Source organism: Astyanax mexicanus, chromosome 6 (genome assembly GCF_023375975.1).
Source record: "Astyanax mexicanus isolate ESR-SI-001 chromosome 6, AstMex3_surface, whole genome shotgun sequence".
In the NCBI taxonomy this organism is placed as follows: Eukaryota; Metazoa; Chordata; class Actinopteri; order Characiformes; family Acestrorhamphidae; genus Astyanax; species Astyanax mexicanus.
The window spans coordinates 36,220,635-36,290,040 of record NC_064413.1 but is presented as its reverse complement, the minus strand read 5'-3'; the positions used below and the strand labels follow the sequence as shown (position 1 = coordinate 36,290,040).

General features: G+C 37.5%; 3 protein-coding genes across 3 annotated transcripts; 1 reads left to right on the top strand and 2 right to left on the bottom strand.

Moving 5' to 3' along the window:
- Nucleotides 1–1,020: 1,020 nt before the first annotated feature.
- Nucleotides 1,021–7,610, bottom strand: LOC103045139 (STEAP family member 1B-like). Its single transcript, XM_015606106.3, has 6 exons — nt 7,434–7,610; nt 6,448–6,573; nt 4,798–5,143; nt 3,473–3,639; nt 1,742–1,906; nt 1,021–1,576 (listed from the first exon to the last, which is right to left on the bottom strand). Exons 2-6 carry the CDS (start codon nt 6,547–6,549, stop codon nt 1,322–1,324), a joined length of 1,035 nt encoding a protein of 344 aa, XP_015461592.3. The 5' UTR covers nt 6,550–6,573; nt 7,434–7,610; the 3' UTR covers nt 1,021–1,321.
- A 1,328-nt stretch (nt 7,611–8,938) lies between these two features.
- Nucleotides 8,939–15,194, top strand: LOC125802413 (uncharacterized). The gene is made up of 5 exons (XM_049480404.1): nt 8,939–9,080; nt 11,046–11,154; nt 11,958–12,077; nt 12,178–12,256; nt 12,422–15,194. The coding sequence occupies exons 1-5, from the start codon at nt 8,983–8,985 to the stop codon at nt 12,511–12,513; spliced, it is 498 nt and encodes a 165-aa protein (XP_049336361.1). The 5' UTR covers nt 8,939–8,982; the 3' UTR covers nt 12,514–15,194.
- A 19,275-nt stretch (nt 15,195–34,469) lies between these two features.
- On the bottom strand, nt 34,470–41,004 carry dtx3la (deltex E3 ubiquitin ligase 3L a). Its single transcript, XM_007250372.4, has 5 exons — nt 40,487–41,004; nt 39,242–39,391; nt 38,981–39,153; nt 38,269–38,480; nt 34,470–36,844 (listed from the first exon to the last, which is right to left on the bottom strand). The coding sequence occupies exons 2-5, from the start codon at nt 39,321–39,323 to the stop codon at nt 36,775–36,777; spliced, it is 537 nt and encodes a 178-aa protein (XP_007250434.3). The 5' UTR covers nt 39,324–39,391; nt 40,487–41,004; the 3' UTR covers nt 34,470–36,774.
- Nucleotides 41,005–69,406: the final 28,402 nt, after the last annotated feature.

The window sequence follows — 69,406 nt, the reverse complement described above, 5'->3', positions numbered from 1 at the left end:
CAGCACTGATTCTGTACTTCTTTCATATATTCATATATTCATATTAAAATAATAAAAACTCTGATGGTATTTCTATGATATAATAATAATAATAATAATAATAATAATAATAATAATAATAATAATAATAATACTTGAAAAATACAAAAAATACACTGATAGTACTTTTGTAATATTATGATAACAATTAATCTTAAAAATAATAATAAAAGCATTGATGGTACTTCTATAACATTATAATTACAATAGTAAAAAAATAACTGATATAATAATATAATATTACAATAACAATAATACTTTATAATAAAAACACTAATGGTACTTCTCTAATATTATAATAACAATAATACTTAAAAAAAAACTGATGGTACTTCTATTATATTATAATAACAATGATACTTTATAATAAAAGCACTGATAATGCTTCTATATTATCATAACAATAATACTTAAAACATACTAATAGCACTGATAGTACTTCTATATTATAATTACAATAATACTTAATACTTAACATAATAATAATAGCACTAATAGTACTTTTATAATACAACTATCCAATAATACTAATAATAGCACTGATTGTACTTCAATGAAAAAATAAATACATTGATAATACTTTTACAATAATTATACCACTGATAATACTTCCTTTACAATGATGCGACTGATAATAATTCTATAATAATAATATTGCCACTAATAATCAGAGATGTATAGTAAGGAGGTGGAACTACTTCACTTCTGTATGTAAGTACTGGAATGCTGTATCTACTGGAGTATTATTTTTTCTTCTACTTCCACTTTTACTTCACAACATATTTTTGATGAGCTTAATAATTTTACTCCAATATTGTTTTTTGTGCTGCACTGTTACTCGTTACAATTATAAAAATGTTCTGAATCTTTCCAAACAAACATTAGCACTGCCAGTGGGGGAAGATTATGTCACAAAGCTGACATGTTTATATGAGAAACTGTTTTTTTCCATTTTCCATTATAATTATGAAAAGCAGCTTTTTACAAAAGGCAGGCTTGCCATTTCTGCCAAAACATCTGAAGGTAGTAATCATGACGGAGACAAAATGTTCACTGGTCAGTCATAAAAATAGCAGATTATGAACTATTGCATAGCAATATGAGATATCCGAAAGATAAGAGCATACAATCATAGCAGCATTTGAACAGACTGGTACAAGCAAGTAAAAATATTTAATATACAAAATAAAGTACATATTTTTAACAATGCTCAACAATATGTACACATCTTAATACACTCTTAAATTTTACCATAGATAATTATAGTAAATGTCTTATAAAGTCAGAGTGAATCTTTGTCTGACAGTCCTTTGCAGCCTGGTCTTTCCCAGCCATGCCGAATGTGATCTAATCTTCTGTTTAAACAGGGCATAGCCAGCACAGTCTTCATCAGTAACACCATCGCTGGGAGAAAGGTGGCCAGGATGAAGGATGGAGGAGTGTAACACACATACTGCTTTTGCTCCACCCACTTTCTCCAGCCATACACCAGAGCATGGGCTGTGCACAGGAACAGGGCTGTGTATCCCAGAGTTCTCTGCAATAAAGAAGTATATAGTGAGTTAATGTAAGACCACTGAATACTGTTTTTGTTTGTGTTTTTAATATGTGTTTGTTTGGCTACCTATTCAGTTTCCACATGGGCGTATTATCTGGGAAATTTCTCATTACTCAACTTGTATGTTCTGGTTCTTCTGCCTACCTGGACAAACTGGAACTCTCTCCAGTTTAGGGTGTCGCTAATTGAAGGGAGTGAGGAGATGGCCAACAAGGCCAGAACGCCCAATCCTAGAATTCCTAGAGAGATGTAAATTTCCATCCTCCAGACATCATCCTCTATCCAGGCATCCTCCTTCTTCTGCTGTACCTACAACAAATTAACACTATAAAAGCATTAGGAGTTGCTATTATGCTGAATAATAAGTAAAAACATTAACTCAAACATTAATTACATTTGTTTATAGGGAACAGTTCTGTGATATCTGAACTGGTTAAACATTTAAAGTTCAAATATCACCACTCAACCTTGCATAGAGCTCCAGACTCTACAGGTGAGCCACAGGATCCCACAGGTTCCTTGGTGGTTTTGGATCAGTTGTATCTCATTTGGTTTAAAACATCACAGACAACACATTGAGGAAACAAACCTCCCCAATGGTCCCAAAAACTACCAAGGCTAAACCAGCAACCTCTTAAACACAAGACACTCTTCTAGCGAGTAGGCTGCAGACTCCACCAGTGAGCCACAGGACCCAATTTGTGTTTATTTTGGTTTTAAGCCTCACAGAAAAAAAAACATTGGCAAAAGACACTGCTCAAAGGTTGCAAAGACCACTGAGGCCAGTCTCAAACAGGCAACCCCTTAAACACAAGCCACACCACATGCAACAGAGCTGCAGACTTTACAATTAAGCCACTGGATCCCACAGTTGGCTTAGATGTTTCTGGATAATTTGTATATTGTGTTATTCCAAGAGTCCCAATTGTCCCCCAGGTCTAGAACCAGCGACCTCTTAAACACAAGCCGCTCCACCTACCATTAGGCTGTAGACACTACTAGTCAGGTTTTGGATCATTTGTATTTCATTTGATTTTGTGCCTGACAGCCAATACTTTGACAAAAGGGACACCCCAAGGTTCCCAACGACTGCCAAGGCCAGTCTCAAACCAGCAACCTCTTAAAGACACAAGACTAAACAAGGCTTGGGAGGTTTTATATCATTTGTATCTTGTTTGGCTTAAGCCTCACAGCAAATACAGTGACAAAAGAAACACATTTATATTTATTGGCCTTTGTGCAGCTTTGTTATGAAGGTAGTGACTATTTGAGATAGGCAGTGATCCAGACGAGTGGTAGCAATGACCCCAATGCTACAACATGCTAGGTTGCCACTGCAAAAGTTTTTGAACTCTTCTCTTGATGTCTTCAGTACATATTGTTCTTTTAAATAAACTTTATTTACAGTATATACAGTATCTGTATCTGTATATTTACAGTATATACAGAATAGTTGTGTGGTATCTCAAATGGTTGGAGATTCTTGTTCCAAATAACTCTATATAGTACAGAATATCGCATATAAAACAACCATTTGTTATTCTAAACACTGTGATAAAGCTAGAGAACACTGCCAGTTTACATACACACACTGGGACAATTTATGAATTAAGCTAACAGCCACATTTTAGAGAAAAACATGCTTTGTTGCATTCTGAGTTAGGAATGCGTTTTTGAGTGTGAACCATGAGAGAGCAGTATGATATGTCAAAGACCCATTCAACTAAATGTCAAGTGGCTGAAGGCGTTTTTAGTTGGAAAAATGGTTTTTAACAGCCTGTAAGAACATACCCTCCACCTAAGCACAGAAAAATATCTGTGTGACATTTCCACTGACCAAATCCTCCAGCCCACTCTGAATGAACCTCTACTCACCTGCTGATAGGCCCAGTTGAGAAGCTTGTACCTGTACGAGCGTCTCATTGGGTAGCTCAGGCTGTAAATGGCATGCAGACAGGCCAACAGGAATGCCAGCAGACCCAACTGTTTCCTTACACTCATCCAGTTTTCCAGACAGACAGGAAAACGACTGTACTTAGTGCCTGGCAGAGAAACACCACAGCATTTTGTCATTTTATTTTTACTTTTAATTAATTGAAATAATGCAGAACTGAACATGAATTACAGCAATATCTGATTACTTCTCTTTAATATTGCCTATATATACAGATAGAGATATGATTATATATAAGAATATATAGTATGTATAAATGAGGCAGAATTGAACATGAATGAATTACTGTATTGTTTTATTCCAACTCTTTAATATTGGCTTAGAGGATAAATTGCACCACAGTAAGGATTGCCTAGTAAACATTGCACCACACTGCTATTTCCGGCCTGCTTGATTTAACACATTGCTGAGGGTGGGGTGGGGTGTGGGTGGGGTGCAGTCACTTCACTGTAATTAACAAACAGCAAAAACACACAGATAAATCTCATACTGTGAAGAGTTGCTGTCCTGAACCTCTTAGTGCCTTTCTGTAAGAGCACAACCAGTAAATAGGGCACGCTAAAACCACAATTTACACCTGACTCATTCCAGTAGAAGAGGGGGAGGGTAGGGAAAGGCCTCTGGGGAAACTAAAACCACACTACAATTTTTTTCTGTGTTTGATTTGCGTGTTTGTGTTGGAATCTATGACTAACTGTCATACGGTTTCTCTGTGAGCTTGAGTGTGTCTGTGGCAAGAACCTGCATAATGTCCTTTCTGTCTGTCCCCTGTAATTTTCTTACTAATTAAAAGCATTTTCTTTGCAAATGATAAAGTATAATTTTTAATCTAATGTTTCCCTTGACGTCAGTTTAACCCTAACAGACATTGTAACCACATGGTAAACCTTTACAACTTGTTAACAATCAAATTACCCAACAAAACCCATTTTTAGCCGTCTAATATTTTTGTAAAAGATGTCATATTAGTGTGTTATACCAATTATATCCACTGGGTGACAATGTTGTAAAGAGTATCATTGTCTGAAAACTGACGTGGCTCTTCCGACAAGTAAATATGAGAAGAATGATCCCATTTCCTAGTTCTTCATCCTCTAACAATGAAATTTTTGTTGAAAAGTATCCCTATGTTTTCCCAAAAGATGTTTAAAAATGTACTCAAGATCATTCTGCCCTACTTTTCCTTGCTACACTGATCTGTAAGTTTTACCTTCAAATTTCGATATACTTTAACCTGTTTACTCACCTCTGTGCAGCTGCAGCAGTGAGGCCAGTACTCCAGGCAAATAGACGAGGGCCAGCAGAGTGATAGAGGTCCAGGGCAGCACTTTATTTAGCACTAAGATGGGTATCTTATAAAAGTCACTTTTATTGTGATATATATACGGCTGAAGCACATCACGGAGAAACGTATAGACAAACGCCACAAGCATCAGAACAGCCATGAGCTTGAGAGGAAGCTGCCACTTGGGGAAGAGGGGCATATCTTGGAGAGAGACACTAGAAGGGAACTCAGACTCTTCCATAGCGAATGCAGCAGACAGCAGAGGCCGCTGACTCAACCGTGACAGCGTCTCTCCCTCCTCGTGTTCCTAAGAAACAAAAAGAGCTATTATCATGGGATTATATCTAAATACAATTATGGTAGACTCTGATTTAAAATTATAAGGTGCCTTGTCAATAAACAATGTGTGAAAACAATAATCGCACTCGGGTGCGGACCAAAACAACCGCACTCAAAACAACTGAGACTCAAGGCCTTGGTCTGGTCCAAAGCGAACTCTGCACATGTTTTTTTTTTGGTAAAAACGTAACCTGATCTCAATTTGTCCCAACTATTAATACTCCTTATGTCTGAGCTTAATAGCTTTTCAGGGGCAGTTTAAACTGATTAATTACCCAGATAATCACTACAGATATTACCAAATGTTAGCTGTTGCTCCATGCTGTTCTGAAATGAATGCTAGCAGCATTTTTTGACTGGAGATTTTTCAATTATTAGAAACACAAAGAATAACCAACACGATTTGGCGCTCAGGCAAATTTCCTGCCAGGCACCTTGTTGTGCAGTAAATTTATGCCAGATCCATCTACTTCAAAACAACAATATAGACCACACTTGAGTTGTACACACAGATGGAATGAGATCTCCACCTTTAACCCCTCCGTACAGTAATAACACATACATACAAGCCAATTTCTACACACTACTGAGCTCAAACACACAATTAGATAGAGAGCACACATGCCTGGAGTGGTAGGCAGCTTTTGTTGCTGCATCCCCAGTACGCAGCGTGGACCAACAACAGAGAAGTGAGGGTTAAGGCCCTTGCTCAAGAGGCAGTGGCTCCTTGGGACCCACAGCAAAAGCTGCTCACCATTCTGGGCAAGTGTGCTCACTAGATAAAGCCTTAACCCTTGCTGCTCTCTTGTTGCGTTCCATTGTTGCCCTAGCTCAAGAGCCTAAACCCTTCCTGTAACCTGCTACTTTGTTGTCAAGGCATCACTTTCAAGGGCCCAACAGTGGCAGCTTGCCAATTTAAACCTGCATATCAATCTTAAATATCCCAGGGTCCTAACCACTTAGCCTTCACACCCCTGCTGCTGAGCCACCACTGCCCCTTTTCGTCATATCTCACATATATATGAGAATGAATACTTGAACTAAAGTTAACATGATTAAAACTAGATTAAGAGAAAGAATGTATAATCCCAGAATGCATGATCCTGCTTTATTAATCTATTATCTACACACTGACTTAGTTTTATATCCCACAATTTTGTAAAGCAATAAAAAGTGGAGTACACCTAAATGCACACATGATCGCGCTCATTTAATAAATGTTTTATCGTGTCTTCAGTTCATTAATATAAATGCAATATTAAAGTACATTACCTTTTGGGTTAGCTGCAGGCGAGCCAATTCCACTTCACCAAGTTGAAATCTCTCTTCATGGTGCTCATTTACATCCCCCAAATCCTGAGTATCTCTCTCCATTCTGAGACACACAAACCCACAGCTCTGCAAAAAGACACACAAATCACTGTTAAGCTCGCCCTGTATGGACTGACCTCAGGAGAAAAGGAATGCCATACTGACTTAATCAAGAGAAAACTGTATAGCACATTCTCATGCCATAGTGAACTGTTCAGGCATGGGGTAACAAGAACAAAGCACAGAAATCATGTGACCGGCCTGATGTAGGCTACCCAAGACAGTAATCTCTCAGTAAAGTGAGAGAGAGAGACTTTCACAGTTAGACTTGTGCAGTTAAGAAGTTTCACATTCATCATTAATCTTAATTAATTAAGGCTTGTACCGTGGTCTGACCACAGCTGTACACTTTTACAATTTTAAGGGAATTTTACAACTTTAGGCTCATGTTATATTTTTTAAAACTTTATAAAAGCACATTTGTAGATAAAAAACTAAATTTTAATATTAAAGATATTATCACCTTATTATCTAAAAGCATTGTGTACGACTGGTGGAGGAGAACGTGCCATGATGCATGAAAACTGATTAAAAACCAAGGTTATTCCACCAAATATTGATTTCTGAACTCTGAAGTCTGAAAGCTCTACATTTATATTTCAGCCATTTCTCATTTTCTGCAAATACATGCTCTAAATGACAATATTTTTATTTGGAATTTAGGAGAAATGTTGTTTGTAGTTTATAGAATAAAACAACAATGTTAATTTTACTCAAACATATACCTATAAATAGCAAAATCAGAGAAACTGATTCAGAAACTGAATCTTAATTTAACTAATTCTCTGAGGATGATAAATTAATAAGTGCTATGCTGAGTTCAGAGAGTGCTGCTGCTGTTGGGTGAAGAGACAGTTGGCACAGGATACAGATTTATACAAACTTACCCACTTCTGAGTCAAACGGTCAAAACGCTAGACCCCCACATGCGCACACACACACCGCACACAGCACACATGAAGACCCCCACACCGAACCGGAGCTCCTACAGTCAGGGACACGGTGACCTCTCAGGAGCGTGTCACCCCACGCGCGCACACGCGAACCCTCACACAGACGAATTATAGAAGAGAGGAAGAGTGAGACTGAAACTCTGTAGCCCCGCCTCTTCCACACCTCCACCAATCACTGCTGCTCACTGTGATAGGACACACCCACTCCAGCCTGGCCCAGAATACAGTGGCTCTTTTTAATTCATTCACACAGAAAAAAAAAAATAATTAGAATTTATTTAATTAGATTTTTCTTTTTTCTTTATTTTTTCAGTTTTTTAAATTAAAATCTTAAAAATGTCTTTCAAATATAATTTAACAAAGATTTTATTGCATATCATATATAGATTTTAATATATGTATCTCATTATATTTATAATGTATTTTTTTATATACAGTACCAGTCAAAAGTTTGTACTTGCCTTAAATTATATAAAATTTTTCGCATTAGTAATAGATTAATAAGAAAGTCATCCAAACTATTTAGTAATTATTTAGTAATCAAAAAGTATTAAACAAACTAGAATATATTTAGATTTTTTTATTTCTCAGTTAGCTTTATGAGGTGGCGTCACAACTATTGTGAAAAAAACTTTTCCAAAACTTTGAAAGTATCCCACCGATAAAAGCCACCTAAATGTGAGTATTTTGTTTTTTTGTTCAATACTTTTAAATCGACTACATGATCCATTATGTGTTCCTTCATAATCTGGATGACTTTATTATTAAAATACAATTTATGAAAAAAAATCTAAACATTGAATGAGAAGGTGTATCCAAACTTTTGACTGGTACTGTATGTTATTTCTACACGGGAACAGCCATTGTAAAATTGATCCATAAATAAATTACAGTGTTCTACTTAGTATACATCGGATCATTTAGCAGAAGCACACATCGTCATTGTAGGAAAAAACCTTGTATCTACAAATTAGCAATTTTGCAGGAGAAGAAAAAATGGAATTCAGTGGAATTCAATTGCTCTGGTCAACTTCTCTCTGTGTGTTCATTCTCATTTTGTCTGATTGGGTTTCTTTTATGCGTGTGTAAGGTACCATATGTAAGGTACCGGTGTCTAAGGTACTTTATTCATAAGTATTTCTGCCTTGTGTTTATTGATTACAGAAATGGGTAAGGAGATGGAAGGGTGTTGTCAGCGTAACATTTTCTACTTTATTTAATTAAATAAAAAAGTAACTTAACATTTTGAGTTTATATTAATGTTAATTCATCGTGGTAATTCTCAGTTTAGTGCAGAATGTGTAGAGTCTAGTTCTTCTTTGGCCTGAGCCGCTGAGCAGAAATGAAGTTTTCTCCTAATTCAATTTTAGGCAATTTCCTTTGGAGATGTTCACAAGACTATCTTGTGATTTTGGCTGTTTATTCAGAGTCCACATCAGAGGCGTTCGCTGTAGCATCCTGTAAAGCAAGGTTGTGGATCACCATGAAGTTTTCCAGTTGGATCCTGGTTGGTGTCGTGATTTTAGGGCTGTTCACACTGTGTTCTGCAGGCCCTCTCCACGCGCAGTGCAAAGTGGAATGGTAAGAATGTATTCATTATTTATTCTCCTCTAAAGAATAAAAGAATGTGTTTGGTTAAAAGTAGGGGAATCAGATTGACTGCAATTGTTTTAAACCTATCAGAAATAAAAAAATACATTTGAAATGTATTTAATATGTAAATAATTCTTGTAAATATCTCTCTTTTCTGTGTGGGCAACTATATTACTTTTTACTCCATTACTTTTGCACACTGTTTTTAACTTATTTTTGACCTAGACATAGATATTCAGTCCAATGGTTTAACATCAGTGTAAGATGATAACATTTTGCGACGGTTTATGTCTGCCTAAATTATGGAATAGATAATATATGTGCATATACTGTAGATAGGAAAACCTGGCACTATAGTTACTTATAAATCCATCTATAAAGATCAAAGACAATACCTATTTCATATAAAAAAGGTATAACATTTACTGAGGTTAATAGATCAAAATCACAGAAGGTGTGATTGTTTTTGTGTAACTGTTTGTTAAAGGCTATTTATTATTACTTTTTCTTTAAAATAACACTGTGAAATCACCACAGTAACTATACATTGAAAATCTGTAGGTAGTTTAAAAGCATACATTTCAATTTATTAAGAAAGTCTATACTGTAAATTACCGCAATAAAGTAAGTTCTATGGTTAATTTTTCAACTTGACAGGATCTGGTTTATACATTTTATTGATAATTAAAAAATACCCAAATATGGCATAGAAGACTGTGGGCCCTATCTTACCCCCTGCTCAAGGCGTTTCGCAATGCTCATTCGTTTCTTACACCCTATCAATAGTCTATTTTATTGCCTTGCAACCATGCTGTTAAAATAGCATCGGAGTTTAGAAAGAAATTTACACAGATGGGTGTGGTGGTCTGGAAGTGAGGTGTGTTTAGGTAAATTTCTGGCGTGTTGCTATTTTGGCGGCAAAAACACAGGTGCAACACTGACTGATGATTGGCTGTTGTCTAGGTTATTTCAGAGACCATTCCTATCTCAGCTATGCACGCACACTCGGACGCGCTGCAGAGCACAAACCCGATTTTTCCCTCAATAATAAACAGGATAAAGAAAAAAATATCATTGCAGTACCCTTAAATGAGTGGCTGGCGTACCTTCACTGCATGAACGAGCAAGTCAATATCCTTTGCTGAGACACGCGAAAGTGCCGTGCTGTTAAGATGCCAATGCGCCAAAGTCAGAGCACACCTGGCTCTTGAAGGGAATGTGAGGCAAGTGACACACAGATTGGTTTATTTTAAGTTATTTCACATTATTTCACTAATAATTCACTATTTTTTTGCACTCAAAATACACACAAAACACACCCTAAATCTACCAATTGACGTCTCGCCTATAGATCGCTTAAATTAAGCTCTATGTCTTGTTCATTCAGTCTTTGCTCTAAAGTACAGAAGCATGTCTGTTCATGTTCTGGGATGCTCTGATTAGACAAAACAAAGTCATGTCTTCTTTACTTTAGAGAAGCTTAACACCAAGGGCATTTGATCCAGTAAAATCCAGTATATCTGTTAGTCTGACACAGCCATTGTATGGACTTGTGTGGTATCACATAATCACATAATATTTTACATCACATCTTTTTAGTACTTTATTAGTCACATGGATAAAGATATTTTTTATCTTTACAGATGTGGAAGTGTGCTTATGAATTTTAATACATGAATTCAGCAATGCGTCCTTCATTCCACTAGATGGCATCCCTTCATTTCAAATCCAGTGCTTCTCAATTTATTTAACCTTCTGTTATTTCCTGCATGTTCTCTGTTGTTCTGCACCTGACTCAGCTCCCGGGATGCTGTATAGTTATCTCCTGAGCTGAGTCAGGTATAATACAGAAAAAGGAAACACAATAATGTTTGGACCTTCTTTAGAAATGTAACTCTCTGTTAATCTCTGTAAAACCTCATGTCTCATGTCATGTGCATGCTACTGTTTCAGGTATTTAGGGGTTCCCTGCAGACGTGTTTATGAGGGCTTGGTCTCTCAGATTAAGAAGTGGAGGACAATGTCAAGCTGCACTATGGGGGGAGAAAGATGTCTCTATAAGGTGAGTCTGCATACGCACTTTTTACAGTAAAAACAAATTAGATCCAAAAATACACTACAGCAAATGCAAAATCATGGCAACAATTTATTCTACATGCCAACAAAACTATGAATATAATAGTAAATTCAGAAGCACAGCAGTAAAATCGGGAAGATGGCCGAAAATACTGAAATATGATAGAAGAATAAGCAAAACAGAAATCTGACAACTTATTTTTAAACATGACAGCAAAATTCAGAAAATTACTAGTGAATTCTAAAATATGACAGCAAATTTAGAACAATTACAGCACATTTTGAAAAACTACAGCAAATTCTGAAGAAATACAATAAATTCAGGGGAATTTGTTTTTGGCAAATACAGTAAATTGATAAAAAAAAATAATACATATTTAAAGTATGTAGTAAACACAAAACCATAACAGAAAAAATAAAAATCTCACAGCAAATAAAAAAAATGAAGCCAAAAAATAAACATGACAGCAAAGTGTGGAATAAAATTTAAATTTTAAAATTAAAATTAAATGTTTAAATGTGCTGCCATGTTTGTTTTCTGCTTTTGTCATGTTTCTGAATTTGCTATTGTGTTTCTGGTGGGGATTTATTATGTTGTTTTTGACATTTCTTTTATTTCTTGTTGTGAATTTAATTTCCTGTTGGGAATTTAATTATTTATTATAGTTAAATAACACATTTAGATTCAGATTATAGCATATTTAAACAAAGCATCGGTCTTAATGCTTCACAGCCAAATAAAGTAATTGACAGTATTTACTGAATCTTTATGTTTTTTTGTATTTCTAGCTCCAGTCAGCCTCCCTGCACTTCATTGCAGCAAAGCACACCACACCAGTAAAGAAATATGTGGACGATATCAACTTCAGATTGGTCTCATATGGATTTTTCACACATTGCCACGTATCGGTATGACACCATCAGCACCTTAGAAAGCTTTGTATTTTAATTTACCACAGTGCTTCAACTTATTATTATTACATGTCCATATCTCTAACTCAATCCTTAGGCAATGTCGGTCTCAGAAACTTGGTACGCTGTCACAGACCATGGCACCAATTACTGCAACCTCTACAACTTAATGGAAGGTAATGCATTACATGCTTCAGATACTTCAACTTCTTCACAGGGATACAACAAAAAGATCTTTTAACAAGCTTCAAATATGAACCGAAATGAGCTCACAGAGTTATAGGCCGCCATTAAACCCGGTGGGCTTGTGATTTCTCACTCTCTTTCCTCCCTCTGTGCAGGGAGTGGACTGACTGAAGCTCCGGGATTTAAAGAAATCACCAGTGACTTCTTGTGCACCCAGAGATCCTCTGCCAACTGCACTGTGTACTGACACTGAGCAAGCTAACAGCTTTATATTACATTATGACCTTAATACAAATCAACATTGTAGATATTACTATCATACTCAGGGCATTACTATCAAATCAAGCTTTAAACTCTTCAATCAATCAATCACTCAATATTTTCATTCATATATAGAGTGAGATATATATGTAATAGAAAACTGAATTAAATTTAATTTCCAATACAAACAAACCAATCACTCCAATCACTACACTCTACCTTAACATAACTAATAATTGTAATAATTGTTGTAATACATGTGTTAAAATAGGTTTGGTTCACTACATAAAGCAAAAGCTAATGCTGCAATTTAATCAGTAACGTTAGTGTCTAATTAGAACAATGTTTTAAAAAAAAATGTATACAGTGCACATATGTGTCTGTATATTTACCAGTTTGTGATGGGCCTCAGTAGGATGTGGATCTCATCAAATAAAATACAGACAGAGCTCTTTATGCATTGTGATGTTTAGTATGTGGTGTTTAGTATGTAGGCAGTTGTATGTGCTTGTTCAATCTGATTTAAAGGCTTTACATATTAAACACCATCATGAGTAAATATTGTAAGTGATTATATGGCGTTCTATATCCAAAACAGTACACTGCCTGGCCAAAAAATAAATAAAAGTCGCCAACTGGATTTAAGTAAGTAAATGATGTGTGGTTGATGCTGCATTTGGCAGGTCTAGGTTCAGCAACAGTATGTGCTGAAAGAATGAGGTCAGCTGACTACCTGAATATACTGAATATAGACCAGGCTATTCCATCAATGGATTTTTTTTCTCCTGATGACGCGAGGATATTCCAAGATGACAATGCCAAGATTTATGAGGTTGGAATTGTGAAAGAGTGCAGGTTTCAGGGAGCATGAGATCATTATTTTCACACATGGATTGTTCACCACAGAGTCCAAACCTTAACCTCATTGAATATCTTTGGATTGTGCTGGAGAAGACTTTGTGCAGCGGTCAGACTCTACCATCATCAATGCAAGATCAATCAATAATGCATCACAGGATTGAAATAAATCGTGTAAAAATTGCATATAATACAGCGGAATATAGTCACAGCAAACGTGTGCTGCAATCAACAAAATTTTAGAGTGTGTGACCTTTTTGGTGAAGGATGGTGGATATTTTTTGGCCAGGCAGTGTATAATCATGCAGTAGGATAAATCTGTAATTAAACAGAACAGATGAATATAAATTCACAAATCCAAAATGACCTGAAATGAACAGTTTTTACAGTTTATTTTACATCTATTACACTTTTTTTTTATTCAACAGGGGCGATATGCTCCTATAACTGTAGAATCTAGATGCTAGAACTATTTAACTCTAGTTACGGTAGTATATTCAACCCTGCATATATTTTACTTTATCAATCACTTATTTTACTATTATCATGCTATTATCTTGTTTTATGCTATATATCACCTTATATACTGTATAATAAATGTTTAATACATACAAGTTTCACATACTGTATTTTATCTTGAGTTTTTTTTTCTTCTATTTTTTAATATTTCTTTATTGTGTTTCTGAAATGTAACAGCAGATGCACATTATATTTTATGTGCTGTCTCCTGCACAAAGTAAACTTTTTAGGAGGCAAAAATAGCTCTCAGTGCTGGTGCGGAGGGCCTCAGTCTTCAGAGAGACATTGTTCTTTTTTGACACATGGAGCAGTTTTTCTCTTAAAGACAGTAGTGTTGTGCAGATCCACTCCCAGCCGTGTGGATTGGAGGGCAGCTTTTATTAGGACAGCAATATGCTCAGCCCGACTCGGCCATCCATCACAGAGAATCCAGCGCTCATCACTGTGACACTGCTGGCCAGCGGCGTCACTGTCTGTCCTGGGCTTTCTGCTCTGCAGTGCCTCACAGTTTACTGTAGAGGGCAATGTCTGCAAGCACCTCCTTCTCTCTGTGTCTTGTGTCTGGACCTGGGAAAAATCGGTTTGGTCTAAAGAACACCTTACCATTAGCATGCAACATTTGAACTCTTCTGACAAAGTAACCATATACAAAGCATTTCTGCCTTTTGGGAGAATTTAGATGTTTACTTTAATATGGTACCATATTTTTCGGACAATAAGGTGCACTTTAATTTTCCTAAAAATCGCCAATGCACCATATAATCCTGTGTGTCTTATGTATGAATTCTACCAGTCAGGTTGTATGGAGCAGTAAAGCCACTCCACTGAAGTGCAGCGTAATAATGGATTTTCAGTGAAGCAGTACTAGCATTAGCTGCTAACCGCAGCACTAGCTCTTTCACCGTTCAGAGGTGAGTATGTCAAACGAATGTAGGATGAACCTGATAGTGCCCTGGCGACAGGAACACTCAGGATTCCTCAGTGTAGCACTGCTGAGCAACATTTACTAGTGCTAAGCGCCGCTAACCGCATCTAGCGCTGCTGCTAATCGTGCTGTTGAAAATATTGGAAATCTAAGCTCACTGTATATAAATGGAAGCGCTTTACTCACCCAAATGAACAGTTTTCAGGAGAGAAATCTGTGAAGATTAACAACATGGTGATACCCTTGTTCCTTACTATTGTCACTCAAAATGTGCCTTATAATCTGGTGCGCCTTATGTATGAAAATAGACCAGAAAATAGACCTTCACTGATAGTCTGCCTTAAAATATGCTGCACCTTATAGTCTGTAAAATATGGTGTTATTTTATTTATTTATTTTATTATTACGTTTTTTGTAATGCAAGAAAAGTCAAATATAAAAAAGAAAGATAAATAGTGTTATTTCATCATTCAAACAGCTGTTTTACAAATATTTCTGTATTGATATATTTTCCCCCCAGGCATATTCATTTCAATGGTGGGAATAATAAAGTACTAATATATTGATATTACATTAGTAATAATGCAGTGATGTTCATGTTTAAAATGTATTTTAAAATACATGCAAATGTGGGCATCTATATAGTTATAGCAGTTATATGAGCATATGTTAGGTAAACAGGACTGATCTGGTGATAAAAAAGATGATATATGACAGTGCTATATAGGCCTGGTCCAAGGGGAGCACTGTCCAGTTTGGACACACCTGCTTCCAACACATCTACTGCAGCTTATTAACTAATTAACAGCTCTAGCTGAGGTGTGTTTGAACTGGATGTGTTTGATACATGCAAAGCAGTGGTTGACGTAGGGGCAAACCTGAAGACCACTGACTGGTAATATATATATATATATATATATATATATATATATATATATATATATATATATATTCTTTTTTTCCATTATGATCCTGCTAAAATTTCCTCAATGGTTGCTCTTTGTAAGACAAGATCATTGAGCAACCTTCTATAATTCACTCTTACAAATAAAGCTGCTTTTATGCAAAAGGTTATTTGAGTGATGCCATAGAAGAACCAGTTTTGATTCCATAAAAAACAAGATAATGTTTGTAATGCAGAGGTGTGAAAATAAAGGACTTCTCCTCCCCTTGATGTAAAGTGTATTTTTCACACTTTTTCAGACTTACACTCTATTACTGACAGTATTCTTAAAACCATACAATTAAGCATAAACCTCTATATTTAAGGATATAAAGTGTTGTAAAAAAAGTATTTGCCCCACTACAAATTTATCATTACTTATTTCATACTTATTATTTAGATATCATACTTATTTAAGATGAACTAACACAATTTAAAATCAAACAAATATAGCCTTTTTAAATACAAAAACAGTTTTAAAATGGCAATTTCATTTACTAATGGAAAAAAAAACTATTCAAATCAAACTGGCCATATGTGAAAAAAATTTGGTTGTGCCACACTTTGCCGATGTGCTTCGGATCATTGTCCTGCTGCAGAACCCAAGTACACCTGAGTCACAAACAGATGGCAGGAAATTCTCCTTCAGGATTTTCTGGTAGAGAGCAGAATTCATGGTTCCATTACTTACAGCAAGTTGTCCAGGTTCTAAAGCAGCAAAGCAGTCACAGACCATCACACTACCACCACCATGTTTTACTTTTTAGTATGATGTTCTTTTTTTTTAAATATTGTGTTATTTTTAGGGACAATTCTTTTTTCACACAGGGCCAGGTAGGTTTGTACAGATTTTTTCCTTAATGAATAAAATAGATTTTTGTATTTACTCAGGTTATCTTTGTCTGATTAAAGTTTGTTTAATAATCTGAAAAATGTAAGAATGTTAAAAAAGCAAAATACAAAATAAATCAGTATGGGGCAAATACTTTTTCATGGCACTGTTTGTATAATGTATAGTGAGAAACAGGCACATCTCTAATAACTAAACTGATTCTTTCTGAGCAATAAGTACCACACCAAAATCTTCCACCCTGCTCCCCAAGCACCACACACCCCTCCACTACTTTCTCTTAACACAGAGGCGGCTCTTGATGGGTGGCTCTGTGGTGGGTGGCTCTGAGCTGGGGGGAGTGGGAGGAGGGCGTGTAGAATTTGTGACAGCTCTTTTTCCTGCTGGCCAACCCAGCTCTCAAAGTGATGAAATTTGTCATTGATGAAAGGGTGCAAAATCCTCTCAAAACCAATTAAAGAGGCCCTGGCCCTCAGGGGCAGCAACCAGCAGCCTGACAAGGGCCCGCCGAGGGAGTGCAGAGAGGTAATCAGTGCCTGGCTATTGAACAATATTGAAAAGCACAACAATAACGTACAATAAATCACTGGGCGAGCTACAGTGGATATGTGCTCTCAAGGACAAACGGGTTGTCCTCTTAGGTACAGAACTCACCTTGCAACATGCTTTCCACCATTCTGCTCTCACGCTGTTATTCATCTCTCCAAAGCCTTTTTAAGCTTCAGAGTGAGCGCACTACAGGTGGCAGGGATGTGAAATTAGTCTGTGCTGTAGACCATATAGTACTGATGAAGCACAGAAACCTTGTAAATCATTTTTTTCTTATTTCATTTTAGAGAAAATTACTTAAAAAACATTTTTAATCGATTTCCAGTGCAAGTAAGATTTTTTCTATTTCAGTTTTTTGTGAGGCAGCAATAATATGCAAGAGTGTAATACTTTTAATTCCTTTTTAGCTTGCCCAATAATAATAAAAATAAATTCTCCAAACGTTTTCTTGCTAAATCTACTTACAAATGTACTGGGCCTGGGTTCCCAAAAGCATCTTAGTATTATGAACATCTTAACATGGAGAGAGAGATAGAGTTCTCAGTGTGAAGCTCGCTTGGCCATTTAAGATTAATCTAAGTGCTAAACTCTTTTGGGAAACCCACCCCTTTATAATGTATTATTGTACTGTATATTAGACTTTTTGCTTCATCAACTCGATAACAAATAACAATTTAAACCTTTGTTAAGTTGCATTTTGCTTGTTCTAAATAAGTCATCAGCCACAAATGGTTCATTTGGGAGGAGACTGAAGAGAGTCGAGAGGAAAGATAAAGTTAAAAAGGAAGAGACAGGGTGGTGGTGGGTTGTGAAGAGCATAGGTGTTAAAAGTATTGACATTTATTACTCAGGGTTTAAAATACACTATCAATAAAGTATCAACTCAAGTAAAAAAGAAAAAAAAAACAGCTTTTTAACAACTTGAAATATAAAAATAAAGTAAAGTAAGGGGGAAAAATGTCATTAAGTTCAAGGACCTATAGTTCACTACCCTTTCTTGATCTCTGATGAAGACTCACTGTGATCATGTGAGCGAGGTAGAGGTCGTATTTATAGGGTGCCAGATGAAGAAGTTCATAACACTACTTTTTGTAGTTTTGTAGGTAATTAAAGCATCAAAGATCATAATGTTATTTTTTTTTTACCTATTTTTTATTTCTAGACTGGCAAACAGACCAATAGAAAAGATGCAAGAGCCACATTAGTTACATTTTTTTGTTATATTTTGTTATATTTTCTGTAAAATTAAAATGCACTCCTGCCCTCAAATGATTCTTTGTGAGATGCTATAGAAGAAGCAATGGTGGGTCTATAAAGAACCATGTTTGTCATAAAAGGGAGTTAGTCATAAGAACAATTTAAAGATCTAAAGAACCTTCACTTGATGTAAATATTTTTCACAGTCAAACAAACATTTCATTTATGGAATAAAGAAATGTCACCCTATATTGTAATCCAGCAGCTTTTAGATACAGTTTGTTTGAGAAAACACAGAAGACCATTTGTGTATCTGAATTACACCCTTAAGATTTGTTGTGTTTTCTGATGCACTCAGGAAGCTGCGATTTGCCTTCAGTCAGACCCCATCAGTCAGTCTTCTGGCATCGCTCTCATCTGGCATGACATGGCATCAGATCAAGGGATGAGAGGAATGTAACTGGAGGGCTTTTTCCATGTGCCCCAGTCAGTAACACTGAACATCAGCCCCCCGACCAATCAGACCCCCACCCAGACAAGCACCTGTGAGACTGAGAGCGCAGCTTGACCCTCGACCGAGTCACACACACCCACCCGCATAATATGTAACATCGTCATCCAGCGGCTCTTCATGGAGAATAAATTTCCAGATGCTGTTACACTTTCAGTGCAGATTAAATCTCACCAGCGTCTGGCCATAGCCTGCGTTTCCCCAGGGCAGAGGCAGAGTGTGCACTACCTGACAGCATTACGCTTGTCACCAACATACGCCCGGCTTTTCTTCCCCCTCACTGGGCCTGTCACTTTCACTCGTGTCCTGTCCTCACACAGGGAAATCAGAGAGAACACAGCGTCTTCATCCCTCTGCAAAATGTGTGAAGCTTTATTCTGTCTTATTAGAACCTTATTAAAAGACTTAAAATAACATTGATTTTTACACTAAAACCTTGTCAATTAAATAGTAGCAGTATTTCTAAGAGGGATAGGACAAAATATGTTTAATAAATTACACCAAAGAACTTCTGTGACCATCCCTGCAGAGCCAAATATTCATATGTTCATTCTAAAAACTAAAAAGTTGTCTGAAAGGTTTCACAGTGTGTTTTGGCCAGGTCACATCTTTCTGACATCTTTTGCTGGCTCTTGTCGGCTTATTAATGCATCATATTAAATCCTTTTAGATTTATTTGCTCTGAAAGGATACCACAAAACACAATGCACGTTTTAAAAGTACTTTCCAGCATGTTCAGTTCAACTACACATTCTCACCAGAGAAATGTACAGACTGTCACTTTAAGAAGGTTCCTATTCTTTCTCCCGTAAAAATGCTATTTTGAAGATATGACAGTTTTGCAGCATAACAGTCCTGAGCGTTAAGTATGCTTGAAACGCTGTTTTCGTAAACTGATTTATATGGGGAAAATCGTTTAAGTCTATTAAGCCTTTGTTCCATTGCATGTGTTCTCTCCTTAAGGCCGTGGTCCTTTTTTAAAGTAATATGTTAGACCTTTCCCTCTAATTAATGTTTTCAAATGAAATCCTAGTGGAAGTCTTTATTAGGAGCTTTTAAAAACATCTGCAGGAATCTGCTCTTTGTCACTGATTCATTTAGCATTAAATCAGAGCTGAGAAATAAGAAAACGTTCTCATCTTCTCTATCTGCTGCTTTACGGCTTGCCGTGATGAACACATCACCCTCGATTAGAATGCAGAGCAGACATTCCCATTTAAGGTGTCCAGTTGGTCATTTAGCGAGGTGGTCGCCAATGATTTTTTTTCTCTTTTAGACTCTCTCTGTGTTTTAATGAAACTCTCCACTAACATGATTTCATTTGGTCTACGCATTAATGGCAGGGGAAGTAATAATTACATTGAAATATTAATTCAGCCCTTGAGACAGAGCCATGAATCACTGGCGTGACCATGTCCAACATAGGCTCTCATCCTTTTTTTCTGCCTCTGTCCGACTAGACAAATTAAAAAGACAAATAATTGCAATCCACCCTCAGAGAACGGAACCGGTATTGTATTTAGAAAAAAGTGCGTTTGGGAGTGGTTGAGGGAGGAGGGAGAGTGATGAGGTCCATTTGTTATGCCGTGGTCTGGACACACAGCTCTTAATGACAGACAGAGCAAGAGATCAAGGACAATGCTCTGGCTGTTGGTGTGTGTCGGTTAATACTATAGGCATGATAAGGGTGATCAGTATGGAAAATACAGCCTTAGCTATGGGATTCAAAGCAATCTGCCAATTTAAGCACATACACGTGTGTGTATATGTTCAAATAAATACCTAATTTAGTAATTTAGCATCTTCTATTATTGATTCATTGGTTTACAAGTGATTGTGGTGTAAATGAAGCCAGCCTTAAACACTTTAGAAGTTAAGAAATTAGCATTCAGATAAAATTAATAATAATTTTACCCTGTGATGAATTGCACCTAACAATTCCAAACCCACCGTAACCCAGACCAGGATAAGCATATCAAAAGAAAAAAGAAAAATGAATTTTAGAACAGTTTGTGTGCAAATTTATAGATGTGCATTGTTAAAATCCTTGTAACAAAGCTAACATGTTCTCTACATCTGCTGATTCTTTTGTAACATTTACCTTAATCAGATTTTTTTATATAATGTATGTGCATTAATGAGATCCAGCTGGTGAGGGACTATTCAGTTAATGGTAAACACAAACATAATTTTCATAATGTGTTTAAGTTTGAGTCAAAAATGATAATAAAAAATGCCAGACTGATGAAGTAGAAGCCTACATACAAAGGGAGGAGTGCAACACTGGCTTTAATGAGTTCCTGCAGTCGTGGACCGGCAGTGTTTTTCCATATTTAGGGGTTTAACAAGGAACTGCAGCATCCTTGGACAGAGGAGCTTCTGAAAGAGGTGCTGTAATCCTTGAGTAACTGGACTGGCTAATTAGAATCAATCTCCATTCACATATTTTGTCTGAAAATGAATTTTCTTTTTTTTAATCTAAATGTATCTTTGTTACTTGCGCATTTCAGAGTGTATGTTAGAAACAGATCAAGGTTTCCCTTAAGCTCCGCTGCTGCTCTGGGTTTTGTGAAGAGCGATGGCCCTTGCTTGTGTTTAGATGCGTGCTCACCCTCCGCTGCTTCTCCTGAGTCTGCAAGCCATCCCTCAGCCTCTCCTCCTCGGTCTACTGCTATCAGTCACCGGCTCTCTTGGAGCTGAATGGCCCGGCGCAGCCTGGGCGATGGGATTAGTGGTAGGGAGCTGGAGGGTGATTGCATTTCCGTGCCGTCTCTGTGGTGGGGGTGGCGGTGATGGGGCCAAGGTGGGCACAGGTGAAGGCTAGTGCTGCAAGCCCAAGGAAGGGAAAGCTTTGGAGAGCCAGACAAAGAAATGGATGTATGGTCGGTGTCACACGGATGTGTCCACGTTGTTCATCACTCAGTGCTTCAGATAAAGGGAGGCCATCATTTGGGCCTCGATTGCAGTTTGCAGGTTTGGGGAGAATATTCCCAAAGCCAAGCTCATTCTGAACACAACAAAGGAAGAAAAGCCGATCTTACTGACTGAGACAATCATGCTGCAGATTCAGTATTGTGGTTCAAACTTGAATGATGAGATGATTAATCCATAAGTAATTAATTTAGTTTGTTATCTTAACATAAAACAAAATGCTGCCGATGTTTTGCTGTAGGGGTTTAGTGAGGCAAATCTGTTTATGTGTGGATAGTCCAATAAGAGTCAATACAAATTGGACACATTATGCAAAACTCACTTTTTGCATGCTTTTGTATTTCCACTTGTGGGTCTCAAATGTCCCTATAAACACTCTAAGCTAAAAAAATAAAAAGATCCACCTATTTTCTGTGAATTAGTTAAAAGAGTTTGTGGTCAGGCGATGGATTGGCAGCCTGTCCAGAGTGAATACTGCTATCTGCCCGATGTCGGCTGGGATAGGCTCCGGCCCTTAATAGATAAAACGGTTGACGATGAGTAATTGACTGAGTTTGTTGTCAGAAATCATATGCTTCTATTGGCCGTTTAATAATGGTTACAATAAGGAAACCTGCATACAACCACCCTGGTACCAACCCCTCGCCTGTCAACCCCTGCCAGAGACCCGCCTGCTACACCAGTTAAAAAAAACACATTTTTAGCCTGCTTGTTATGAAACTCTGACTTTGTCTGAAGGAGTGATCTGTACCTACTGTTTATGGCAAATCAGCAGATGAAGGAAATGTAATTACAGTACTTTCAAAGAATGAGTTTGGTCCTTCTATCGCAGTTAGCAAGAACTAGCTTGTTCATATTCCGTCATTCAGCACAAGCTAACACTAACATGTAGTGAATGCTTAGTGTAAACAGTGCCAGCAGCAGATTTTTGCATAAAAGTGATAGAGCCCTTAAATGGTTCATTCTGAAAAGAAATGGGCAAGAATAAAGCTGATGAGATCTCTCTATGTGAGAATGATTTTTCTGTAAACAACTTCATGAACATGTTTACCCTATCGACACACTTGCTTACATGCTTATCCTATAGACATATTGTGTAAAAAGTTAAATAATCTTATTTAACTTAAAATAAACTTATATCAAATTGTAAGTAGAGTTTCCTGTTGTGTTTTTTGGGAGATTTCTTTTCATAAAAGAATGCAAAAATGTATGTAAAAAGAATCAATGTTAGATTGGCAAAATGATTATATTATAGGATTATATGTATACTAATGGTGTCAACAGCTTTTAAAAGTTAATTGTATTAATCAAAACAATATTTTGTTTTTTTGCTTGCACAAGTCAAACAGCAAAACAATTCCTCCATATTTCAGCTTTAACAACTTTTATTAACAGCTAAGAAGAAGATTAGAAGAGGTAGAAGTGCCTCACACAAGCAGCAGTGTGTAATAAGAATGAAAGGGAGGGACTGAAAGATTGAGAGTTGAGCTAGTTAGTATGAGTTAGCTTTTATTTGTATGTATGTGTCATTAAGTATCACTAAATGTATGCCTTTCTTCCACTGCAGCTAAATTAAATGTATACTTATTTTTTTCTTTATTGATCGAGATTCTAAAAAAAGAGGTGTCAAACACCCATCTGTAAGCAAAGATGAACCTAGTAACCATTTATTCTAAGAAAGAAATATATATTTCTTGTAGTAAATCTTTACAGGGACAAGACAAGGTGTATGTATGCATTTGCACATATGTGTCAGCAATGGATGCAACTTTACATTCATGATAAAGGGTGCCCAAAAACAATGTAGTTTTAGGTAAAGTATGCAGACTATGACACTGGAACCTGACCTTGCCACACCTTTTGCCATTGAGAGTACTATCAGTCAGTGGCTAATTGCTGTAATTTGGGACAGTGTGAAATATGAAGCTAACCCCTCACAGGTGTTCAGCCTGCTCCATAAATCTTACCTGCACAGCAGACAACATCTGAGACAGGAATCATTCAACATGCATCTGACAAGCATCAGTTTCATCCAGATGATTAAGTGTCTAAACAAGGCCCAGATGCAGGGTTAAAGGCTAAAACAGCACAAAGCTTGTCCATCTGTTGTCACCTGTAAGTGTGTCTGTAAACTAACATAGCCTTTGATCCTTTGATTGGGAGACACTTCTCTCAACGTAAGTGGGTTTAGGAGATCTCTTTTATTGGAATGAGCGCAGGTTGAGATAATACAGACTGGATTACTTGAATGAAGCCTATAGATCATTGAGTGAGCTCCTAGCCATGCCCCCCAAATGACCCCGTAACCCACCTGAAGAGCTCTCTCTCTCTCGCTCTCTTGTTCTCTCGCTCTCTCTTACTCTTTCCTTCTCTCGCTCCTTCCTTCAATCTGAGATGAGTTATGAAGTTCTTTGCACTGCAAATATTATATCCTCTGAACTCCCTTTAAGCCCTATAGACAAAAGGCAGCTTAGACTGGGCATCACAGCTTTAAATGCAGGTCATAAAGAAAAAGACAGGCTGAAGGGAGAGGAAGGGGGGGGGGAGGAGGAGGAGAGAGAGCCATATCAAATAAAAAATAAAAATGAATACAGTGCCAGTACCAATTGTTGGGCCCCACTCAGACCTGGAAGAAGTGGAGCTGCTTAGATTTATGGGACCCCTGTTAAGTCAGGAATGGAGATGGGAGCGGGAGAGAGGGAGAAAGATGAGTGCTTGACATTTATTGGAGCTTGGGGAGATGGTCTAGCTGTCAGCGATTGGGTGGTGCCACAGCCTGGTTTGAAGGTTATGTGAAGTCCCAGTCATTAAGAAGACAGACCCACTGTCAGGAAGCATATCCTCCTTGGGTTTCCCCTCCTCTACGAAAGGAAAAAGGCTATATCTATCAGGCTTCTGTGGCGAGAAAGCCGTTTATTAAGAAATAAAGGAGAGAAGTTCTCCATCTTGCCCTCAGCTATTCAGTGTTCAGGTCTCGCCAGCTAAATCTTGTGACACGCAGCAAAGACATCCAGTCCTACGAAACACGTTCGTGTAATGCAATGACAACGTTTCGCCGCTTCCGTGATTGTATCAATGCCCAGCATCCATCTGCCACATTGTTTACTCAGTAATGGACATAATTGCGAGATTAAATACTGTCATCAAAGATTCACGCCCGACGCTGCTTACACCATTACACCGTTACACAGCTACAGCATAGCCCGAGGATGTAGCTGAAACATGAGCCAAATTCACGAGAAAAAAAAAGATTAAGCTAAAAGACGCCTAATGCTGACGGAATCACCGAGTACTCAAACCTCACCTTTCTCTATTTCTTTTCCCGCCAGCTTCATGTGAATTTACAGCACATCAGGAACATTAGCACATTAATTATTCAATCTCAATAAGCCAATATCCCAGCAGACGTGACCTTTTGATGGTGGACCGTCGTCGCAGCTTGTGTGTGTGTACCCTTTTCATAATGTTCCTCGTCGCTTGCTCCCACACACCCACTCGCTGTGTTTATAAAAAGACAATCTGTAAATGATAAAATACCACCTGGACGTGCCCATCAGATTAAATATCAAGACTTCACTGGAAAAAAAAAAAAAAAAACTACAGGTCAGTGGCCAGACAGTTTACCTTGTTTGAAAGAGAATTAGAGAACTTTATAAAGGAGACCAGAGACAAGAGTGATTTCCAAACCAGTATATGTGCTGAAAAAGTTCAAGTCTTGACACTACGCACTGGCAGATATAGCCATTCAGAATCGGCTCTGAGAGTATAGCATTTTTCTATTGATTTTAAAGAGGAGAGTAAGTGCGTAGAGAGAGAGAGAGAGAAAGAAAGAAAGAAAGAGAAGAGAAGAGAGAGAGAAAAAGGTAGTGAGACTGGTAAAGAGAGAAAGATTGTGTACGAGAGAGAGAGAGAGAGTCATGTGACATGAAGGGCACATGATGGAAAAATAACACAGAATAGCTCTCAGTGCATCCAGTTGGAGAGTGATTTAGAAATCCGTGACCTTCAGTAAAAAGTCTGAAGGAACACAATGCTGTAGTGAGCTGAAGGAGATTCCATCATGTTTAAATTAAATGCATGGAAACTTTAAAACAAACTCGGCGTCAGACCCACCGACAGGGCCAAAAGATAAAAAAATATATTACACAGTTCTAGTTATTCAATACATTATCACAATCACACAGTTCTGCACACTGTGGTGATGCATGCAAATATGCAAATCAGCAGATAATTGCTTAAAAAGCATCCAGAAAGTGTCCAGAGAGCGGACGTGGTGGAAAGTGTGCTGACCTTTTCCATATGTGTGTGGAACAGAAGTACAAAAGATTAAGAGAAGGATCGGCTACAGAAGGTACTGCATACTGCTTCTAAAGTTGGCTGCATCCACATAACTCGGCAGAATAGAAAAGAAGGCATCTAAACTGCTACAGATACAGTTCAGACTCCTAACTCATTATAATAATGCTGTATATTACTGTATTTTTATGCTATATGTGGATTTGTGTGATTAATGGGCATTGCCGCCATTAAAGCTGAATGGGGGCGTGTCCCTTTCACATTTTATAACTAGTTCACTTAATCAATAGGAGAATACACATATCACTGAAAGTCCACTCCGGGTTTTCCAGGTTGTGAATCGTCAGTGCATAGAGGTGCCAAAATTGGAGGAGGTACGTCAGCCCGGTTGACACCTCACTGATTCTGTGTTATGAATGCCTTATGATGCCATGTTATGCCTGTTCCCTTTTTCCTTAATGAAATCATGAATGATCTTAATTTTAAACATGCATCACTACGTCACTATGGCATGATGTGTTCTAAAACTAAATCCAAAACTAAATTAAAAAATAAAAAATTATAAAATTGTTGATGTTGATTTTGGTACAATAATTTCATTATTTCAGGCATAGCAGTGGGTTTATAAACAGGCTAATGAATATTATGTGGACTTGTTGATTTGTTAAATCAACGTCTATGTCTCTAAAATAATAATTAAATTAAGTCACTTTTATATGTAAAATTAGATGTTTAACAACCTGTTAAAAATACACCAGAACGTAGAAAATGGCATCTGGTTCAATAAATGTTTCTGGAGAAGGTGACCGCTTGCAATGTGTACTAGCGACAAGAATTTCTTATAGAGCAAGTATAGAGGAACTCTATAGGATTTTTTGGACCAGATTTTGACATTTATGGCCTGATTTTTAACGCTGCTTAAAAAAGAAAAGCATTTCTGCTTCACGCCTTTTAATTTATTGAATGTACAATTTTTTATGTGTAGTTTTTATTAAAGTATCTTTCTCATATGTATACGCATAAGTGTATGCATACACAGTAAATTCACTTAAAGTGTAAAAATTAACACTAACAGTGTTGATTAATTACTGGAGAACTTACTGTGTAACTAGAATGGCTAATTATATTTGCTTCGTTTTTCATTTAAATGCAGAATAAAAAGCTTAAGGAATTAAAAACACAGAAAACAGAAGGTGTTAGAAAAATCTAAATCCATGCAAAACTTGCACCCCACATACAGATCTGGGTGGCAGTGTCCCTATTAGACTGCTCTAGAGAGAGTGAGTGAGAGAGTTAGCGAGGGGGGAGAGAGAGAGAGAGAGAGAGAGAGAGAGAGAGAGAGAGAGAGAGAGAGAAAGAGAACAATGGAGCATCGATTTCGGGGAGGCCGGCCCAGTGCTCCTCTATTCCAACGCAGTGTTACTGTGGCGATTTGTCACCTTAAAGGTCATTAATCACAAAGTGCTGGGAGTTTGGGCAGTTAAGTTGGGCTCAGCTACCCAAAGGAACACACGACGTACAGGAGCGTAGTAAGCCGCCCACAAGTGTGTGTTTGTTGGACCCCTAGAACAAGCTGAAATCCAGCTTTATGGCTGGGGTCCCCAATCCAGAGGGCATTCAGAGCTACTAGTCCATTGTTTCAGGAAGAAGTTCTATAGTCTAAAGCCATTGTGCCACAGAGCTTAATTCATACCAGTTCATAACACTATAACAACATCATAACGTTGGACCTCACACATTTACCATGGGAACACACAGCGCACAGAATTGACATTACAATGAATTTTGCCAGTTGAACAGAAATTCTAGGCGGTGTGTTAACATCCTCTTTGTGTCTACAGTACCAGGTGTTGTCCAATACCTCTATCATTCTTTATAAGAGTTGAAAAACAAGGCTAGCATAGTTTACAGGTCCCACTGGCCTGCTCTGAAAGATAGAGCACTTCAGCCTGGCTTTATTGGCCCAATATTGAATGTCACAGAAAGAATATGGATGGTGGGCCTGCTAACGAATCACCTTTACTAGCTCACCTTCTTGATACAGCAACAAGTCGTTAATGTGTCGCACTGAAGCGAAAAGATCTGAGACCAAGTTAAGTATCTCTAACAGTGCAGAGTAATAATAAACTAAAGTAATAATATACAACAAAAGACTGTTTGTAAAATATTTATTCTATACTATAGATGCTCTATCCATGGTATGGTCTTGTATGTAGTTATATAGCAGTTGGACACCAGCTTGTAATCTTATTTGAGGAACTTGATAGCAAAGACAGCTTTATCAGAATGGAATATAACCAAATTGTTATATTTTTTACAGAGCATCTCTGCCCAAACTTGCTTTCTATTAACCCTTTAACCAAATCAATTGTTTTTAATCATCTGAATGATTATTACAGGCATGCTTAATTTTAACGATCCGCTACACAATATACCTTTTGTTATAACTATGTACTAAAATGTTCAGGATGTGGCATCAGATATTAAGGACATATAATAAGTTTAAGCACTGCCATCTTTTAACAGCAAAGGACAGGATTATCAAGGCAGCAAGTCGAATATTTGAGATGGGTAAAGTGATTTAGACTAGTGTTGGCTAACACACTCATGCTATAGCATGCTACTGTGAACTCTGCAATCAGTCACAAAAAAAAAAAACAGCACACTATGAAAACCTGCAACTAGAGCTGGGCAATATGGCCCAAAAATTTTTTTTCGATTTAAATCGATTTTTTTTCTCTACTAAAATCTCCTAAAAGTTGCTAGAAGTTGCTAAATGACGTCATCACCTAATTTGCATAATACATGTTTTTGAAGCTGTAAAGGATTCAAATTGTGAGAGAGAAAAAAGTGAGTAAAAAACACTCTAAATATGTTAGAAATTATACAAATAAACTTCAACAAATGAACAACTTCTGTTGCTTTTTAAATAGGCAGTCACTTCTCAAAAGGGGGGCGGGGCTGCGCACGGGAGAGAAGGGCTGGGCTGCGTGCGGGAGAGAGGGGCGGGGCTAAGCTCAGGGGAGCGTCGGTGGTGAAAATTAAAACTCAGAGAAAATCGATTTTCATCCAAATCAATTGTTAAACACATCGTCCTTAACTGTAAATTCGAATTAATCGATACATTCGATTTATCGCCCAGCTCTACCTGCTACTAACAACGAGAGGCAGAACTTCGAACAATAGACACTTGGAAACACAAAGGAACATTGAGGACGAAGACACAAAGCAGGAGGTCAAAACAAAAGGTAAACAAAAAATGCACCTATCAGAAAGAGGGAAATGGAATACATAAAACAGACACATTGGAACAGCAGGGCAAAGCCAGACAGCTCTTTACTACTTAGGCAGCAACAGTGTGACAGAAATATACGACAAATTCTGATAGTTTAACTCTTTAACGCTTGTGTAGATTTAGTGTTCTCAATTTGGCAACCAATCTGGCAAACATCGCAGACAACTCTCTACAGTGTTTTAAAATTGACTATGGTAGCCATTGTACACGCTTGCTGTTGTTTCTTCCTTTAAAATGTCATCTCTCAATCTATTCTTGTCACCACAAACAGGAAGGGTTCCCATATTTGAGTGTTTATCCTCACAGGATTCCCCCTCATCAGCGTCTTACAGATTTTTCCTCGCCAAAGTTGCTCACATATTTTTGCTTATATATTTTTGTCTGTGATTTTAGCTCTAACATGATGGCTCCCTATTCAGGCCTTTAGTATGGTGTTATCCAGACACATTTGCTGTGACAGGTAGAAGTTTAGATTCTACATGACAACAGGCTGTCTAAAGTCATCTATTATATTAAACAGCTCCTAAGTATGGCCTACACACTGATTCCACATGGTGATTTCCATCAGCTTTTCAGAGACTTCTGTTATATGTAAGCATTATTGTCCTCAAAGACAGATACTGTTTGACGTGACAGGAGATCATTCTATTGGTGATCATCATAATGATCAAATTATTGGACCATTCAGACTCAAGAGCCGAACAACAAGAAGGTAATTAGACACTGTGGAAACAGCCATATTGATATACTGCATGCCGACCAGTTCTTAAAATAACATGAAGCGTGAAGTATTGAGTAAAATAATTGATCTCTTTGATTGTATCTGAACATAAGAGAAAGTCAAATATTTGATCCTTTTGATTATCTTATTTTGTTTGATTTTTATCAAACAAAAGCCTGCAAAGTCATTTTATACATGTATAACATATACACCTATACACATGTATAACATATACACCAGTATAACATCTGAAAAATTTGACCGTTTCTCTCTCAGGCCGCCATTCAGGTGCTTGGTTATCTCAAGACTTGACTCCTGCAACTCTCTACTGGCTAGTCTTCCACTGCGAGCCACCAAAACCCTGCAACTAGATTAGAATGCGGCAGCAAGACTTGTCTTCAATCTTCTGAAGTTTAGTCATGCCAACAAAGCCAAAAAAACGGACCAGCTCCTTCCTCCTTAATGGCAATGGTCAAAGCCAGATCTGTACCAAGAGCTCTTAGAGCTTCCAGTACAGCTCGGCTCAAAACACCCTCACTCAAAACCCGCAGAAAACAAACATCCAGACTCCTCTTCGTGCTAGAGGACCAAGGTGGTGGAACGAACTTCCACTGGGTGTCAGAACAGCAGAATCTTTGGCGGTCTTCAAACGCAGACTGAATACTTTTAAATTAATCTTAAAAAATAAAAAATTCTCCTAGGGTTTTAAACATTATCAACATTTTTGTATCTCTTGATTCTAGTCTCTACAAACTAGCTATGGATATTCAGTGCTTCATTACAACAATGAAGCACTGTTGTAAGACTCTCTAGATAAGGACGTCTGCTAAACACCTTACATGTAATTGTAAATGTGGGGAGAGAGCACCATGTACCCACCCAGAGAGCAAAGACAATTGTACTCTTTCAGACTCCGGCTGGTGATGGGAGCTCTATTGATTTTTGATCTTCTACATTTTTAGTTTTTTTTTATGGCTGCAGCAGTGAAATATATATTTTTATCCTCAAACATGTTCATAAATTCCATCCATTCCCCCACTGATGTCTTTGTATGCTTCATCTCTTTAGAAGCAGTCTAAAGCTGGGGTATATGGATCACAATGCATTGAATTCTTACAATAGGGCCACATTAGGATTTCTTCTTCTTAAATGTTTGGGATAAACTCTGCTCTGTACAGCCCTTTATGTGGGAAGCCTTAACCTGAAAGGGTCTGAGAATGAGAATAAAAGGTTAAAAAAGATCCACCTATCTGTGAATCCTCTCTGCAGAGGCTCTGCTCCAGTTAAAAGCCACCTGAAGAGAGTGTACAACAGTATCATGAGGTCATATCTGTGCTTCTTTAGACACCCCGTTGTCATTCAGCTTCAAGAGAGATATCGGCACTTTGTGAGTGCTTGCGCATGGCAGGCTGAGGCAGGAAGGGAATAACCTTAGGCCACAAAGAGCCTGTGGGTTATCACGGAGTCTGATCTGTGGCTGCTTTGATTTGGCTCTATGAGGGAAGCGCTGTGTGGGCCCAGACGCCCTGAGTGTCTGGCAGGTCTTTGTGGCTGACAAAAAGCGTACAGCCCCAAGAAGAAGCAGTGGGGACCTGCTCCACAGATGAATGGCAATACGTGGAAGGGTTTGTGTTGGTGGCATTATGAAAGTACTATATTGGATCCCTCAGAGAGAACCCACCAAGACACTGAGCTATAAATCACAGAGATTCATGTTCATTCCATCTCTCGCTTTCTTTCTAACAGCTTCTTTAAAGACTTTTGGCATTATGTAAAGCATCCACACTTGATATGTACATCAAAACAACCCGCTTTGCTCGTGAAGAAAATCTACAGACGCCTTTTTAAAACCCACCTGCCCTGAGGACAGGGTGAGCGTCCTCCGTATATTTCTTGTCTCCCACATAACTTCTCATTTTGGCTCTCTGATAACCTAAAGGTAAAGCCCCATCCCCATCAGTACAAAACGGAGCAGTAGCTAAAAAACACTCAATCCATCTCTTGCTGAAGATTTATCGCTTCATAAACCATTTCCTTTGTAAGATTGACTCCCCACACCTTTGTGGCAACTGTTCTCCTTTTTTACGGACACAATTCAGGCTAAAGCAATGTGGATTGTCACTCCTTCTCCCTGTCAGCAAAGTTTATAGGGCCTGTAAAAAGGACACAGCATGACATAAATGGGATCTGCTCCCTCTTCCACAACAAACCTTCTAGCTTTTGATGGCCCACAGAATCTGGTGACACCTCAAGTCAATGTCACCATGGATGTCATTTGTTTACCACCTGTTGGTTTTAAAAAGTTCAGACAGCTTCCATAGATTCTTCAGCAGTGATGTTCAACAGGTGACAGGGGTGTCAAACTAGGCTCTTTTTCCTATTAAACACATTCGATTAAGACCTTAATGTGTTGCATTTCAACAAGAACAGCAAAGATTTTTAATATTTGCATGATATTCAGCATTCTTGATAACATATTTAACAATATATACAATGGCTCTCATCCAATGGTTTGCCACATACACACAACTTGTCATCTTGAAGAAGAATTGAGAAAACGAGTCGATACAACTATATTCATACAGCTTATTATTTTAGTTATTGAGCTTCTTAAAAAGGAATTAATAGATGCAAAACTCTTGCAGAAACAATAAGGTGTAGGTTAACTTTGGGTTTAGGTGTACATTTTTTTTAGGTGTAGTAACTAACAAATAAAAATACAACAAAATACAAATAAAATACAATAAAAGCAAAGATTTAACTGCACTGTTTAATCTGTGATACCATGGCATCATCTTTACACTCATATTTAATCAAATCAAAAATCAAACCACTTGTGAGAGTGAGAAAGTGAGGTGTGCTCAGACAGAAAGAGAGGGAAGGTGAGTCTCTGGGTTCAACTGTGCACTGCGAGCGGAGACCCAGCAGCCGCATCCATCTTCTGCGTCTGCGACTCCGTGCTTTTAATTAACAGCTTTAGAATCTGCTTTGTCTTCTAAAGAGGATAAAGTCTAATTGTGCTCCAAATTAAAGAGCCTAATGAAAACAAGCCTGAAGCCCATTCATCACAGCTAACTAGGGACCCGAGGAGCGCTTAGGCTGCCTATAGGAGAACGGACGCAGTGTAAAAACAGGAAAGAATGAGAACGGGTTGTGCTGGAAATGCAAGCTTTGTTTTGCCTCAATAAAGGAGCTGTAGGCTGATTCATATGAGGCAGTCATTAGTAAAGGATGATTTCAGCTCAAAGCCAATGTTTACATTGACGTAAACTGCTAAGAGTGAGCGTGCGCGAATCGGCTGTCATTATCAAAAGAAGCCAATAAACAAAGTATGGATTCTCTTTAAGCGTGGGTGGTGGTGACACTTTCAGATAGGAGAGTAGTCTAGGCTAGTGTTTCTCCTCTGGGTCTTCAGGGTCTTCAGTTGAAGAGGGCATTTAAGGCAGAGCTGAGGTGAGGAAGGTGGTATGAGGAGGATGAGGAGGAAGAGGTGATGTAGCAAAGCTAGATTTGATAGCTGTCACGATGGCGGTGGAGCCTGACAGTTGGGACAGATGACTCCTGGTGGAGCGTCCAGGAGAAAGTGGTTTAAGAACGCCCGTGGAGATGACAGAGGCCTCTTTAATGGGGCTCGCCAATCCGATTAGACTTTATTGTCTGTATGAAGCCCAGGCCATAATTCAGTTTGAGGAGAACAGAAGGGCCTCCGTCATCCTGGGAAAGTTCACACTCTGCAATCTGCTGGACCGGTAGCAGACACACAATATATATATTGGAAAGCAGTATCAGTAGCCTGAAGTAAACCCCACTAGTATGTATATACACTGTATACTAGTGATGATTTCTTCATAGTGAATGCTACTGATATTGTTTATTTTTTTTTAGATTTGTGAATAGAAATTCAGGTTCATAAATTAAAAGCTACGGATTGAAAACCCTGAATATTCCCTTTTTTTGTACATCAAATATGTTTTAATTTACCATATACATCTTCTTTATCGCTATGATGTAAAAATATACAAGCAACCTAAACCTATAAATGAAAATTAGCACCACATTAAATAAGCCTGTACAAAAGTGCTAATAGCATTAATTAATCATCATAAAAAATAAATTTAAAAGTTGAATATACATTAATAATAACAGTTAAATAGTTAACTGAAAATCATTGAAATAACAGAAAACCAATTACATGTTTCCTAAGCTCTATCACAGTAAGCATTATTGTAGAATTAGACATACATTAGAAATGCTTTTCCATTTTTAATTAGCATTGTCATATTTTAATTGCATGTTATACAATATAAATATTTTAGATAATTAATAACATATAAAAGAAGCTTTACATACATGCAACCAACATTTAACATGTAAGACCACAACAAAAGTGCATGAAGAATGCTTTGGCAGTATGATCCCATTCAGCAGCAGCTCAAAAAGAAGAATTACAAATTATTTAACAACAAAATAGATGTGCTTAATCTCTTCTTGCTACCTACCGGTTCTGGCTCTGCTACCTGCTATGAAATCTTAAGGCTAACAAATCAAACATATCATAAGGGGCAGGTTTCCTAAAAGCATCTTAGCTCTTTGCTCAAAGACGATTCTTAGATGGTCAAGCAAGCAACCTACTGAACACTCTCTCTCCATGTGACAATATATATATTTTTTTTTTCTTCAAATTTTTCCCATTTTCTCCCAATTTAAAGGCCAATTACCCAACCCACTCATTAGGACTCCCCCTATCACTAGTAACCCCCCAACACACCAGGAGGGTGAAGACTAACACATGCCTCCTCTGATACATGTGAAGTTAGCCACCGCTTCTTTTCGAGCTGCTGCTGATGCAGCATTGCCGAGCAGCCAGGGTGATTGGAGGAGATGAACATCTCCTCGCTTGGAGGAGATGTTCCGGTACATCTGCTCACAGATGCCCTGTGATGTGAACATCACCATAGAAGTGATGTGGGGAGAGAGTGCCATCTACCCACCCAGAGGGAGCAGGGTCAATTGTGCTCTCTCTGAGCGCCGGGAGCTTGATGGGAAAGCTGCACGAGCGGGGGTTCGAACCTGCGACCTCCTGCTCATAGTGGCAGCGTTTTAGACCGCTGAACTACTCAGTGCCCCTATGTGACAATATTTATTATACTAAAATGCTTTTGGAAAACTGGGCCCAGATCTGTAATATATCATATTCCATACAAACACAAACAATAATTTATATGACTCTATGTACAACAAAACATGTACAACATCTCGTGATATAAAAGTGCTACTAAGCAAAAAGAGTAAAACATCCCATCCTTCTATTAAACATACAGTCATGTCCAAAAGTGTTGGCATCCCTGAAATTGAATTTCTCCTAGAAAATTACTGTAATTACACGTTATGTTATATGCAAGTTTATTTCCTTTGTGTGTATAGGAACAACACAAAAAAACACAAATGTATATAATTTCATGCAAATCTCTAAAAATGCACCGGACAATGTTTGGCACTTTTCAAAATTGTGGCTAAATAACTTTGTTTCGAGCATGTAATGCTCGTTTAAACGTACCTGTGGGAAGTAACAGGTGTGAGCAATACGAAAAAAAAGTTGATCCAATCTTTACATTGTGTGTCTGTTTGTTGCACACTAAGCATAGAGAACAGAAAGAGGAGAAGAGGACCGTCTAAAAACCTGAGGAGCAAAATTGTGGACAAATATCAACAATTTCAAGGTTACAAGTCCATCTTCAGGAATCTTGATGTTTCTTTGTCCATGGTACGCAACACTGACGTGGACAGAAGAGAAAAAATAAAATATGGTGGAGGTTTAAAGATGGTTTAGGGTTGTTTTGCTATCTCTGACACTGGGTGCCTTGACTGTGTGCAAGCCATCATGAAATCTGAAAGTTACAGAAGTATTTTGGGTAGGGATGTAGGGCCCAGTGTTAGAAAGCTGGGTTTGTGTCCTTGGTCATGGGCCTTCCAGCAGGACAATGACCCCAGACATACTTCAGAAGGCAACCAGAAACGGATGCAAACAAAGTGCTGGAGAGTCCTGATTAGTCCAGATCTAAATCTTGTGAAGTGATCTTAAAATTGCTGTTGTGAGAAGGCACTCTTTAAATATGAGAGACCTGGAGCAGTGCGAAACAAGAGTGGTCCAAAATTCCAGTTAAGAGGTGATTGACTTTATTTTTTTTTTTTTCAAAGGGTGTGCAAACGAATATTAATTTGAGTGTGCCAATAAGTTTGCCCGGGCCATTTTTGGAGTTTTGCATGAAATTATATCAATTTGTTTTTTAGTGTTCCAAAATACACACAAAGGAAATAATCGTGTACAACAAAGCATTTGTAATTGCAATAATTTTCTGGAAAAATTTCAGTCACTTTCAGCAATGACTGAATTCTTTACAGTACAGTTTAATATCAGTGATCTGTTAGTAAAAGCATCAAACTTGCATTGCCTTCAAAACAAATATTGTCCAAAACATTCTCTTTTAAACAGTTACTGTACAGGGGCAGGTTTTTCTTCACACGCACAAGAAAAACCAGAATGACATTTTAAACCATAAACCTCAAAATTCTGGATCTTCTGTGGCTGAATCTCTCACACAGTCCATACTGATGCTGAAGATGTTCTTAATTACTTGTTCAGCTTCTTGTCTCATTTGATGCCGCGAGATTTCAGAACCTTCAGAACTGTGTCCAGATATTTTGGGTCCGGATAGCCGTTGCTATCAAAGAAAAAAATGTTCAGAGTCAGAATGTCAGCTGTCCTTGGATCTATTCAAGCATATTAATTGTTTAATTGCCTGCCTTAATTCTACACCAATCATGGATGTGATACAGAGGGACAGAAAATCAACAACAAAAAATATTTTCATATTGTATAGCCTTAATAAGCCAAATATTCATGAAAATTCTTAGCAATTTTACAAGGTAGCTGGTCTGTTAGCTGTTTAATGGTGTTTAAACTCTCCTTCTGCAAGCATTCAGAACCAATTTTAATAAAAATTGGCCAATAAGTCTGATATATCCAAATGATCAGTCAAATAACAGAATTATATGGGTCATATAAATGCCTTTATATTTTGTATATGTCAAAAAAATGGCAAAACTACACAAAACTGGCTTAGGGTTTAGTAGTGATGTCACTGGAGACTATTTACTGTAGAATTCTTGTAGCATTTTCTTTTTATCACTTGACCTCTAAATATTACAAGATAAATGTGAGGTATTGTTTTTAGCATCATGATAGATGATGAAATAATACAAAAAAATCTAACAGGTTCTAGGTAGTTACTGGGTAAATGTGAAGTACTGTGCAACAAACATTTATCTATATATTATTATTTATCTATATTTTATTGATATACTAAAGTGGCATTAAAATGAAATGAATAAAATGAAACTGAAATTCCAAACAGTCTTTTAAAGGAAATAGTTTATAATAAAATATATATCAAATAAATAATGGCTGTTTAATTATTCAAATATATACTACATATATACATAATAAGCTTCAAACAAACCCGCACTAAATTTACACTGTTATAATTAAAGTCATTTAGTACCAGTCAAAAGTTTGGACACACATTCTTATTAATATTCACTTTTTATTTGCATTATTTACAACATTGTAGATTAAAATAGACTTAAAAACTTAAAAACTATGAACACATGGGCAATTAGGTAATTAGTAAAAAAATAAAAATAAAAAGTGTTTCGTCTTCACAAACACCTGACATAAAAACCCAACCCAGGTAGTTTGGGACAAGCTGATGCACAGAGTGAAGAAAAAGCAGTTAATAAGAGCTCAGTATCTCTTTTAAGACAGTTGGAGAACCATTCCATGTTCTACCTCATGAAGCTGACTGAGAGAATAATGCCAAGAACGGGCAAAATTGGCATTAAAGCAAAAGGTGCTACTTAAATGAATCTAATAGTAATAATCTTTTGACTGGTACTGTATTATATAGATAGTTATACAGTATTATGGAGTTTGTACTACTGTATTTTACAGGTAATACATAGACCCTAAACTTAAATTAGACTATTTTAGAACTCTTAACATATACCTGTTTTTTACCTTGCACATAGGGGTCTGTAAAAGAAAATATTCCCCCCTCCCGCCTAAAAATGTCCGCCACTCACTCACCTCTCAGGTCCTCCTTTCTGGCTGGTTTTTAGGGGAATATCTGAAAAGGTGACGAACTGTTCTCCACTGTTATTGGTTGCCACAGTGAACAGCAGCTTGTGTTGAAATGCCGCTTGCAGCAGCTTATAAACCTTCCTCCCCTTGCTGTTCTGAGGCAGGTAGGCCGCTGTTCTCAGCCCACGGTACATCTGTCCAGGCCTAGGGTGCATTTCCTACAGAGTAAAAATAAAAAAATAATAATAAGATCATCCCACTGTCTCCACATTTTCAACAACGTACAATAAAGGGACGCATTCTGTGTTTACTGTGTGGACCTTGATAGTGCTTGACTTGATAGTGCTTGTCTCTGTAAATAAAACACCATTCACGGCACATTTCCCAAACAGCCAATACAGCATAAACAACTCACAAAGTGAAACACAGCTGTTTGCAAGTGATATGACATATCTGATTACAGACGTGTGCGCAGTCGTCACTGTAGCATCAGCCGTCAGCCTGCATTGCTGCCCTGGAGCTCTGCGTGAAGAACAGGCTGAGCCAGATTCCACACAGTTGAGAGTGTGAAAGAAAGGAGGAATGTCCCTGAAGCTACTTCTAGCTACAGTAAATATGTAGCAGAGTGGAAGTATGGTATGCATGCAGTGGGTTACGGCCGTTTAAATTTGAAAATCAGATTAAGAGGATTCCTTTTAGAATAGTATTTCATGCTAACCGTCTGTATTCCATTCTCAAACACAAAGTTGATCTGGATGGTGTCATTGTCTTGGTACCCTTCAACACTGCTTCTCAGGGCTGTTATCTTCATCTCTCCACCATCTGGCTGGTTTCCTTCCACCACTCCAGGTATCTTTTTCAGAGTTCTTGTTCCACTGATGCTTTCCTTAACTGAGAAGATAAAAAAGCATTGGTTTCCACCTTACATGTTTAATATTATCACAGACAGAGACACAGAGACAGAATGATAGTAAAGTACCTTGCTCATCCAGTGGCGGAGGTCCATCCCCATTTAAGTACCGGGTGCAGTGCATCTTGTCTTTGCTTTCTGCAGAACCCATAACAAGTTTTTCTGGCTCACACTTAAGACGACTTGCATGTATTCGGAAAGGAGTGATGTACCTTAAAACTAATACAAAATAAAATATTATAAGCAATCAATCATGCAAAAAAAATATATATAAAAAAATAAACATATAAAAGCAGAGTTTGTATAATTTATGAATAGGGTTATTAACAGAATAGTGTGTCTATTATTTTTGAATTTTCATACTACACATTTTCCCAGTTTAAACACTTTGTATTTTCACACAGCATCTAATAAATGCAACTGAACTCTAAGGTGAAAAATCTTAACATTTCAGGATTAGATTTAATGTTGGGTTAAGGTTTGATTTAGGGTTCATTTATAATTAGAGTTAGGGTTAGGTGTAGGGTGTGGTTATATAGAGAATCATTTACATTAAAATAAAAGTTAAGTTGCAATAGACATAGACATTCAGTTGAATTTTAGGTAAATGTGGAGCATCTATGAGGCATCTATACTGGATCATTCTAATGTGTTACCAAGAATTACTATTATTCAATGAGTTATTCAAATTATTCACATTATTCACATTCAAATTATTACCCACATCAAAGACAACAGTATAAAATGTAAAAGTCAGAGTTCACATTCACACACTCTATATTTGTAATAATGTGTTCATTCAGAGTAAATATTGAAAAATGTACACTGTAACACAGACTTTCTATGAAATTTAAACAACTATGCTGTTATATTGATATTGAGCCTGTAACAGATAATATTCTAAACTTAAGTTTGGTGAATTCTAACATTCTAGCATATTAAGCTTTTAACCCCATTCTTTTATATACTTTAAAACTTTTTCCATAAAAAAAAACAATTTTTGTCTATTCAGAGTGATATGCCTTGATTCACAAAGCTACTTAAAGTAAAACAACTTTAAATATAGTAAAGAAAAATAACTGACTCCCAAAAGGGCAAGATCATATATATATATATATATATATATATATATATATATATATATATATATATATATATATATATATATATATATATATATATATATATGATCTTGCCCTATATATATATATATATATATATATATATATATATATATATATATATATATATATATATATATATATATTTATAAGAAATAAAAAATATTGAGATAATATATTATGAATAACTTACCGTACTGTTGTTAACTGTTCACGTCACACAGTCCTCCTCCAGCTTCACTAACTGCTGCTTTCAGAGCTTCAGAGGATTCCTTCTTAACTGAACATGGTTTATAATCTGTAGGTTGTGAAGGCTGGTTGTAGTTCACACTGTTTCAGCCGCTGTGAGATGGCTAAAAATGACTCCACACACACACACACACACGCACAAACACACACCTCAGACCTGAACTGGAGGTGTGACAAGACGTGGGTGTGATTGCTTCCTCATTCTAGTCCACCTGGTGGGTGTGGTGTTACACGGAGAATGACAGATTGAGCCAGTATATACTGCACTCTAAAACAAAAAAGATGCTTGCCAAGAATTATTTAAGTGATACCACACAAGAACCACTTTTGTTTCCATCTGAAAAAATGTTTCCAATAGAATCATGTTTCTCAATACACTCTTACATTTTTTGTCTACAACAAAGATCATTCTTTGTTGTAGAAATGTGAAATTAATGGAGCCATAGTGTTTTTTCTATGGTATTGCATGAAAAACTCTCTAAAGCACCTTATTTTAGGAGTGTTAAGCTAAGTAATAATCCATTAAATTTCTTAATGTGTGAGTATGAACAAACCTTTTTTAAATAATTTATTTATTTTACCTTATTTTCTTTCTAATTTGAAAAGCTAATTACCCAATCCCTGTAATATGAACAAGATATCTGAGACATATCTACATTTTATGGCTTCTACATTCATGAGTTCAACATAATTCAATGTAAATACTAGGGGTGAAACGATTACTCGAGTAAATCGAGTAACTCGATTCACAAAATTGATCGATTAATTTTCTGTGCCTCGAGTAATCGTTTATTTAATTAATAAACTCAGAGCGCGGTATTTTCGCGACTTTTATTTTGACAACGCGCTCAGGGTTACGTCACCCTGCCCGGGAACAAGGAGACGGAGGTTTGAGCAGCGGCAAAAATGGAAGTGGCGAGAGAAAACAGCGATTTTAAAGGAATAAAAGCATTTTATGTTCGAACTGTGACCTGTACTCTGTGCAGTGCCAAAACAGCGCGTTTTAATGCTGCACCATCTGAGCCGAGGACACCCGAGACGCGAGGACGCCGAGAGAGCAGGTAAATATAACTTATAATAAATCAATGAGATTAACATTAATGTGAATTAATAACAAAACGACAGCGTTTTGGAGTGTGAATTAATAGAAGCACTGTCTATAATGTGTGGTTAGTTTATTAGAACAGAGTTCATACAGGCTTTATGTAAACAGTAAACACAGCGCTGTGCAGTTCAGAATATAAACAATAAAAATGTTAAAAGTTTGCTAAACTGAAGTTACTTTGGCTGGAAACTAAATGCTTGATTTCTTCATCTAAGAGTACATTTGGCCAGTGAGACAAAAAAAGTATGAACACTGTTGTTCATATAAGGAAGTGTGTCTCTTATTTATTGGGTAAAATATTGATTACCACTAGTGTCTAATGTGCCCCAATGCGATAGGTGTCAATCTTAATAAATGCACGGCCATGAACTTATTATTAGAGTTATTAGTCTTAGTGATGTAATTAGACCCAAATAGTCCAACATATAAATAAAGAAAAAAGCAACATTTGTAATACTTGTGTGTCACAATTATTGCACAGGTCCTGATATATTTTGGAGAAGCGGCTTGGTGGTAAAAGAATGCAGCACACTGATCCAACACTGGCAGAACTGACAACGTCTCAGAAGCTAAGATGCACAACACAAAGACGATGTTTATGCCTTTTTTATTGATTTATACCCTATATTTGTTATTTACAAGAAATCCAAATGTGAAAGTAATGTAATTACATTTATTTTTTTTATTGTGGTATTTAGTTATTTATTGTGTTTTATTTATTTGTATTTGCAATTTGGAAATGTTGTGAATTTAAAAATATAACTTATCTAAAAAAGGAAACCAATTGGTCATTCATTATTGAGTAAAATTCCTTTTTAATTGCTCTTTAACAAAAAAAATGTTTTATCCGATTACTCGATTAATCGAATCGATTTTTCAGTAGAGTACCCGATTACAAAAAGAATCGATAGCTGCAGCCCTAGTAAATACATTTACAAAAACAAACAAAAGGCTTAGAATCTAATAGGGAGGGCCTTAATAGATAATTTACAAAATATTTAAATATATATTGCAAGTCCTTAAAGTAACAATCTGCAATTTATGCGTGTGTGAAAGTGTGTGAAATGGCTACAAGAATCCAATTTTCTGCCCCACCCACACAACCCCAGATGCAAAGCTCATGGGGGTTGCCAGTGGACACACTGTAGCAAGCGACGACAATTCTTACTCAGTAGCTGTTTCATTGTCCAAAATGCCCATGTCTACTGCACTAGTAGTGGTGGTAAATTACCTAGCTAGGGTCAGAAACTGTACTGAAGCTCAGTGATTACCTGCAGCTTACTGATTTCGGTGATATACTGCACAGTTCAAATAAGAACATACAGACTGAAGCGCTGCTGAAACTCTAAGCCTGTTTCCTTAATATCTGATGGTACATCCTGATCATGTTATCAGTATCTTAAGAAACCTCTTAAACATCTTTTTCTATTACTTGATTGTGCTTCTTTAGACTCCGGCTGCTGATGTAAAGAATCAATATCCATAATTCAAACATGCGATTCTTGGACATGCTAAACATGGTACCTTATGGAAGCAGAAGTATCTCTTCTAAAGCAGAAGTAACTTTCCAGAATTTACAAACAAATATATTCTTTATTCAGGTATGAACAAGATCAGTGGCAGAAGTTTCTTTGTGTGTTTTAGTGACATCCCCATTCATTTATTTGATGTAAAGCCTAAAGAAGAATACCTTCTGGCTCAATTTGTTCACAAATGTAATGGTATAATAAAGTCAAAGCCAATACATTATGTCCTATCAACAAGTCTAACAGCCTATAAATCACAGCCTGGAAATAACAAGTCATTTTAACAAACTGTCACCTTCTTTTCAGGTCTGACACATGTATATAATCAAAGTGTATTCATTACCTGATGAACCATCCATTACAGAGTTATTGTTTGTTCTTTGTGTATTTGCACTTACAATCTTCAGTTTACCACCAACTCACAGAACTATTTTATAAGACTTTATAGGGCTCATGTTATTTGAGCCACAATGATTCAGCAGTTCTCACACAGCATGAGAACTGGATCCTGGGATAAAACTGGAAGCACGGCCTTGCAAGGCATTCACCTCCAGAAACTACTGTTTAAAGAGGATCTCCTCCTTGTCTTTTCTACAAAAGTTAGGAAAAACAACAGCTAAGGGCAGTTATGCAAAACTGTTGATTATGTATTAGCTATTATATTAGAGTACTTACGAGATTAAATTACATGCTGCATAAAAGCGTTTTTGTAAAACAGATATATGAGCAAGTAGAACTTTAATAAAAGTAAAAAAAAAGTTAAAACAAAAAAATGGGATCATCACATTCACATCTCTTTTATAAACATTGCTCTGTATGGAATCAAAATAGTTCTTCTATAATATCATTCAAATACTGTAACCCTGTGTAGCCTCTTTAAGTGTGAGTGCTGAAAAAATGAGGACTAATGGGAAGATGTGATTTAAAATATACTCTATACACACATTCTTTGTTAACAGGAATTCCTTATTTTTTCATAAGGTTAAATTGTCCATGATTCATTAAGTACACTTAACATTGTTAAGTACACTTGTATCAGTGTATTTTGATGAACACTTCTTTAACGAACTGTTTGTAGATTAAGGCCACTAGAAAAATAGTGCAGAGTCCCTATACATATCGATATATATATATATATATATATATATATATATATATATATATATATATATATATATATATATATATATATATATATATTTAAAGGTATATACAGTACCAATTTTTTCCCTTTATTTTGAAGGGAAATGGTACAAAAATTCAGTGTACAAAATTTTGCAATAAACTGGCAGGGAATTAGTAAAAGTATAAGTCATTTCTTTAGAGATATTACATATGAGTAGGGTTGCAACGGTATGAGATTTTCACGGTATGATAACCGTCTCGGAAAATACCGCGGTATCACGGTTATCACGGTATCACAGTTTGTTACATATATTATTATTTTTTTGTTCAATTAACTATTTATTGTAGAAACTACACCATCAGGTGAAGGAAACCATGTTTTTTCACTACTCTTAAGGGCATTAAGAGTGTATATATAAAAAAAAGTTGGTATATAACCAGATACTGCAGAAAGAGGGGATTTATTTCTGACATGATCCTCACAATAGACATTTCTATTTTAAGGCTTTCACTACTTAAAACCTTCAACATATGAAAAACAGGCACGTCAGAATTTGAAAATGAACGCATGTAAATGAATGGCGTCTTTCACGTCCAGTCCGGCCAGTACCTTTACACGGACACGTGAATCCACCGTAGCACGCACTTCACGCCTGTACCTGCGTGCCCGAATTTCGGATAACTCAGCGCTTTTGCGGGCGCTTACCGCATGGGTTATGCACGACTACAAAGAGGTTTTATTTATGTTCAGATTAAAATTTTAAACTGAACACATACTTTGCGCTGCACAGCGGGGTGGTGTTCTCGGAGATGGGAGAACAGGTTTGATGTATTTCCTCCTTTAGCTGTGACTTTACGGCCACATTGATTACAAGCTTGTTGATTACAAGATTACAAGTCTGTTTTCAGGCTGTTTGAATGAGCGAAATATGATCAGAATTATGTAAATTAACACTAACATAGAAGCATAGAACTATTATTTAATTAAAATTATTTTTAAGAGCAGCTAAACACAGTGCGGAGAAGTTCACGTGCGAGAGAGAGAGAAAGAGAGAGAGAGAGAGATTTGCGTGTTCTGATATGAGCTACTCACAGGTAAAGGTTCTCTTTTATCTCCTCGTGCTCATTTTAGTCCAATACATAATTCTGCAGTTTCTCAGTGTTTTCTGTCGTATTTTGCGGCTATCGCGAGCGCTTACAACTAACACCGCGGGCCGCGAGGTGCAGCCGCGCTGCCGCTGTTATGCCGAATCCGACTCCCTGCGCAATCCGACTCCCGCTTCGCGGACAGAATCGGCACAACACCCCCCGCTGTAGAACTGCGGGAGTGAAAACAGCGCTTATAATTAAGTTAGTTAAGTTTCAGTTTTTGTTATTTGGTTCGTTTTCATTAACAATAATAATTGGTTACTTAGCATTAACATAGTGATTATCACACCAGAGCTTTATTTAAAAATAAAATATATAATTAAAAAACAGATGCCTACATCTCAGACTATTTTCTAGAGCCCAACCCGACCCGGCCCGAGGAATGTGGTGGGAAATCTCGGCCCGAACGGACCCGATCTCGGGTCGGGCCTCGGGTCAGGTCTGGTTCGGGCAGAGAATCTAAGCTCTAGTCTGATGCACTTTCTGCCGTTCTCACCGCTGTGTGCTGAGTAGCTGAAGCGGAGCAGAGTTGCGCATGCGCGGGTGAGTTTCTCCGCTGGCTTGCGTTTTACCGGTAATAAGCAAACACAAACGGTATGATAACCGTGCATTTTAATACCACGGTATACCGTGAAACCGGTTACCGCTGCAACCCTACATATGAGAATAGTGAGTACCGTTTCCTACACATTTAAAAGACTCTTGGAAACTGGAGAAAACTGATACAGGTAGAGGTTTGGCTGACCCACATGGCAACAGCACCTTTAGTTCAGCTTAACATTGGATGGGTGCTTTCACACCTGCCTCGTTTGGTCCGGACTTTCAGGCCTTTCAGTTTGGTCCGAACCAAAGTAAAAGGTGTGAAAGGGGCCGCGAACCACGGTCCGGACCAAAGGATCAGATTTTTGGTCCGACCAAGAGAGGTAGTCTCGGTCCGGATCTTCTGAACCATGGTCTGGTTTGCCTGCAGTGTGAAAGTGTTTTTTTGGATGGTTCGAACTTTCGGACCAATTTCAGGAAGCTGAGCAGGCGTTCCTCAACAGAAGAAGAAAACGAACCATAAAAGCAGGAAAAATGAGCCGTGGAAGCACATGGGGCGGGGGAAGACAAAATGTTTAATTGAAATTTGCAGGTGAAGCAGGTGCAGTAATATATGCATTGTTAAGATAAAAAAAATTAAAAGTAGCTTTAGTGCACGACTAAAAACTAGGGATGTTCTAAAAGCTTTAACTGTTTTACGGTGTGTAATTCATATAACATGCAATAATACATCCCAAGTTCAAATATTCACACAGTCCATGCAGTTTTTTTTGTTTTGGTTGGAGTGTTGATGGCATACCAAATACCAATCCAGACTTTTTAAATCAGAGATAGCTCTATCGATATGGCTGGTCATAGATTCTTCAAAGCAAGCTGTAGAGATGGCAGCAGTATGTGGAAGAGTATTGTCATGTTGTATTCACTTTTGGTCTTCATTACAGGCATGCTGACAGCTTAACATTAAGTTTATAAGTTCCTGAAACGCTATATATGGCCCTATACCAAAACCTGTCTACATATTTACATCCACAAATTGCTCATCAAGGGTCATCCACACACGTCTCCCATTGCTTATCCAATCCCAGTGCTGGGAAAGCCTGTTTTAATCCCACCAAAGCAGTCAATACCCTGCCATTCCACAGCCCCACGCTGATGTTTCATCTCCACACCTCCTGCCTGAAAGATCTCATTAACCTTCAGGGATATCACTGTCCTTTACTTATTCCTATCAGTCCCTGATTCACATTACACCCAGCCACAAGTCTCATCTCATGTGTGTTTCAGCATATGTTGGTTTTCATATGCTCTCAGGATTATATTTTTTAAAGTAACGCAGAAAATAAACCACAACCAGAGAAAAAAAAACTGAACAAAAACAGAATGTTCTTTCTTGCTTTGGTTACATATTTAACTTTTTATATCTATATATTTATATCTTTATTTGTTTATGTTCTTTGTTAAAATTATGAAAATCGCTGCATTATCTTCTTTTAATGTAGTTTTAATCTCAGTTTTGGAAACCTCCCCATAGTGTTTAAGGATATTGAATTGAGTATGTCTAGCAGAAAGGTGCAGCACACACTTCAAAAGGCAAGCACTCAAACAATTCCTCAAGGTTCCTTGCAGCTTCATGATAGTTGTTTACGTCTTAAAAGTGTGAAAGTGCGTGCAACATGTAATGCGGACCAAAAGCAGAGCCTAAGGCCGTTGCCATGTGGGTCAGCCAGACCTCTTTCTGTACCAGTTTTCTTCAGTTTTGTCTTTTGAAGATTTATGGCTTTATGACTTTATCTGTAATTTCGGTAAAAGAAATTAAAAAGAGTTACTTTTGATAGTTAAAAAGTTACCTGTGTGTGTCTTTTTATAGCGCTTTGTGTTGTGTAAATGCTACAGTAAAGAGTACAATAACATGATCTGTTCCAGCACTGCTTTATTACAGACATTTTTGAAAATATATTTTCAAAGCTCAGTTTATTTCCATTGCTATTTACCAGTTGTAAGCTAAACATCATTCCCTTTAAAAAAATGATTTTTTTTTTGTTTTTTTTTTCTATACAATATACATTTTTTACAATAACAAAATTACAAGAGCTAATAATAGCTTAGATTTAAAGCAGTGTTTATTAACGGGATTGGGCCCACATATCCTAACATTGCATAAAACATGCATGTTTGAATGACTGTCCACGTACAGCTCTGGAAAAAGAAATTCGAGGCCGCTTACAAATGATGGATTTCTTTGATTTTACCAAATTTAAAACATCGGAATATAATCAAGAGGAAGATGGTTATTCCACCAAATATTGATTTCTGAACTCTGAACTTGTTTTCTTTGCATTATTTGAGGTCTGAAAGCTCTGCATCTTTTTTTGTTATTTCAGCCATTTCTCATTTTCTGCAAATAAATGCTTTAAATTACAATATTTTTATTTGGAATTTGGGAGAAATGTTGTCCGTAGTTTAGAGAATAAAACAACAATATTCATTCATATACCTATAAATAGCAAAATCAGAGAAACTGATTCAGAAACTGAAGTGGTCTCTTAATTTTTCCAGAGCTGTGTAAGATCTAATACAGCAAGGAGCAGTAGGATGGCTAGAGCCCGCTAATGATAAAGCATGCTAGGTGAGCAATTCATGAAGAGGAGTTTAAGTGGAATAGTGAGCTCCCTGAGGGCAGCTGTGCTGTATTACTGAGCGGGACAGGCTGGGATAGTGGATGTTTGGCTGCGAGGCAGTGGCAGCAGGCAGCAGGGAGCTCAGGCTCAGAGCATGGCTGTGTTTTGTGGTGAAACAGAAAGATCGCTGCTCTGTGCTCGGGCGGGCCTCTCGGAAAGGCTCTGGAGCGTGCCGGAACATTCCTCACGGATCTTGGCAATGGTCCCTTCCTCTTAAATCCCCGCGAGCATGGCGTTGCCATGGTGACCAAAAGTTATGTGAGCCATCTTTATTCATCAAACGGGCGCACGGTTTGGGGATAGAGCGGCGGCGGTGACAAATGAGAGTGACAGCACGATGGGCCATTAATAAAGACGGAGAGGTGGAGAGAAAGAGGAGGACAGAAGAGAGAGGGGTGGTATAAGGGGGAGTTGTAAAGAAAGGGTGAGCACAGCAGGCCTCCTGAGATCCTGAGTCTGATACTTCAGTTTATTGGGTCGGTGTTCTCTTGCTGCTTTAGGCCAGGATTAGTGACCAGTGCACTGCTTCACGTTTCTCTTCACCCTCAGGGCACAGGGTCCATGCTACACACAGGCTATACATTGTGGCAGTTACTATTACAGACCTGTGTGTTTGTGTGCCTGTGGAATTTTTGTATGTTGTATTTTTATGCCACAACTTTTGAGTTTTTGTATCTTTCAAGGTTTTTCCGTTTTCTTTTTCCTAAACTTGCTCCAAATGGACTTGAACACAGACCTCAGTAAAGCTGTTTTGTGACAATATCAGACATCTCACCTCTCCCTTGACTCACGGTATTTCCCCCCTACACTGATATCGGCTCCTGATTATAAAATATCTGTCCAATGAAAAACAAGTATCTCCACATTTGTCAATTTTTAGTTTACCACATAAATTAAACATATAAACTGTCCCTAACACTATGTAAAAAATACTTGGACTAGCAGAAATTTTCCACAATGACCTGAAATGAACTCTTTTTACATCGACATCTATAGAAAATTATAAGAACATTTTTTTAAGCATCCTGATTAACCTCTCTTGAATCTCATTAGGCCTATCTGTGCTCTCTGTGGACAGAATTTAAACTTAACCTCTCTACTTAATACAGAGTCAGTTTAATTTAGTTCAGCAGCTTCATGGCAGAAAATTCAAAAACAGGATATATAAAAGATACCACCTCTATCCCTCCCTAAACTTCCCTTGGTGACCAAATCATTGGGGGTAGTTGTGTGACCTGCTGCTACCTCTATTACTTGTGTTGGTGGATATCTATTTAAATCCTGTTTTTAAACAGTGATTATAAAACTGCAAGTAACCTTAAGGGTGAATTGTTTGAATGCTTGCATGTAGGAGTGTTTGTTGCACCTTGCAATCTCCACATTTTTCATTGTTGCTACCTCCACAGATGATTACAAAAAACAGTACATAAAGTCTAAAACGTATTAGACATGTTTAATTCAATAAACTAGCACACTATTGGGGAAAGTTTCCCAAACAGAGATTAAACCTAGTCTTGGACTGCTAAGAATTTTGTATGGAGATTTTCCATTGAAAGAGAAATTTAGTCCACGACCAGGAAACTGACCCTTAGTGACCAAAAATGTTTGTGGACAGGCCTGTTAATAAATATTGTTCAGCTATATTTGGTTGCAAATAATGCTGACACAGATGTGCAAATGTGCACCGATCTAGTACCAGTAGACAGTTATTGCCAATAGAATAGGACCCTTTGGAGCAGATAAACATGAACCCATTGGCACCGTGCCTTATGCCAGGCATGTTTTCTTTTCTGTTCAGGAACTGATTTTGCTCCTGAATCAGTACTTTTGAGTTGAGAGGCTGAAGATGATGTCATAAAACTCTCACAGCAATTCTACAATTACGACACCTATTAGGAATTCTTCCCTGTACAATATAGATATAAAAGGAAACAATGAATGAGAAGGTGTAGCAAAACTTTTGTCCATATAGTGTACATTAAAAAAAAAAAAACTGTTGGTGTATCAGTGTGTGTATGAGTGTTAATTATCCCTTCTCATCTCATTATTACTCCAGCTCTCACAGCCGAGAGCAACCACCGGATACACAGAGTGCTCTGCAGAGTGAATTGTTCACACAAACAAACAATTAACCTCTGGATCTCTGTGTTTAAGCAGCCCTCCCCGCTGAGCTCCTCTGTGTCTTTGTCGAGTGTGTGTAAATGTGTGTGTGTGTGTGTGTGTGTGTGTATGCCAGATTCAGATTTCACAGAGCAGCCATGCCCAGTGGCACTCAGGCTGACAGGCCCTAATCTCTGTGTGCAGCTCTTCTCTCAAGCCCGGGCTTCACAATGCTCTATTAATAGCCACCTGGAAGAGTGCTGCAGGAACGCCAATTTGTTCCGACACGGACTCGTCTTTACCTCCGTCACTCGTGCTGCCTGCCACTTGTTAACTTCCTCTCCTCGCCGGCGTTGTGTGAAAGCAAGCCGTGCACAGGCCACTGCAGGGGCCACGGTGACTGACACCATGCAGGGAGCTGTCTACAACCTGTTATTAGAGAGAGGGAGAGAGAGAGAGAGAGAGCTTGTGTGAGAGAGCACTACACTCACACATACACATGGACATGTACACACATACATATACACTCCCACAAGAATATGCACATGTGCCAGCAGCCATGGCCAAAAATCCTGGCACGCCTACAACACTGTCAGAAAATACACCACACCTCCCAGAACATTGTTTCAGTTACTAATGCATTGGTATGCACTGGAACAACACTAACAAGTCTAACATCATTCAACACACACATACACACATCTCCAGAAATGGACTGAACTGAATTATTGGACGTGTGTTACATGCATTTCTGCACCAGCTGGGAAATACAGAACAAGATCATAGAAAATAAATAAATAAATAAAGAGTAATATTACAGGATTTTACAAAAACTTGCATGGGTTACACAGCATTAAGCGGTTCTTCATGCTCACCTCTCCAGAGTTACATAGGTCAGTTAGCAGGTGCCAAGCACAGAGCAGCAGCTTTTAATAGTAGACGCCATTTTCCCTATTCCAGTTCAGAGGAGCAAATCTGATATCATTCCGCACATCAACTCCAGAAATGTACTTTATTAAATTATTGTGTAAATTATTGTGTTACATATGCATTTCTGGACAAGCTGAAACATTTAGAAGCAGCACTAGTGGAAGTGTAAAAAGTGATATTAGAAGATATTACACAAATATGACAAACAGATATGCTATTCTCCCCATTTCAAGTCAGAGAAGCAAATTCAATAGCATTCCAGACATCATTCACACATCAATGTGTGATCTTCCACTTGATTATATTCCAGAGGTTTTCATTTAGGTCAAATCAAAGAAACTCTTTTTTTCAGTGCTCTCTTATTTTCTTCCAGAGCTGAACTCAGACTCACTTTGCAGTTACTCCTGCCCATGCCACCAGAGTTACATAATAATGTAAGCAGTGGGGTAGCAACTCTACAGAAGATGCTATTCTGCCTATTATAATAGGTCAATAGAGCAAATCTGATATTATTTGACTCACAACTCCAGACATACACTCCAGGCTAAATTATTGGTATGTGAAACTTAATATTTGTTAAGACACCCTTTGGGAACAAGAAATGATCAATTGCTTTCTGTAAACATGAATGAGTGGGATTTTTTCAATTCTGAACTGCCATTTTGAGATCGATCCACTCCACACATGTCCTATAATATTTAGATCTGGAGTTCTGGGTGATTTTTAAAAAAGTTGCCAGTAATTGTCCAGTTTTTTTCAAGTAGTTCCAATCCACACAAAATAAATAAAACTGTATATACAGTAGCAGAGAATTTGTAACTGCAGCATATTTCTGGAAGAAGTGGTACATTTTCTGTAAGAACTACAGGTGTGCCAACATTTTAGCAAATAATTGCAGGTGTCCCTTTGTCAACAGGTATAACTTTTACATAACTCACACAAAAAATCATCCATTTAGAGCTGTAATAAAACATAGTATCGGTTCCAAACTGGTAGATTTACACTAAAAAGTGTGTTGTGATGCATATTTTAGCAATCAAACATACTTTACTACAGATGATTCTTCAAAATAGATTGTATTTTGTACAATGATAGTGAAGATGGTCAGTAATATATTCTTCATTCATATAAGAGGAAGAGATAATATAAAGAGGAAAATAAATAGTACATAAACAAAATAAATAAATATACTAACTGTAGTATGTTAAGGATTATTTATTAATCACAGCATCTCATTTTGAAACTTTTGTACTTGTTTGTTTACCAGGAACTCTTCACACAGCTGCATTGTTTCAGCTGCCATTTCAAAAAAATAAAAAATCAAGATGTTGACTTGACAGGAGTAATCAGTGATATGCAAATAGACCTGTTCTGTTTTGCTTTAGATACACAACATATGCACAAAATTTCCATTTCACAGGTCGGCTCTATTTACGGTTGTGCTGGTAAGGTTACAGCAGTGTAAAATCATTTTCCCTAAATGGGAGATAATGGATTTAAATCTTCAGCTTGGATGAGGGAAAAAATAGCACTTTTTTCTGGTCTAACTAATTAGTACATCTCCCCAGGCTCTACCTTTGAATCGGATCACTCTTCCCCATCTGTATGCATCTTACAGATCGTGAGAATGGAGGAATGCTCGTGTGGTTCAGGCAGAAGGAAATCACAGGGTGATAAAGATAATGTGTTTAGTTTTACTTCGCTGTGCGAAGTCTGCAACGTAAACAGATTTTTTCACACTTAATTACCCTCTCTTCAAATATTAATATATCCTATGCTAAGCACACACTAACATTACACCTATTATATATGATTTTGGCACTTCTTCAGTATTCAAAAATATTTAGAATTTTGTATTGAAGAGGTCTTTGGTCTCTGACATCTGATTTTCAAAGAGGGTCTTATACATATAAATATAATAGAGAAAACATACATTTTATAGACACATTCTGACAGCTCACACACCCTCTCCCACCTGTATCCCATATATGATTATCATACAAGGCCCTTAAAGCAGCACTATGCCATAGTTGATATTATTTGCTCCTGGGTTCACCCAACAGTCAGGAAATTGGATTTTTATTAATTTTTATTCACCATTAAAGGACACATTTTAAACATGCATTTCTGGACAAGCTGAAATATATGAAACAAAAGAATGTTCCTAATTTTTACTCAGCATTACACAGTTCTCATTAACACTGTGCTATGCAAAACTGTTCAATCCGCAGTTATCCGCATGTCGAGATGCTATTCTGCATATTAAAAGAGAGTGGAGCATCACACTGACTTTCAAGATATTCTTTTATTGTAATAAATGCTAAATAGAGTTGATTTAAACCAGCTTATTTTAACAAGCTTCATTAAAGTGTATATATATATATATATATATATATATATATATGAGCTATATATATATATATATATATATATATATATATATTCTGTATATTGAAAGTGTCCAATTTAAAAACACAAACAAAATGTTTTATAAGTAAAGGAATCCTAAACAGTGAAATGAATTCAAAGAGTTCAGAAATAAATGAGGAAGATTGTTTTAATATCAGCTTAAGGTTATTTCAAGAAGATGAATTGAGCTACATGATTTTAGCCCCATAAATTGTGCGTTTATACCATTAACCTGACATCATTCATTCTCTATGTTTTACATGATAACATAATTATTTATGATTTATAACCTTGAGAATCCACAAAGAACACATTCATGTAATTTGTTTGGTGTATTGGTAGGTTGCAAAGCAGCCATATAAGTACATCCATCATAAATCATGAAAAAAATTAATTATTCATTTACTTATCTAGACTCATTCATTCATATTCGGTGTTTTTCAAGTTACACTGCAGTGGATTGTTCCTATAATCATTGGATGCAGTGCAGGAATGGCCCTTGGACAAGGTGTAAGTCCACAATCCGCATTATATCACTGTGTGTCCAGTCACTGTCCACTATATGGGACAGACACAGAAACTGTCTGGTCATCTTCTTGTCCATTATCAGTGGTCACAGGATGCCGTTGGCTGGGTTTATTTTTTGTTTAAAGACCAACACCTAACAGCTAGCCTCCCAGGCTCAAACCCCTCCAAACTATACACTTCCTCTCTAAGTAAAATACAACATCTGGCCTCAGACTGGTTACAGGAATGAGTATAATAAAGTATGCAAAGAAACACATACAGGATTACAGTCTGTCATTATAGAACTACAAAAATGCTACATGTTCATGATGATCCTACTGCTATTGCTATATCCGTTTAAGATTCAATCAGCAACATTTGACACGAATACAAAATACCTAACTTTCCCATCACAGACGCACTAATCATCCACTACGCCACAAACTCTTCACAGGGGTCATCAGGTAGGTTCCTCCCTTCTTCAGTGTTTTGCTATATTACTACATGTGCAGTGGAGCTGATAAGATGGACAGTGAGTGTAGAAATAAGAAGGGGGTCAAAGCAATCTGTGGGTAAAATTGAAGAGTATCAACAAGTAGGAAGCGATTATATAATTACATGTGTTATGTCACTGAGGACTGAAGGTGTTGAAGTCCAATCAGGGCAGTGTGTGTGTATGTATGTGTGTGTGTTGCTCTGTCCTGCTCTAAATGGCTGTGATGTATTAGCACGGAGCGGCTCAGTCAGGCATGCACAGCTAACAAATTGGCTGTGGAGCGATCGATTTCCCTGCTCTAGGCCTTTCCCCTGAGACCAGAAAGAATGAGGCAGACTGGGAGACAAGGAAGCAGTTAGGGACATGACAGGGTCCATGCCAATGTGTGTGTGGGAGGGTGTGTACGCACACACAAACACACACACACACACACATATATATAGGGTAGTGGTCATGCTTTCATTTACCAGAGCATGACCCCTACACCGCATACACACTCCATTTAATTGCAGTTTCAGTCCGTTTACTTTCCTCTACAGTACTGACTACATTCTTTATTGAATTCATGGACATAAAAGTCAAACTTAATTCACATTACTAGTAGCTCTCCACAAACACTCCTGTATATAAGGACGCACGAAAGGTTTCTAACTGAGGTATTAAACTGATGATTCTAAACTAAGACTTAAAATTAGGTAGCGTAATATGTCTAAGTCTAAGAAAAAAAAACACTACACTTTATTGAAAAAAATAAAAAAATGTGTGAATCAACTTCATATGTGTGAATGTAATGAAAATATATGCAATCTGGCAGAAACATTCAAGAAAAGCCTGCGCTGTGTGTGGGCGCACATTATCCTGCTGAAAATGCCAGTTAGAAGCTCTACCACGCAAACAAAAAAGCACGGCCACAGAATGTCCTGCACATATTGCTAAGCAGTCAGTTTTCTTCATATCATTAATAGGGGTGACTGACTGTCATATGCGATGGCTCACCAGATCATCACTATAGTTGTTGGAACAGTGCGTCTCTCCACAGCAAAGACAGCAGGACTGAATCAAGGCCTCCATACACAATTGGCATCAAATTCTAAAGATAACAGTCATCAGGATTCATCGGAATATAAAGATATTACAATTCCAGTCTATAGGTTTCAGTCAAGCTTTTTTGATCACATTACCACTGCAAACAAAAGTGACGGTGCCTGGCTGATGAATGGGCTAGATGAAGTACAGTTCATGAAAACTAGCATTCATTTATTAGTCCAAGGATTTGCCTCCTCTCAAAGTCTGTTAACTGGGTAAAATGTTATAGACGAATGTCTAGCATAGGGCTGTGCATCGATATTCGATACCAATTGGTTAATATTTGAAAATGATATTTTAAGAAAGTATCATTTGGGTATCGGTACTGAATTCAAAGTATCATTCATATCTGTACCGCTATCTAAACCATAAAACAATACCCAGCCCTAGTCTAGCAGTCATCAATCTCTCACCAAGCGATACACTACACAAAATTAGCCACTGTGAGCCGTTTTATATGGGAAAAAGGAAAGCACTTTTTTTTTTTTTACACCCTCCCGTGTTGAGATCCAGTGTCTAATAGGATTACACCTGTAAACCTGCATTTCAAACACTAGGGAGAATCACATGATTACCCCTCCCTTTACAAATATCCTAAAAATGTTGTCAATGTCGCCAGATCATTCAAGCAGTCATGTAAACAGCATAGCATGCTACAATATCAGATTAAAGCTGTTATGTGATTCCAGGAAGTCTATTTATAAAGCTTGTGGATTTTAGCTCAGTAATTGGGTTACTTGGAACACCATTACCAATATCCTAAAAGCCTCTCTGGCTTTGTTCTCTTTCATCATACTTTCCAGGGTGTTCACCTATAAGGTAAGGTAGCAGTGTTGTGTACACACTAAAGGTAACTGTACTGAACTGGACTGATGTTCTTTGTTCTATTTTATAGCGTATTACTGCTAGAACCCATGTGTTTTTTTATCATTAGCCTTTAAATAGAACGGAATGAGGCATTTAAAAATGGACAGGACAAATACCAGTACAAATAGAGGACTGACCACAATCACAATCGATAAATTCTCTTTTAAAGGAAACAGCAGACCTCCAATTATCTCATTCTACCACAGTTACACACCACAGATGATCAGCCAAAGAGAGAGGAGAATGGCAATGGCACTCTAGGGAGAGGCTAAGTCAATACAGTCCTCTGCTCAGTGGCCTGTAGGGTCATGTAATGATCAAGCTCCTTTGGCAAATATTGCTCTTCTTTTCCAATATTTTGAGGACTATATTTTCCGATTCTATCCACACCTACTCTGCTGAAGCTGCTCTGAGGAAAATTGCACACATATCATGCTTCATATCCTTATTCATAGTAGTTTAACCTCTTACATTTTCCCCAAATGACATCCTAAATTAAAAGGTGCTTATTAGTGGTCCAGGTGAGCCCCCATCCCACTGAGTTTACCTCCCCTCAAAATCTCTCACACCTTATCCAGGTTAGGAAGGCCTTCAGGGACATGTGGACATTCTAGACTCTGGTGGGTCTATAGAAGCAGTACACTCGTAAAAAAAAATGAAAAGGCTTGCATCCCAGCTGGTCCTATAAATGCTCGATTGTTTTTAAATCTAGAGGCCACCTGATTTACAAGCACTGGGATTTATGTGGTTTCTGGCTGTCAAACTAACAAAAATCAATTTGTTCTACCAAAAGTCAGATTTGAGCTGGTAGTCTGAACACAGCGCTAGATCTGAAATCTGGAGGGTGGTAGATCTCCACGACAAGGATTGAGCACCCCAGTCCTGAATGAACCATATGGAAAAACAATGCAACTGTTCTCCAGCAAAGCAAACTAGTTATTTGTAGTTAAAGAAGGAAGAAATTGTGACCAGGGATTGGTCAGCAGATTCCTCAAAGGCTTATGCAACGCCTAAAAAAAACAAATTATTTAAAATTTGGTGTGACTTTATTGCTAAAACAGAAATTTACAAATGACTGTATTAGAACTGTATTAGAATATTCTACTTGATTCCAGCAAAGCAGTAGCAGGTTAGGGTTGGTGTCAGAAGTCTTAGGCTGTCATGGAAGAGGGGGGGGGGGGGGATTAGGTAATATATTCTAAAACAAGTCTTTTCCCTGTTCCAGCAGCTCCACGGCAAAATAATTAGCAACTATCACTTGTCAAGCCCTACAGCAGTCTGTTGTAAGAAATTGGCGAAAGTGCCAAATAAATGGACAGTGCACCCAGCTAACTGCACACAGCGGCTCTTAACAGACAACCTGATTTCGCTGGTCCGTGTAGGGCAGCTTCACCCGGAGAGGTATTGAGTAATTGAACTTTCGCCAGTGTGTCTTGTGCTAATTAAATGCATTGCACCTCATTCAGAAATGTCACGATTGATTTATCATCTTTGGCGAGAAGTGACTTTATTTCAATGTTTACACAAGGAGAAAAGAACAGCCAGTGTTTGTTAACTTGTCCCTTCATTTTTTCCTCTGGTGCCAAAATTGTGAGACAAACAAAAGATAAGTAAGAGAGATTGTGGACATTTTTTTGTGATAAATCTAAGCAAATAAAAAAAGAATTTTATTCAGATACACAATTGCTTGATTTCTTTTTTACATGCATATGCTGAGTACAGCACAAATTAATTAATATATGTAGTGTGTCTCGTGTTTCAGGTTAGAAATTATTAGTGATAAAAAATGAAAGGAACAATTAAATGACACATCAGATCTTAATAAATTAAAGATTTAATTTATTTAAATGATAAAGATTTTATTTATTTAGGAATACCTGAGAACAAAATCACATAGGAGTAAATGTAAACTAAAATCATCAGCCCATGCACACTAAGCCTGTATAAGTTACATTTAACTTAACTTAATTAACTTAAGCTTTCTGATCTAATTTACTAATAATTTGAGAAAAACAGTTGTTTTAAAACTTGAAATAAACTTATTGTCAATGAATTTGTTTGGAAATTAGATTTTTTTGTTAATCAGTCGTTTTGAAAATAACTAACATTTTATGGTCAGTTTAACACAATAGATTTGTATATATCTTTTTTTTATTTACATTTAAATAATGAAGAAAGAAAAAGCTATAAAGTGAACAATACAGGACACAGCTTAGAAAGCTTAAGGCAGCTTAGGACACAGTTTTGTTTTATAGCCTAGAATACTGATTCCAGGTTGTTTATAATAAAATATGAAATACAAGTTCACCTAAACTGGGAGCAACACCCAGAATGCAAATAGATAAGGTGTCAATGGAAAGAGACTAAACACAATTGGCTATATTTGGCTGCAAATGGCTAACATGAAGTAGTTGAGTTTTGTTTGGGAATATTCAGTTTTACATTGAACAGACTTAATTCAAATTGTGGGTTTACAGTGTGGAGGGCAGGACAAAAAAATCATACTGAAAATCAAAGTAAAACATCATAGGCTCATGAATTTCATCACAGCAATGGTTACTTATGTGCTTGTATGCTGGGCATGCTCTTGATGGGAATCAGTGAGCTCCTGGACAGTCTGTGGGATGAGCTAGGAGCATTGTATGCTCTGATACATAAAGTCCCAGATGTTTTCAATTGTTTCCAGGTCTGATATTGTGAGGGCCAGTCAATGGCTTTAATGCCTGCATCGTCCAGGAACTGCCTACACCCTCAGGCCATATGGGGCCGGGCATTGTCCCCCTGGAGGACATCAGGTTTCATTTCGTGCCATCCCTATGGGTTCCATTTCTGACAGTTTGTCCACTTGTAGAGTTCTGGGAGTTCTCCTTCAGTTCCCCGTCCTCTGCACAAAGGAGCAGATACTGGTCCTGCTGCTGGGTTGATTCCCTTCTCTTGTGTAATGTCCTGTGTCCTTATATCTCCTCAATGCTCTTGGGAATGTGCTGGGAGTCACAGCAAACCTTCTTGTGACAACATGTACAGATATGTCACCCTGGAGGAGCTGGATTACCTGTAAAATGGCTCTCAAAGGGCTGCAGGTACAGCCTCTTGCTACCAGTAGCGACAAGGACACTAGCAAAATGCAAAACTAGAGAATAATCAGTTATGAAGAATAAGGATTGAGTATTTGTCTGTGTTGTCTGTCAAGTTTTTAGATTTTCATTTTCAGCAAAGCAGGTAAATGTATAAAATTTAGACCTATATAAATTCTAGGTTTTGTTGTAGTTAACACATTTGCACAACTTACCTTTTTCAAAGAAAAGCATTGTGTTAAGTGCCAGATCTTCTTCAAGGTCAATCAAATATCATTTTACACCCTTTACCGCACCCTTGCACTGGTGAACTGATAGGAAAGTAAATGGGTTTGTTGTAATGAACAACAGCCCATTATTACAAAGCTTTGGGTGGCCAGTGCTTTTCCATCTCTGAAGGTAAACATCCTCAGCTGTACAGGAACCCAGACCAGAACCCTGAGATCCATGAGCTTGACCTCTCTCTCACAAACACACACATACACACACACACACACACACACACACACACACACACACTTTTCTGTAAGATGACTGATCAGCTGGCGCACCATATCTTTGTTAGCGCTTCAGTCTCTGCTTTGTTGTCATGGTGACTATCAGAACATGGGTCCTGTGGGGGATGACTCCATGAGTGGCCTGTCTGGCTTGTCTGAAGCCCATCCCAGTGTCCTCCTCCTCCTCCCCCTGCCAATGCCTCTGCCTCTATTTGTAGAACCGCTCTTGTCAGGCCCTCTCTCAGCTCTGCCTCTGAACCATCTCACCAGCTGCTCTCCTGTTGGACAGGCACTGTCCCCATGGTGATGGACAGGAGTGATGTGGCTGTGTGACAGTGGGGACATGGCGTAAAATGTCCTCTCCCAGAGGGACAGACAACATACTCCGATGGAGACCGGGATAATGAAGGCCCTGACTGGGATTCTTCTTCGGTTTGAGGCGTCACTGTATGCCTGGCACTAAAAATGACAGGCGCTTAGTGATTGTATAGACTTGTATAGCCTGTTTGACATAGAGCAAAATGTATAGACAACAGATCAAGACAATGTTCAGACTTCAATATGGCTGCTAATTCAGTGTTAAGATAAGGAATGCACTTTTAATGCATTTTTAAATTGCACACAAGAAAATTAAAGATTTAACAAGGTGCCAATTAAAAGGATATTCTTAAAAGTGATTCAGTAAAAAAATCAAGTAAACGTTGTCAAATAAATTATGTTCTCTCTTGTTAATGCATTCACTGAATTGTTGTCTAGTGGTGTAAATACTCAAATACCAAAACAGTTACAGTATGAGTTAGACCTCATTGTAAAGAGTCGACTCCTTAAAAGTTTAAACTCTAATTTAACCTCTTGTGCTATATAGTATTATTACAACCACATGTAGACTTTGATGTTTGGGTGAACACAGGAGAAAGTAATTAGCAACAGAAAGGCTCTGCAAAAGGCTTTTCTGAAGGAGGGTGTTTGCAAATTAACTTTAGATTAGGTAGGCTACCATGACTGGGAGTGGACCCTAAACAAGCAAAACAGAGAAATTTGATTTGAGGCTTGATACATCAGAATTTGTTTAAAAATCGCTTTTTCCATCCTGTTTTTCCACATTTTATTTCTAGAGTAAAACTCTTTTTGCAATATTTGAATTTTGTTTCAATTTTTGGTCTTTTCCCATTCAAAGACTTGGTGGATATAGTGTCTCCCACTCTTTTATATTATATATCTATTTTTTTTTTTTAACTTATATTTATATATCTATTTCTCCCCCACACCACTGCACCTTGTTTTTGTCTCATGTATGTCTATTGTGTCCCTGCTGTATTGTACCCATAGTGTCTCCCATTCTCTTTTATTATATATATTATCTGTACTGTAAAATTGGGAAGGAGAGTAACGTAATTTCAATTCTCTGTATGTCCTGTACATATGCAGTATTGACAATAAAACTACTTGACTTGACTTGACTTGACTTGACTTGACTGACTTGACTTGACTTGATAGAAAATCTGCATGTAATAGAGACAGAGTTTTGGCTCTTTGGTTGTTTTTAGGTCAGTCACAATAATTTTGTTTAAATTAAATTATTATACAATAAATCATCATGACCGCAATAATTTGTATAGGTCTCAATATTGATTATTGCATTTATTTAATGAGGAGAGCAAAATAATCTGATAGAGTTAACTTTTTCAGTTGTATTTTATTTGTTTTAGTTTATTTATTGTCCTAGGCAGTGTCTGACAATTCATATTCACCCAAAGTTCACTGCTATTTGAAAGTGTGAAATTGCTTTATTAATTGCATATATTATCATTTTATATGTGGCATAAATTGACACAAAACTTGTATTGTATGTGCTTGATCTGGTGGTTTTTAAAGACCATCGTTGCAATTAGAGCTCCCATAAATCTCCTATTAAGCTGCCCACACATCAAATGGCACTCTTTATTAATCCCACAGTACCCTAGACTAAAGTGGGTACAGTAACCGAAGACATCATTAAAGACATCAACATTCATAATTATGATCTGTACTGTATTATTTTATTCTTTCTGCTTCTCTCTATTTTAAGTAATAAAATGTTGGATCTGTGCTTTTGCATTTTTTTTCTTCCCCCAGGTTACATTAAACTGAATTTGCAGTACAGCTGTACCAGCGCAGTGTGCAGAGCTAAATGCTAATTGAACCCAGAAGTTACCAGAGGCATAAGGCATGCACAGGCTTGGTGGCAGTGAGACACACTGACTCTAATATGCTCGGTAGGGGTCATGTTCATTGGCCCCTTTTCTTGGTTGAAGGAGCAGCAGGGAAAGAGACGCACTGCAATGTGAGCTCACAGGGATGAAGCATTATGCTTGAAGCTTCGTTTATCACATTACAGAGTGGTCCTATCCCTCACGCTTTTTCAGGCAAAGGAAAAGGCCATTAAACACGACCCCTGCTCAGCATATTACAGCCAGTGTAAATCTGCACAGCCATGTTAGTGTACGGCTGAAGCTCCTCCGGTGTTTCTTAGGTTAGCGTACTGGGTCAGCTGTGATTTTCTGTAGGGTGACTGATCACAAATTTGCACAGAAATGGGAGATTTTGTACTGTTTTTGGAGTGTGGAGTGAACTCACAGTGTTTGTTAATGTCTTAAAAGTAGAATAAAGTATAAAAGGGTCATTAGCCCTATCCGGACGGAATTAGTTTCTCAGAGGGACATCTGTGAAAATATTTCACACTTCTACTTAAACTGATAAAACTCTTGCATCCATTTTCAAAAATCTAAATCATAAAATGTTATGATAAAACTGGCTCTCATTAGGACTGCACCAGAAAAGGAAGACAAAGGGCTCTTTGGTACACCCTGTGCAAGGCGCGTTGCAATGCTCTTTGCAATCTTACACCACGGCAAAAGTCTATTTTCACCCCTTGTGCCTGTGCCATTACAGTAGCCTTAGAGTTTGGGAACAAATCTATGCTGATGGGCTTGATGGGCTGAAAGTGGATAAGGAAGTAAAGTGTGTCCAGGTAAATTTATGGCATGTTTCTATCTTGGCAGCGGAAAACACAGGTGCAACACTGACCAATTTAAACAGTCAACAGTCACCCGTCCATACCTATCGTACCTACAGAGGTGCGCCGTGGAAGAGGCACGCCCCCCAGTGCACGTGCACCCCCCAGTCCTTAAACAAGTGCAGCAAACACGCAAATCCAGAACTTTATTCTCTTAAATGCTTAGAAAGACACTTTATATCTGTGGACTCTTTAAAATCACGGAGGTGTAATTGCAAATTAATGGAGAATTATGTATAACATTAGAATGAAATGTAGAACTGTATAATAGTATTATTCAGCTAAAGCGTACAAGCAAAATGAACAAGGAGAGGGACCATGACAAATGTGTTTTCGCCTTCAAAAATCCCCACTAACCGAACACAGCGCTCTCTTTTACACCCTGACAAGAAATGGAGATATCAGTGATATTAGAACAGACAAGAGGCCCTTTAAGCTACTTGGCACAATTTGCTTTGAGTTAATAGTCTCCTCTCCGGGAGATTTGATAAGCATGGAGTGAAGTGAATCACATCCCCATCCAAATAGTTCCACAGCACTTGTCACAAGTGATAAAATCAAAGCAGGGGATAGAGGGCCGAGGTGGTGTGTGTGTGTGTGTGTGTGTCTCTGTCTGAGTATCAGATGGCTGAAATTTTCCCAAATGTCTTGTATGCATCATAACATTGTAGTGTGTTCTCAGAAGAACTAAAGGAAGATAAAGATGTCTGGGAATGCATGTCTGTAGTATAAAACACTGCATTACTGTAGGGGGGAGGGGGAGGGGGTACACAGAGTTCTTGGTGGCTTCAGTTGTGTGGTTTTAAAGGTCCCATAGAATACATTGATTTAGTATTTTATGTTGTTTTTTGATGCATATATGAACCCTTCAAACAAATAATTCCATTTCTACCATTTCTCCATTTTATCAGTCTTTGTTTTGGATGTGAATAACTGTTTTACATATACAAATAGTGTGTGCTATATTTAGACCTACATTACTTCATTCAAAAAGCCATTTAAAATAAAATATGCTGTAATAAATAATGTAAAGAAAATTAATTCTTTCAAAATGGAGAAGTATTTGATAAATGGTTATTTGTTTGAAGGGCTTAAATAATAAGTGTCTGTATATCTGTGTGTATATTGTGGCGTGAGGAGGCGGGGGAACCGTGGGTCCGCCCCACGCCGGAACTCACAGCCATGTCTGTCCCAGCCGGTGGGCATTCAGGACTGATTAAGCCACCAGCTGGGACAGGCATAAAAACTCTGCCTCAGCTCACACTGGGAGAGACTTGGACTTGGGAGGAGTGAGCTGAGGCCGCACAGACCTTTAAACGACAATTAAGTAATTCTACGGACTCTGGTGCCCCATTGGGCCATAGTTATGTTTATTTGAGTTATTCTGGGTGTGTTGGAGGGCGTTAAAAGAAAATAAAGGTATGATTTGAGTTCATTTCCTCCCCGTGTCTGTGTATCTCTGTGTGCTTCCTCCTTCCGGGTCACAGTGGTCACGCCCCTAACCCCAGGGGCCTACCACAATATGTATATTCACTGCACGGACAGATTTCATCTGTATGCAACTTAAATTATGTAATGTAATGTTGTCCTGTCTTGGTTGAGGTGAAAAATGCTCATATGCAGTTTTACAATGTCCTTTTACAGAGGACTCATCAAAAACAAATAAGCTCTGCTTTTACTGACTGGTTTATGGCACAGCAACAGGTTACAGACATTTTGCATAGCCTAACCTAGCCTATGCTAGTTTTTAACACTGCAATAAAATCCATTTGTTATTATTTGCTTACTGGATAGTGTTGCTGTCCTCCCTGTGTCCTATCTGTGCTCAGCTGGTGCCTCTCCTTGTCCTGAAATCACAATAAGAGCAGGTATCACAACAGGTGATATCAACATGATTGCAATCATGATCTAGTACAAAAGCAGTACCCACAAAATACATTACATTGCATTTAGCAGACGCTTTTGTCCAAAGCGACTTACAATAGTGAAGTAACCACCATCAGTAGTTAATACAACCACATGGTAAATCTTTAAAGCAATAGAATACAGAGTTACAGAGTTACATTCACAAATGTCACAAAACGTTTGTTGTGCAAAAAAAGAAGCCATATGTTAACCATATCCAGAAGAAGACATCTGAGCTATCTGGGATAGACCATCATACAGTGGGAACAAGAATTATGTTTAGATAAATCAGCATTCCATATCTTTTTAGAAGAAATCAATGTCATGTGCTGCAATTTAAAAGACAAAAAAGAGCATCCAGACTTTTCTAGGGATGCCCATGCATTTTTCAACAAGATAATTCAAGACCACATGCTGCACACATTACTAAGACATGGGTGGAAAAATTAGGGTTTGGGGACTGGATTAGCCTCAATAAATGTCAACAATAAAGACTGTGTGAAGTTTGAAATTAAAACTGCAACAACAATACAATGACCCTGTACAGTTGCTCACCTGTGTAGTTAAAACAAAGATATCTCAGCCTGGAACTCAGCCAGACACAATATGATGGGAAACTGATATTTCAGTATTTCTTCAGATTATTTAATTGAAGCAGCCCAACTCATTCCCTTGTTATAAGGACAAGTGGTAATGACAATCCCACAAAACTCTCAATTTCTCTCCCCCTCTCTCTCTCTCTCTCTCGACTCATCTCATGACTGAGGGAGATGGGATGAGGGTGAAGGTAATTGGACGTCCTTTTTTTCACAGTGTGGATCAGTCAAAGTCCGGGAGGATTTTGGGCTGTCAGGGCTGGCTCCGTGTTGGGTTTTAATTATCCTCCTTGGAGCTCTGTCAGGGACAACAGTGTCGGCGGCCCAAACTGTTTTCCAAACAGAGCTTTAAGATCTCCAAGAGTCCATCAGGCTCAGACAGGGTCGTCTCCTGTCACATTGAGCGCCTCGCTTTGTATTCACACAGACCACCAGAGACAAGCGCAGGCTCCAGTCCTGCAGCCTGCAAATCAAAACTTGGAGATGAAGAGCTGAATGAATAAAAGCTCTAAATGCTTCTCACCTTTTTCCAGAGGTGTCAGTCCTCTAGGGCACCTGCTTAAATAACTAATCCATATCATATACTTTTAGGGTGCACTACAGTGTGCGCTTATGGATGACTGGTTCACACATCATTCAAAATGTTCAGCATAGGTTGACATCCTAAACTCCATCCTGAACCACCATTTTTCTGCACTCAGAAATAAAGAACTCAGCCAGTCCGCACTGATTTGCACATATCTACCAATTTGTGACCAGTTCTTAAGTTAGGTTTGTTCAACATGAACAAAACTCTTATTTTAACGCTCTAGATGATGCTTTCTGATATGAATGAACTGGTCCGGATGCAGCACATAGATTCCTCCAGTGGTGTGTGAGCTGGTGGCAGCCTGTGGCCTGCAGGTACAGCGTTATGTAATCAGACCAGTGACATTTTACTCCGCTGTCTGCAATATGATTTGTGTGGATATGATTTGTGTGTGTCTTCACCTCTCGCCCCCTCTTCATTAAATGTTACCTCTTATTTTTAAAATCCTGCAAATGCTTTCCACAATCTTTGACCTTCAGTAATTTAGAAGGTGTGTGTGTGTGTGTGTGTGTGTGTAAAAGAGAGAGAGAGAGAGAGAGGGAGAGACTATGACTGTGTGTTCACTTTATGGTAATGCTTGAAGTGGGATGGTAGCAAAGGCAAGTACGTTCACCTGCTGCCCAACGTTGGAACAACACCAGATATGTAATTCCTGGTTATACACCAAGGCTCCCAATTCAATGAATGAAAAAGTCCACTCATAACTGAAGGTTAAATTACAGTCTCAAAAATATATTTTACATCACTAATAAAATCAGATAAAAACCTCATATACAATAGTTTGTAACATTTATCTCAGTAATAATTGCAAAAAAATATATGGTTTCTTGTTTTGTTCTGGCCACCGCTATTGTGCTGATCTCCAGAGATATTGTTATAAATGAGGAAATTTGTCACTGGTTCAAATATGAGTTAAAGTTCTCATTAGGGGTGGGCAATATTATATCATATACAATATATTGTGACACAGAAATATCATGATATTAAAAATCCATATTGTGATAATAGGGCTGTTCTGTCTTAAAAGTAGTCTATTATTTACTGTGAAGCTTTAGGTGTATTTATTGTATAATTGTTTTAGTATCGTTCAAAAGCCAGGCAAGCCAGAAAATAACCGTTTGAACTATTTTATTACCAACCCTACACCCAACCTAAACCCCAATATAAACATAACCCTAACCTTAAAACATAATGTAAACTTCACCTAAACTTAACAAAACGCTAAAAATAACTGTGGTAGAATTTGAAAGTCTTACCGTTTCTGTAGTCTCTCTCTCCATTAATTTGTTTTTAGCAGCACTGCTTTAATAGTCCTCTTGTAAGGGTTGTGTTTATGTGGCAAAACAGCGCCGCCAGTGGACGGGAGCTCTTTGTCAATATCGCTATAAAATGTACAAAATATACCAAATATATTTGTGCACATCTGACAATAGCCCACAGTGTAAAGATCAACAAGTTATTATTAAAGCTCCATGTTTCTTTGTTAAAATTTCTAAATCATTATTTTAGCCATCCATATAATGTCAATAACACGTAAAATTTCTATAGCTTTCCTTGGTAGACAGTTGTGCCACTCTGGAGCTGTAAAGTTACACTATATGTCAAACTGTTGGTAGACACCCAATAAATGTATTTATCTGAATTATGTAGCACCTGTTACTGCCACATTTGTGATAATGCATACACAGCTTGTCTAATCCCTGTAGAGATGTATTACTAAGTGGAGCTGTGTTGTCTGGAATGGGAATGCTTTTGGGATGAGTTGGGAACACAGATTTCAAATGTATTTACATTATTATTCAGGTAGAAGTATAGATACTAGGGTGTATAATAATTCTGTAGAAGTTATCAACTCAAGAAATATCAACTCAAACTTTTTACTCAAGTAAAACTGTAAAAGTACTGGTTTCAAAACTACTTAATAATAAAATCATTATACATAATAATAAAAGCAATATAAGGGAGAAAATGCCATGCTTAGGACATACCACAGAGTCCTATAGTGCACTAGCCCCCTCCTCAAGACAAATTTTTCTAAAAACCAAGTTATATTAAAATGTTTATGTTGAAAAATTTGGGATGCACTTGGCTCACTGTTTCATCCGCATAAATGCCGATTAAAAATGAATAAATGGACAAATGTCTTATTGAAATCAATGTTGTCCAAAAGAGTTATTTTTTTGGTACTCTGTAAACCAATGTCAATGTCATTGTTGAAATGTATATATGTATATTATAAATGTGATGAATCACCTATAAAACAATAGGGTGTGGGTATGGTATATGTTTATATGTCTCATCCAATCACAATCAAATTCACTTTATCTGAATTTTTTTAACAATGACATTGGTTTAGAGTGCTTCAAAACAATAACTGATTTCAGAAAGAAATATGATGGCTAAAGAAAGAACCTCTGAAGAAACATTTGTTATGGGTGTAGGGTTAGACTTAATCTTTAAATATATTGGTCACAGTAATCTACAGTAATACACATAAAACACACAGTATATATTTCATCATGTTCTGATGTCAGTGATTAAAGCAAAGTTATTACTGATATGTCCGCTAATAGCAGTTGATCATAAACTGGAAAATGATTTTCTATGTTCATTCATTTCTCTCATTCACT

Coding starts and splice junctions, on each gene's coding strand:
- LOC103045139 (XM_015606106.3), bottom strand. CDS start 6,549: ATGGAGAGAGATACTCAGGATTTGGGGGATGTAAATGAGCACCATGAA. Junction 1,907..3,472: donor TCAACTGGGCCTATCAGCAG/GTGAGTAGAGGT, acceptor AATTTGTTGTAG/GTACAGCAGAAGAAGGAGGA. Junction 1,577..1,741: donor GAGAGTTCCAGTTTGTCCAG/GTAGGCAGAAGA, acceptor TCTTTATTGCAG/AGAACTCTGGGATACACAGC.
- LOC125802413 (XM_049480404.1), top strand. CDS start 8,983: ATGAAGTTTTCCAGTTGGATCCTGGTTGGTGTCGTGATTTTAGGGCTG. Junction 12,078..12,177: donor TCACACATTGCCACGTATCG/GTATGACACCAT, acceptor CTCAATCCTTAG/GCAATGTCGGTCTCAGAAAC. Junction 12,257..12,421: donor CCTCTACAACTTAATGGAAG/GTAATGCATTAC, acceptor CCCTCTGTGCAG/GGAGTGGACTGACTGAAGCT.
- dtx3la (XM_007250372.4), bottom strand. CDS start 39,323: ATGGGTTCTGCAGAAAGCAAAGACAAGATGCACTGCACCCGGTACTTA. Junction 39,154..39,241: donor TCCGCCACTGGATGAGCAAG/GTACTTTACTAT, acceptor TTATCTTCTCAG/TTAAGGAAAGCATCAGTGGA. Junction 36,845..38,268: donor CAGAAAGGAGGACCTGAGAG/GTGAGTGAGTGG, acceptor TTTCTTTGATAG/CAACGGCTATCCGGACCCAA.